The sequence below is a fragment of the Anopheles ziemanni genome, chromosome 3 (genome assembly GCF_943734765.1).
Source record: "Anopheles ziemanni chromosome 3, idAnoZiCoDA_A2_x.2, whole genome shotgun sequence".
Taxonomy (NCBI): Eukaryota; Metazoa; Arthropoda; class Insecta; order Diptera; family Culicidae; genus Anopheles; species Anopheles ziemanni.
The window spans coordinates 3,807,768-3,879,697 of record NC_080706.1 but is presented as its reverse complement, the minus strand read 5'-3'; the positions used below and the strand labels follow the sequence as shown (position 1 = coordinate 3,879,697).

Below are 71,930 nucleotides of genomic sequence, written 5' to 3'. Positions count from 1 at the left end.
GTGGCGAGAACTTGGCGCGAGGGTGTTGTATTGGGTTGTAAAGCAAAGCACAGCGACGTGCCGTGGCGCTTTGGTGTAAATTACTTCAAATACGCACTCAATTTAGATGAAAATAGATATCTTCAGCGTGTTGAGCAGATAAAAGCGGGACAACGCCAGAGATGCCACAGCCGCCGCCGCGGGACAGATGAGTTTAGAGGTGCAGCCCTGCTCGTTCCGGGTCGTTTATCAGTTTGTGTTCTCTGCCTCTCTTTTCCCTTCTTTTCCTATGGTCTGAACTCCGGGTATTTGGAGAAGAAGCCGAAAGTTTGTTTGATTCCGTCCAGAGAATGTATGAGATGAATAAATACTTCCTCTAAATGTGCTCTCTTGAGGAATAACCCGCAAACTCCATACGAGTTTCCAGATCGTCGCCGGTCTTCATAGCTGTGTTTAAAGCTTAGCAATTCGGCCTTTCAAATAAAAAGTTAATCGTTTTGAGCTGTACATAACCGATAAGGTGAAGTTTTCCAACGAGATATCGCAGTCGTACTCACCGAAGGGAAGTTTCTAACGCTCTTCATCCCTTTCCCACTTCTACTCGCGGCAACACAAAATCCACCGCACGGTTTTCGACGAACCATCTAATTGGTGATCCCGTTGGCGTTGGTCATTTCCACCGGCCACCTACCCCCTTTCCGCTACCGTATCAAAGCGTTCAAGCTCGACCCCAACCAACCAGCCGAAAGGTCCGGATTGTGGTTAAAACGCTCGGCTACCAACCGTCAGCCTTTTCCTCTCCCTGGCGTCACTTCCTTCCTGCTTCATCGCCATTGCATAAGCCTTGTCTCGATACGCGCTAAACGTCATAATACACCGTGGCAATAGTGTTCACTTGTCTGCCCGGGACAAGGGCCGAGGGAGGGAGGGAGGGAGGAGGGTACGGTTAACTCGGGTGGTAGCTAGCCTGCAACTGCTGCACTGTTGGCGAGGCAGAATGCAATTTACATCCGCATGCCTCGTCGCACCCCGACGGATCCCTTTTGCGGACGCTTGCATCGCTTCGAGTCGCGAGAAATCGCAACGGTAAACTCATGAAAGGCCGCGACACAGTGCTGCTCGTGACGTTTGCACTTTGATAAGGTACTCATGTAGGACAGGTTTTAAATATGATGGTCTATAAAAGACATCCGGTGTTGACATGAGGCATCAATATTTATCTCATCTCTTTATGTTTCAGTATTGAAAAACTCTGACAATAATGGTATTTGGGATGAAAATAATTATTTCAATAAAATCTAGTAACGTGTGACCTGTATGATACCAACAAACAAAGCAAGTGACAATCCGTTTATATCTCCATACGGTGCGGATGTTTAAATATCTAAAAGAAGAAATCGATGCACCTCAACTCCTGTCCATGTTACGTTTACATGTACCTTAGATTAAGCTTAAGATCTAACTATTCACTTCAAACTTAGAGATACAGCAGTTACTATGCAGCCAATGAGCCAATGGCCCGCAGCTTCAATCAGCATTACGCTCTAATTGATTTTAATGAGTCGTCACAAAGCATTAGCGTGGCTCTTCGTTTTAGTTTGTTAAAACTGTGTAAGACTACCCGTTAAAATTTAATCTATTGTATATTGTACCCACGTTTTTGTCCCGACTTGTGTAGCCCAATGTGGCGGACAAGTACCAACAAAATAAATAAACATGCAAAAGAAAAGTATTCGGAAAATCGGTGTAAAATACATGAAAGTAGGCACATTTCAAATTTTCATGATTTCGACTAGAGATAAAAGCAGATGACAATAAGGCAAATGGAGATGGTTTAAAAGCAAAACTAGATGCGTTATTTAGAAAATAGTGCCTTGGGGATAAGAATACCTGATTTCGAAACACAATTTGCTACCTAAAGCAGTTAGGTACACATGAGGGATTCAAATTTTTCTTTTATCGAACCTGCTGCAATCGTTACTCATTACTTTGGCCTTCAAGCATTCTGCAAAACCTCCGACTTGCACTGTGCCTTCCGTGCTACCGTTAAAAGCTCGTCATTGCCGAACAAATTGGTTCTCAACGGGGAGCTCCGATCTCTGCCGTGTTGGCTGTAAAATCATATTCTCTTTTTGTCGCTCGCGCGAATTAGAAAAAAAGCAACCCCCACCCAAAGGCGCTTTTGATCGTTTTCCAACCGCAAACGAAACATCTAGCGAACCGCATCGATTCTCAACTCCGGCCTGGCTGTGGAACCTGTGCGAACTCCCGAGCCACCCCGAGGCGGCACAACTGTCACTTGCGTTCCGTCTAGCTGTCATCGTACCGGTCCGGTAGCAGTTGGTCGTCATTAGACTGTCCTTTATTTTTATGCACTCCAGCTGGGGGAAAAAGGAAGAACCCGTTCGAAGGCTCGAGAATGGTTTTTGGGTAAAAAGGGACGCGAGACGGCCGAATGGCGAGACGCACGAAATGGGACACCATCGTCGCCGTGTGTGTTGTCTGCGAAATCGCTCGCTACAAAGTCCCGGGTTTTTGTGACCAGCTGGGCAAAGATTTTGCCTACCGACGCTGCTTTCCATTTGGCCATTTGGGCAGTGCTCAGCTGGTCACCTATTCGCACTCCGAACCGTGGAGGATCGTTTGATAAATTCCTCCACGGAAAAACTTGAACGCGTGAGACATTTTCGTGTGTCGAATGAACCGGGGTATGTTCGGTAGAATGTCATGCCCAGCCCATGTGCGTCGATGTCCTGTACAAACCTATTCGCCCACGGGAAAGGGTGTTTGTTGCGGAATGATCGGAATTCCATGTCCAATTTCATGAGAAACTAGTAGAATTACTCTTACGCGTTCTGGTCAGATGAGTCAAACTATCTGGAGCTATAAGATAATTGTATGATTCCTATCTACAAAGCATTTCCAAAGTCTGATTATCCTAGTTCTGGCACTGTTTCATCTCTCAACTTTGTCTTCCACCCCTGTGCTACTTTGCGAAAAAAGAATGGAACAATGGACTAGCTTTGTAAGGCTTAAGTGAAACTCCTCTCACCAACCGCGACTAGAACATCCTTTGCTGCCATCGTCAAACCCTCTCGACGCGGAACTTCCTACCAGAAGGCGAACCAACCATCGATTTGACACATTTCTTCCGGTGTCGTCTAGCACTCGATTACATTTTCTCAAGGCAACACTCACTCGGGTCGACCCTTTTTCGGAAGGAGCTCTGACCAACGAAGACGAAGCAGAAGAAAGGACATTATGCTTCGACCATCTCTCGTCTAGGGCTTCCGGCGATTTTTCCCCCGTTGTGGCTGGGAAATGCAACAGCACCATAATGGCTTGAGGCTAGACAAGAAAGAGCCTCTCTTTTCGCTTCGATTCGCCTGCTTACTTCCCTTCCCTCGGAGGAAATTATGATCAACAGTTGTAGGGAGGGGAAGGGGCGCGCCTTGTGATAGTTTTCCCTCGAATCAATGCCACCCCGCACGTGATCAAGCCATTTTCCCCCCGACCCCCCGGTTTTGGAACAAGAAAAGAAGGAAAAGGATGTCAATCGAATGTCCTTTCGTTCGGGTTCACCCTTCCGACGGTGGCGTTTACAGGATGTTTTATCCGTTACTGTCGGCGATAGGAGGGAAGTGATTTTTTTTCCGTTTGTTCCGTTCCCAATCTTTCGTCCACGACATAAAGCGTTGGCAACTTTCACAATCAATAATCGACGGTAAGTCGTTGGTGTACGTCACGGTACGTCACGTTGACGTTCGGTGACGGGAAAGACCTTGGGGAAGTCAGCAGGGAAGGACACCGCGGGAATCCAGGAACCCCAATGGCGAGACGTAGGATAACAACCACAAACACGTTGACCAACACACACATGTCCCGAGCCACATCTGAAGGTCTCTTCGCTATCCTTCCTCGGTGCAGATGTTCACCCGGGAGAAGAATCGAGAAATGCACCTCAAAAACCGAGCGTGAAGGGATGCACCGGATCGAAGGGACCGAAGACAAGAACAACACTCACGTGCGAGCGAAGAAATAAGAGAACCATCAACACCAACCAAGCACGAGGACACACAACACCGGACAAGGGCACAAATTATGGCCGACCATAAATATTAAAGCTTGAGGGGTAATAGAGAAATTGAGCCGGGCCAAGTCAATCCACTGCCGGACGTCAATTTTTACTGCTCGTTTGCCTTTTTCCCGATATGCTAGAGTAGCGGAGCTGCTGAGTTTCTGGGTTTTTTCCACTGTTGCCAGGTCTTTATCTATTTTTCCCTACGTCCGAATCTTCAGAAGCTTCTAAATACCAACAGATAATCGAGTTGCTCGGATCTTTACCGTCCCATAATCTCAAAGTAAATAATTATAATGTTTTTATTAGACTTTCTAGATTCAACAAAGTACTTTATTTCTGAAATAGAACTACATGAGATTTATTATAAAATAACGCAAGATAGCGTGATATAATTTCATTATTTAATATTCAATCGATACTTGAGATTTTCTCCCGTTTTATGATGAATGCTGCTTTTTCCACCTAATTTTCCCACCATCGACCGCGCCGACGGGTCTTTTCAACCTCATAATCCCCCCCCGCAATCTTATCTCGACAATTCCCTCCGGAGGAGAGAGAGAGAGAGATCGTTTCACCGCTCATAATAGTAATCTGCCCTATCAGCGTTTCGGGGTGGAGATAAAACCCCATTCCTCGTCCCATAACGTTTTGCATTCAGCAGCAGCCCCGAGTGTGAGCCTTTTTGCCCCGTCAACGTCAGTACAAACAACAATCTCTTGGTATTGCTTTTTTTCCGGCAAACTTCTTCGTTACGGTGGCCATAAAACGTTCCTACATCGAGGCGAGGCGAGGCTCAGGTCAGTGCAGAAGATTCAACCGAAGGAAGGGGGGAAAAAGAAGTTAACCAGCAGGATGCGTAAATCAGGCTGGTGCTTGGTTTGGTGAGCAAGACCCGGGAAAGGACTAAACATCATAACCGCAGCCGCAAGCACAAGGACACCGGGCCCCGACCACTCGAAGCCCAAACAAACCGTTTTGGAAAACCGAACTGTTTGGTGTTTCTCAGCCCGGAAAACAACGGAAAAATTGAAAATCAACAAACAGAAGAATGTTGTCCGATGTCCGGGACTGATGGTGGGTTGAAATTTAGTTACCAATGATTCCAAGGGTGCATCAGTTCTACTGTTTTTATTGTTTTTTCTTGTTTGCGCCTTGTTTAACACATAATGACTTGAAGGACAATAATTGACAATGTGTTAAGCAGTTAATATTGCTACAACTCTTTTTGAAGTAAAAACACTCATCTTCTGAATTATATTTTAAAAATGTTTCATAACACATGCAAAAGCTTAATTTTTTTGCGTTCATTTCGGTCTCTTGATTTCCATAAAAATATTCGATGATACTGAAAACGATGTGTGCTTAAATATTTAAATCTCTTTTTATGGGTCTAATATCTGAATGATACATATGTGTCAAATTGAATGCTCATTATTTTGCATGGTTAATATGAACTCAGTGAAAAGCAGCTTAGTCCGATTAAGATCTAAAACACATTTCTTATAACAATCCCTCAAATTGTTTTGACATGAAATCGTTTCTAATGCCTACATTTTCCCTTTGGCATGTAATCGATTATACTGTAACCGTATAGTTTTTAGAAAACACCGTGGCTTCTCATGTTTCCCAACAAATCTATCTCCACGTTTTACGTTAGTGATTAAGTTCTACGGATGGGACTGTTGTGTGTAGCCTTCACGGATGATGCATGCATTGCCTCGTGCTGTGGAAAAAAAAACGCCGTTTTCTCCATGTAGCTGAGAGAAATAAGCCACCACCACCGTGGCACCAACACACGCGAGGTGCTGCAATGCCGTCGGGTGCATAGAGCTGCAGCCGGCAGCAGCAGCAATCTGAGTCCACTCACCGTATAAGCGGGTTGGTTGTGGGTGCGGGTGCGGGCAGCTGTGTGCGGGAGGGTGGGTCCAGTGAACACACATTCTCAAATTGCAAGTCGATGCACCGCCGCCGCCACCGCACGGCCCAGAGGGAGAGAGGAGAAGGGAGAACGCCATCGATCCACTGCGGCTTCTTCTGCGGGAGAAGACGGTGCAGAAAGGAGCCGCACCCGAGACACGGAGAGTTACCAAGAAATGATCATAAATTAAGTTAATTTGTGTGTTTGTGTTTCTTCTGCACCGCGCTCGGTTCGGTCCAAGCCCCGGCCAGTGGTTGTTCGCTTCGGTATTTTCAATCTGCTTCTGCAAACCTCCGGAAGATTTGTTCAGTTTTGCTGAGCGTTTGCGGATTCGTCTTCGGTTCGTTTCGATTTGTGAGACTTTTCCGATAGCGGACACCTTTTGGGTTTTCGCGATTCCGCGACCCTCTAATTGGTTGACCATAGGCATCGGGTCAATTCCATCGATTTTGACTGTCGTTTCGCGAGGTATTTCTTTCTCCATCGGTTTTCTGGATCTGAACGTTCTGTCTGCCTTTGCTTCTTATCTTCTTTTAAATCGAAACGATCCGTAGCTCGGTAGTCCGGTGTTCGTTAATGCGTCTCCTTTCCGTGGTTTTCCATCACATGAGCGTACCGAACTTACACCGTACTGACACGCTGCTAAAGGTGCGTTAGAAAATGTGCAGTTATGCACTACGGTTTTTCCTTGCAAGCTGTTGCAGCAAGTGTGCAGTCGACTGAAGCCAACAACGACGACGACGACGACGAAGAAGACGATGGGTCTGAAACAAATGCACCTGGGATGGGATTCTGTTGCCGACTGCACACTTGCACGGTGTGCGCTCAGACAATCGGGCTGCGCGCGTGACTCGGTGCGTGAAATTCAATGAAATTTAACGCACCGCTCACGAACACAGTTGAATTTTCTATCCCCGGCCGATTTTCCGCCAACTTTAAGGCCGAACGGTTTCGGTTTTGTTCGCAGGGAAAAAGCCGTTGCAGGAAGAAAATGCATCATTCTTGGGCTTTGATATGTGGGTATAATTGGTTTTGAGATTTTCTTCATCCCTTTCCTAAACAAATGCTTTGAACAGTGGAATGCAAATGCAAATTAAATTTTTATAAAATAAAATGTTTTGTAAAAGAAAAAGTAAAAGATAAATAAACGTAAAAGATGAAAAGGGGAAGATAAATAGACTGTATTAAATCAGTATCATAACACAATGACAAACAAATAATAAAGCAAATTGATGTTTTTGGAAGAAAACAAATGTGAAATACAATTGTAACCATAACTTTAATAAATGCATGAAAGTAAAAGACAAATAAATGCTAGATAAACACAGACAGTTATATACCAGCATATTAGAAACAAACACGCTCAACATTACACTTCCAACTCGCAAACCGGAATCGGCCGGAATCGAAGCGAAAACTATCCCTTCCCTCCCTGCTTTACGTCCTTTTCTCTCTCCCTCCTCACCGGTGGCACTTCCGGTTGTGTCCATCTTCTAAGTCCGTCTGCGTCGTACGCCTCTCAATTTCCGTGTAATGGCGCTGTGTTATGTGCTTTATCCCATAAACTGCGCTTCGCCCGGCAAATGGCGTCGCGCCGGGGCCGGCGTCCATTCCGACCTTCCATCGAGAAATGGCCATCACGAACGAGACACACTGGACGACGGGGTTGCGTTGTTTGTTGCGCCCTCCCGCGGTGGAGTGGATAATTTCGTTATCGAAGCGCGCAAAGGGAAAGGTGAAGGACGCACAGGCGTTCGCATGAGTGTAAGTCGAGGAAGTTATCCTTGATTCGAGGCGATACTGTTTTGATGCAACGGGACGGGATACAAATCAGTATTGTAATGACTTTCAATAAAACAATCCTGACGAATTATATAAAAACGTCGTATACGAACAATTTTTCTTCTTAAATACTTAGACAACTCACCTGCAGTGAATTGTTGAATCGCAAACGAAAGGAAAAGTGGTGTCAGTAAGTTCCTTCGCGTGTAAAGCACGGCCTAAGCAATGAGGATGGAACTGAAGACGGTTTCCAGTGGCTCGCGAGGGAGAGAGTGAAAGCTTCCAATCAACCGACTAAACAGGGACGTCGGAATTCGCTTCGAAACGAAACGGCCAGCTGGGGAAGATGGTGTTGGGAAAGCAACACAGAAGAAAAGGTGCAATTGATACACACTAGAAAAGCACTCGATCCGTCGCCTATCAGTGCGTCATCATTATCGTCACATACGTCAACGCCAGTGACTCCATTTGTCACTTGAAGACGCGGAACGAGCACATGACAACAAGCCAGCATCTCGTGCCGCTCTGGTGTTGGAGTGCAGAATTTTATGGCCCCCTTGCAACCCCCCCACGATGGTGTGAATGGGCCTCAAAGGGAGGAAAAATGGGGAGGGCCCCATCGGCCAGGTTTCCGGTTTGAAGTGTGTCTCTTCCTGTGCGAGAAGACGTTCAATATTTTTGTTCTTTCCATTCCGGGATGAGAAGGAATCGAACCACTTAAAGTGATGATGAAGTGAGCTTTGACCGCTTCATTACCTGTTTGTATCTTTATACCCATTTAAACTCTTAGATAAGCGTTTTAATCAACAGAATACCTTAATTTTTACGTTCGTGTTCTATATCTACCGTAGTTTGAACTGCAAAGACAGCCTCTCACATGTTCCCTACTTGTATTTCCCTGTTACTAACCTCTTTTTCTCGGTTTGTGTGTGTGTTCGGTGCAATATAAAAGTACCCTCGAATCGTCATTCAAACGCCGTTAGCTCGCAGGGCCGCGTTCGTATAACTGTTTCGTTAGTTACACGTGACTGAACGCGGAGGAAAATGCACTGAACGAAGAAACCGACTTCATAATAGAAAAGACGGTCATCTCCAGTTGGATCAAGTGTTAGAGTAAACACTGTCTCGATGTTCATCAGCTTTAACCGTCGAATCTTTTCTATTCAATGGAAAAGTTCGGAAAATAGTATTTGATTTAACCTATTTTTGAATATCGAATCATATCAACTGGGACTTGATATTGTGTTAGTTGGGTGTGTTGGCTCTTAATCACACGAACACGTTTTCCTTTTCATCGGTAGAAAATCGATACTTTTCTAAAGATTTCGTCACATGACTGCACCTGATAATGCCTCCGAACGTTCGCCTCCGAAACTGGCGAAGAGCTGTGGGCTGCTGCTGCTAATGATGGGGCAATTTAATGAGCCAGGTGGTGCAATCGGGGCCAAACGGAGAAAGTGAGCAAAGTGTGGGAAAAAAGTAATTTGGATCGAGAAACTGTTTAGTCAACCGTCGAAACGAGCGAGAAAGTTAAATGCGTGCAGTTTATTTTTCATATCTCGGCGCGAAAGAAAAAGAAAACTTATAGAACGGTGTTGGTTACAGCTCGGTTGAGTAGAAACGGATCTAATCTGGTGCAGATCCTGCATAATAAATGATTTTTAGAACATCGTCTCTCTGTATAAGAATCTCCTACTTGCATATGATATAAGAAAAATTAAAAGCAAATGAGCCTTCAATCTCATGCAAATTATGGAGCTTCTACTCTCGCGTTCCTTCGGATGATCCTATTTTGGAGTTCCCTTGGGCGTCAGTGTTTTCTTCTTCGCCAGATTTGAGACGGTTGCATCTTCTGCCCCCCCGGTGGCCTTTCGTGCATTCTGTCCCGATGCAAACGCATCCATCACCGGCGATGTGTAGGCGTAAAACGTGAGCGCGCACTACCTTGAGGCACACGGACTCATGCTTAGCAGTGTGTTCCATTTTACATTTATTTCTTTTCAGGCTCCTCGGCGTCGATTATGAAACCGATGCCACCACTTGGGGCGCGCTTTTCCTCTTGGGTTTGTGGCTTCGAACGTGTAAGATCCCATTGGCTGTGAAGCTGTGTTGCGCTTCTTCGAGCCACCGTGAGGCTTTCACAATGCCAAGATGCCGGCCACAAGACAAGCGCGGACACGCGTTGAGATGCCAAGACCCACAGCAAGGGGTCGGCTTCGGGTGCTCCGAAGTGGTAGCAGCTAACAGCTCATCGAGGCACGTCGGGTCTCTTCTCCGCGCAACATTCACTTTTCCTTTAAAAAAAACTCCACCAGAGGAGCTCCATTCCACGTCTTCCGCCACCGTCCGCCGGTGCTTTCCCTGGGCACATAAATTTGCAACTCATTGACGCATCTTCGTTTTCGATTTTTCCCTCCCCCCGCATGCGGAACGCTTTCGAGCACGAGAGTCGGGTTGACGAGAAGATTGTGTGTGCACTTTTTTCCCTACTTATCTTTTCTTCTCCCTCCCCGACATCATCATCTCGTGGCTCGCGATTGATCCTTTCTTTCTCCCAGTCTCGAGCACAAAACGAACAGACACCGTGTTATCTGAAAGCAAAATATACGCGTTTGCGAATAGAAATAACAGACCCGCCGAGCAAAAGGCGGTCGGTCGGGTGGATAGAGACCCGGTGTGTTATGGAACATCTTCGCCGTTAGACGGTTTGGGTATTCTCTCCTTCAGAAAACGGGTTTTTTTGGCTAAATTTAGAGCCCGCCGCGGCGCTGCACTCGGGCGGGGACAGTTTTCACTTTTGCGCCGGTTTTTGCATTGACAATGTTTATCTATTTTTTTGCTCCTGTGTCAGCCGATGGGAACATAAATTTGATGCTGATTTAAATAGAAAGGGGTTAAAATGTCAAACATTACCGTATGACAACATGAGTGGATTGATTTTCTTTGGAGGGTTACAGTAAAATTTTCACTGAAAACAATCAAAACCCAACAACGATGTGAATGGGAAATGATGTATCAAGTAGTCTTAATATCTCCTTAATAGTCACTTGATAAGAGGCAGTTCAATTTTGCCGATCAGCTTTCATTTAATTGCTCCGTTTACCCCCTCCCCAATTCACGATCGCTTGAAGCTTTTCTTTCTTTCCACTTTTATCAACCGTTTTTTTTTCTTTCCATTCTTTATCATTTACATCCCCGTTCGCTCGCCAGGTGCATCGCTTCGGACCATCTTCGGGCAGTTGTTTCGCTTCTTAAGTTTCACCCCATTGATCATCTTCACGACTCACGGGGTTTTGATGAGTGACCAAATTCCGACCGGTAAAGCAGGAGGGGAGGAGGAGTTAAGGGCTTCGGTAGCAATCATCATATGGTAAGCAATCCGATCATCATGTTGCGTTCACCTTCGGCAGCATCTCGCGGACGCGGAATCGTTGCGTGCCGGATCGGCTCAGCTGCTCGGCGCGGGTAGTTCCGCGTACATCCGCATCTGACCTCGAGGCATTCACAAGTGGCAGAACACGCAGCACCGCGTGTGTGTGTGTGTGTCTAGCCTGCTCTTTTCCGACCCAGGAGGATGTACCCAGGTGTGGTACCATCGTATACTCTCGTGTGAGAGACACGACCATCGAGCACGAGAGTAGCTGGAGAGCAACGAGATCAGATTGCTGGCCCCAACGGCAACCAGCAGCAGCAGCTGTGTGGCGTGTGCGTTTGGCCACCAAAAGATGTGTGTTGCGCAACCGAAAGTAGCGCACCGACGCGACGCGCCGCCAGCGCGAAGGTGACAACACGGAGCTTGTGTGAGGGCTTGTTTTGGCTCGTGCCTTGTGCTGCTGGCTGGTGGGGCCTCCTGTACAGTGCCTGCCAGTTGTTGAATGGTAATCGCAGTCGATGCATTTTTTTTTTATTTTACCTTTTTGCACACTTCATCCTTTCCACGATCCATGGGTTTGCAAATCGCTCCGCCATCGAAGCACCGAAGCCGCGAGTGAGTGAGTGTAAAATCATTCGTCGAGGCCACGCGGCACGTAACATCCACCCTCCCCCGTTTGCTAGCTCTCGTGAACTTAGGCGATCACTTGTCTTCCTCTCGACCGTCTTGGCATTGTTCGGCGAAAAGAGATGCTGCCACCAGAAGCCGCGTTTCTTCGTTCCCTTTTTTCCCAAGCAAAAAAAAGAGGGAAATCGAAGGAGTAAGACAGAGCGCACCGTGAACGACACAAAAGAGTGACGATTTATTTATTTCTTGCTGATCTTGCGATCGTAATCGGAGCAAACCTACACCGCCCTGTTTTCTTAGCTTCGAGAGGTGTTCTTCCCTGCCATTGGCGTTCGTTTTTCATTGCGTGGTTTTGCTTTCCTTCTTTGTTTTTTTCTTCATGTTTTCTCCCTCAACTTCTGTTGACCACCGAGCGGTGATCGCGGTTCGTGTGCTGATCAAGTATGCGATCATTTTCTTTTCACCACGATGCATCTCTTGCTATTTCGCGTTGTCCCTTTTTGTTCGTTCGTTTCTCGCTAGCTTGCGCCTCGTGGATCTCTCAGGCGTTTCTCGGCGTTTCAACCTTCTTCAAATCGGATCAAGCGCCGATTTGCCGGTCCCGTGCGGTTTTTGCTTCAGCATCTTTTCTTTTATCGGTGTTTAGATACGGTATCGGTGTTCAAGAAAGCCCATTTGTACCCACACATACACACGCACGCAGCAGTGTCGGGAAGAGGGAGGCTTAAAATTAATCTTTTTTTGTCCTGCATTCTTCTTTCGCCCAGCAGTAGCGCTTCTTTGCAGGGTACTGTAATGCACTAGCTGTTTTAGTATTTGATAGATATCTACTGAAACGTTTGTCAGCCCGTTTGTGTCGGAGGTGGTTTGGAATCGCTTCGATTACCATTCAATCGAGAAACATCAAATAGAGTATTTCTTGGTCGTATGTTGTTTTTCTAAATGCATGATGCATTATGAATGCGGTAGTACAACTGTTCATCCTGTTTTAAATAACGGATGTTTTAATATGTTCATCACGGTTGAATGATATAGTTTTTCATGAACTGCTTGAATGCATTATGATGACATTCATTATTTCAAAACGATTATGCCAATAGTTAGGATGTCAATGATCGCTTAGTGTTGTTTCTTAATTTATTATAGGAAAATTATAAAAGAAAAAGAAACCCAGCTACTACTTAACTACTTGCCTTTTTTTAAAAAAAACAAGCTTCAAAATTTGAGTCGAATTCACTTTGATTCGCAGTCGGTAGGATTCGAACCTACGCTCCCAGAGGGAATCTGATTTCTAGTCAGACGCCTTAACCGCTCGGCCACGACTGCCTTCGAAAGGATAGTTTGTTGGTCCCTACTTGACGGAGAAAGGTTTTTCATTTTCATCTATTTTTACATCGCATTCGCTGCTTTCGAGAGTCGTTCCCTTTTAAAATCTCCTCAAAATGGAAAATTATTTATAGATAATTTAAGTTGATTTTAAAACTTATCGTTTATCTTATCGTTGTGTTGTGCATCAACCTGGGCTGAAATTTCAACCATAACATAGAGGTTATCATTGCAATCGCCAGGTTATCATTACAATCGTGTTGGGTGAAGGATTATGTTTTACGATAAAACTGTCTCAATAAACACTCTAGGGACTATCGCTGAACACATGTCAAAAAAGGAAATGAGGAATTTCACCCCACCCGTCGCAGTAGAGAGCATCATCTGTGTTTTCCGTACGTTTCCGTTTTTTCGTGCACCCATCATTTCCAGCCCCAAAACTGTTGTCTTTTTAGCTGGTGTTTGTTTTGCATCGTTTTCGGTCGGCCGTCGATTTTTCTTCTGTTCCTCTCTTGTTTCCTATCAGATCCAGTCCCCGTCCCGACTCGCGTTTGCTGCCCTTATTTCGACTAAACGCACGTTCGACCGGGCGAGATGGGGAAGGAATTTTCCGCACGAATGGCACGATTCCGTGAAATGGAAAGAAATCGAAAGCGAGCGCAGCGCGCATAGTTATGCTTTGCCACATACATACATCTTGCGACGAAGTGTTCCCCACCCAGGAGGCAGAAAATGTCACGTGTGACATAAAAATGTTGTATACCCCGCGCAATTAGCGCGCAATTGGCGCGCAATGTAACAGCTAATTGCGCGGGTCTGAGTTACCCTCGTGGGCGATTTTGCGCATGCGCATGGATCAGAAATGGCGGCCCCCGAGTACCCTGTATAGTGATGGTCATCATGCAAACATAAGTCCGCCAGTTCCGTAATATTTTTATCAACATATATATTTATTTCGGTTTATTTTTAATTACCTACACCGCTTAAGACTATTCTTAGTCATAAATTTCACTACATATCACTGCACTACACACAACACTTGTACACTAGAGAATATCTTCGGATTCGCATCCGAGCAGCGGAATCCAAAACAAGCTTCCGACGAAAGATGCTCTAGAAATGAAAATAGATAGGAAATTACTATTGATGTTTATACACAATCAATGATGGAATACTCATCTTTTTTTGTTTTTTATCGATGAATTCTGCGAGAACGGATCGGACGCCAGCAGCAGCAGTACCTCTCCGTGCGGAAGAGTAGCGATGTAAACAACACTATCTATCGATTAAATATGTCGTTTTCGGGCTGAATATAAGCAGCAAAGCAAGCCCACACACAATTTCTTCACTCTTATCCATAAAGATCACTAAAAAACACAGAAAACACCACTAATTTACCCACTTTATTTTCACTGCGCTCGACGCACTCCAAGCCGGTCCCGGCGGCTGCCATCACTGAACGCTCCCTTGACAGCTTGACTGTGAGCGTGGGTTTGAGACTATGGTGGCCAAAAATAAGTGTGATCGTTGAACAAAAATCGCGTGTGACGAAAGTTTATCTGTCCTAAATTTTTTTAAATTTGATAATATTTTTTTGTACATGGTTGAGGTTTCGCCTATTCAACAATTGCATGAAAAATCGGTGATAAAAATAATTTATCCACCCGCAATAAACTTTGTCCACAGGACAACCAAATCCCACAATAATGTAGGCGGTTTCGCTTGGCATTGAGTGATTAAAAATCTGGTCGAAGTGTGAATTTGATTTTCATTGTTATTTTCAAATACATGGACGTAAATCATATTGAAAATGATGGAATCGAACGCATAATTTCTTTTCTATGTTTATTTCCGTTGTAAAATGTGCTGAAATCATTTGAAGTGCATTATGGACATGCTTTTTAACTTTTTTATTCTGTATAGTTACGTACAAAAGTACAAATACGTTTGGAATTTGACAAATTTGTTGATCATTAATCAAATCGACGTTATTTATTTAAGTTTTGCAAAAATGAAAACGGTTTGAAAAATTGACTAAGTCCCAAAAGAGCGAGTACGAAAATTCGGGGTCGAAGGTGGGAGTAGGATGGCCTGCTGATTGTAGCAATTGACCGTTGACGATGTTGCACATCGTTTGAAAAGTGTGGGCCAATGAGGGGTGGAAACGGGTGGAGACGGGAGAGACGTAGACGTGACACGGAATTTTGAGTTACCGCTGCCAGCAGGGCACCAGAAAACGTACCGTCGTGCTCTCACTGGAAAGGGAGGTTTTGGAGGGGTGTGTGTTTGGGCCAAAGCACATCTATCATTTCTCTAAGTCCACGCCATCACGCTTTGGTTTCGGAGGGGAAGGAGGAAACGGATGGACGGGGATTGGAAGAAGATGTGAAACATTGAAGCACTCTACTGAACCAGATTTGCGGCAAAAGGCACACGAATGGCCGGCCGGAGTGAGAGTGTTTGCGGCAGTGTTTAGATTTACCAACACACACCTGCGTAGGCAACGGCAACGCAAACAAGCAGCGAGCGTTCGTCAGAGGGAGGCTCGTCGATTGAAAAGATGAAAAACGAAGTAAATAACCACACAGCGTAATGCAATGCGATCATACGCCTCTTGGTGCATTGGTGCTGAAAAGTGTAAGCTTTTTGACACTTCAAGCCAATCAATCAGCCACTCTCTAATCGATCAGTCGATCAATCTGTCAACCGTCAAGCCAGATGCAACTGCTTACGCACACTGCCACAATTGCATGGCTTCGTCTCGGAGGCCGACGGGTTACTTTTTACCGTCGGTTCAGTGCATGCCTTAGTAACGGGGTCCAATGCAGGGATCTTGTTAAAGCAAACTGTCTGCTACTAAACGTCACTGCGGTGACGGATGATAAGCCGGTTGCACAGGTGTATGCGTGTGGCGAGAAGCGAGAGAGAAAGTGATACTGCGCCGCGATCAGTTTCGCATAGAAAACAACAAAAGGAAACTCCTGACGCTCTCGCACACCATGGCATTATTCGATGGGACAGTGATAAGCGTCATCTGTTTACAACTTCGCACTACGGTGATGCTACTACGCGTCATCGGTGTGTTGACTTTGCAGTGACGACTTTACGCCTTTTTGTAATTTTAAGCTAGGAACATCGATTTGTTTCCGTTGGTAGTGAAATCGTGTTTTAATGTTAGTAGATGGAAAATATTTTGGTCAATTAAGTGTCTGCCAACAGGAAAAAATCTATTAACTATTGTGGGAAAATGTCATAGTACATTAAAAAGTTTATAGGTTTATATTTTTTACTTACTGAAGTGGCTTTGTACTTTGCGTACGGCATTCCTATCTACAACGTAGGTTTTTCACCACTTGGTTTTAATTAATTATATGAAGTTGGACAGTGCTTTGCAAGCTTTCGAAACTTTGCTCCCTCGGTATTGTACCGTTCTGCTTGTTATAAAAATTGCCTTTACATTCCGTTTGGATCTGGATTTTCCAAACATATCCTTGGTTAGGCGTGGGATTCCACTAATACTCGTGGGTTTTTCATATATATATTTTTTTTTCGCACAAAACACCACGTAGCCGGAAGCAGACGGAACCGGAAGCCGATCCCTGCGAAGAGGAGGACCACAAATGTGAAAGCATAAATGGGAAAATTATGCGAGGGCATAATTTGATTTCCCAACACACACACACGCACACATTCTAACACACTACACTACACAACTACATCGTGTGCTCGTATTATCGCAACCAGGGACAAAAGAATTTCATCGGAAACCCGGTCCGATCGACGGTCGTTTTCGACGGTCTCGTTCTGGAGAGGAGGGCGCTCGTTGCGGAGGCTTTTCTTATTTCTACCGGTCCCGGTGCCTTTTGCCTGTCTAACCCAAATCGACGTTTGTGGGTCAATTTGTTCTCCGAAGGGTCAGAGAGAGAGGAAGAAAAAAAAATCATAACCCCTCGCCCGGTGCCCAAAAGAAAACATCACCGGAATCGAACGTGTCTCGACGGGGGAAAAAGGGTGTTCAACCTTGGAAAAGCCGCCGGGGAGGTTTAGCAAATAAATAAAAAACGGTAAAGACAGCTCCCATTTTGGCCAATCAGTTCCGTTTTGTTACGGGGCCCTTTTTGCGTTCACCGCCTCATAATCATCGCCCTTTAAGCCAGTGCGAGAGTGGAACACGATAAGCCAAATTTGATGGCAGCAGCTTTTAGAGTTCGATGTTTTACGAACAGCACTTCCTCTAAAGGGCGCCCCTGGGGGTGGCGATGGGGTTTACGACGCGGGGAGGATGGGAAGTGGTTGGTCGAGCTTCGCGCTGAACGCTTCTTTCCACGATTCTTGATTCGATTCTAGATTAAGCGATTTTATTAGCCCATCGCTTTTGGATACTCGGCATGCCTCAATCATTGCGAAGGTCTTCTTATCGTTCGCCGCCCGCCACCCGCGAGTTGTCGCGGAAACAAATGAACCCCCTTTTGCGGGGAGTACACACTTATGAACCCTCCTACCTAAACACACATACACACACACACACTCAGTACCCGTCACAGAAATGGTACCACGGAGCGCCTGGCGTCGAAAAATGCGTGCTAACAAACAATTTAGCATCAGCTTTGGGCAATAAAGAGAGACAAAAATGCTTCATCGCTTGCAGCCGGCGGCCACCCACCCACCAACCCAGAACATAATCGGCCGCAGTCCCACCCTCGGTTTTCCATCCCAAGACCACCCCCTCTTCAGCACAACCCTGCGCCCGATGCGTCCTATGACACGGTTGACCGAGAGTATTGACCTACATACAAGCTGCCTGCCTCTTTCTCCCTTCGACCCCCCCCCCCCCCCCCCCTCCCACAAACACCAAAAACAAAACAAAAAATATACACGGCGTTTGCTCGCTCGCGCGCGCCATTCTCCATTCCATTCGCGTTTCCAGTTTCCAGCTTCGGTTCGAGGCCGCCAAAGCAGTCGCCGTCGCCGTCGCCGCCGCCGTCATCGTCCGCCGGAGAAGCATTCCGCGAGCCGGGGAGCGAATAATGCGCTAACGAAATACCTACATCGTGGGGTGAGAAGGGAGAGGAGGGCGGAAAAGGGGGAAGTCGTGGGGTGGCTTTTCCGCGTTCGGCCTTGCTTTTTCGTAGCTCTTGAGTGCTGTTAGGATTTCGGCTGGCATTTCGGATTGGTTCGGATCGGTGGTCCGACCGGTGAATCTCGGCGTCTGTTGATGTGGACTTGAATTTTTCGGGGGAAACGCTTTGACGCTTTTTACTCACAAGTCCGTATTCTTATGTGCGGCCTTAAATCATAATGGTTCACGAATATGATGGGACTCCTTGATTGATTTGAAAATGGAACACAATGTGCACGTTCAAAAAGCTATCATAAAAATTTCAGAAAGCAAATGAAGTATAAGCTAACAGTCTGATCATTTCATTTCTCAATACCTAGTCTTTGAAATCATGACAATTCTTGTGCAATTTTTGGTCAGACAATCCTCTTCGTTAGCTTCGTGGGAGGATGATAATCAAACTATGGAAGAATATTATCTAATTCGAAGTAAATATCTCAATCGCCTTTTACATCATCCCCAGCATCCCTTAATCCTGGTTTTTACACGTTCCAGCATGTCCTTTGTTTCTGGAGTCCCGAGATGGAGCATCGTTTGCATCGGGAAACACCCGCTACCAGGAAAATCGTTTCCCGAGTGTACACGTACGCAAATCTTCGTTCAACTCTCGCTACCTACAAAACCACCTGCACTTGGTATGTGTGTGTGTGTGTACGCCGTGGATAACTGTCCACCTTGTCCCAGCCATTACGTCATGGTACGGAGGTACGGAGGCACATGGATCCCGGCCTAGTTGGAAAGGTAGTTTTGAGGTTGTGTCCTCAAAATGCCGTACGGGGAGTGGTGTGAGAGAGAAAGTAATACAGAGCGCTGGCAAACGGGCCAAACACACTTGCCAACTTGGTGTGCGCACAGAAGTTTAACCGTCAGACGAGAGAAGGGAGGAGAAGGAAGTGAAAATTGGTGAAACAAAGTGAATTCACTTTCACAAAAGGGCCAAGATGATTATAAACCCACTGGCCGGGGTAGTACGTTGGGTAAGGAAGGGGGCGATACCCAGCACAAAAGCAATATGCACGCCCTCTACATGTTACGTGTTGTTTGCATTCGATAACACACAAGGTAGCAATAACATTCTGACGTAAAGTTTCCAATCGTTTATCGGAGGCGTTAAGCCAATTGAAGAATTGAGAATGGATCTTGCGGAGTTGGAAGAAAGTTTTCTTCAGTAAAAAAATATATACAAAATTATTTTAAATGTTTTTTTAATGTTTGTTTTCAATTGCTATTTGACTCAACTTAACGTACGATTTCTTACCCTTTAATCAATTTTGAATATTTTGACATATTCAAAAGCCTATCAAACTCATGGTTCTCTTCGGGTTTCTTTTTAAATCAGAAACTATTGTTTTCCTCTTTTCTTTTAGACGAGCTCCCGATGAGTTTTATAATTTTATTGGTTACCCTTAATTCCCATTGTTGTCGTGAGTTTCTTTTTTCTAGTTTATTAATTTTTCTTATTTTTGGAGAAAATGTTCCACTTGAAATCTTTGGTAATAGATAAATTACAGAAATATGTTTCAGTCATCTTAAGGAGCGTATCAACACCAATTAAATCCCTTAAATCATGCTTCCTTATCGAGAAAAGGACACAGCAGCTTCTTAGTACGTGTGACTCGCACACAGGCACTGGATGCATGACGTGTTTTCACTTGATCGAGCCGAGAGAGTGGTCAAATGCAAGAAGTAACCCAAGCGGCCAGTCAGCGCTTCGTGTTTTCACTTTCTCATCGCGACGCAAATCGCGGCGGAATTTGTTTTCCCTCCCAACCGTCCCAGGGGCGCGTGCGGGGAAGGTAATGTCGCATTCCATCTCCAAACTGGCGGCGTCGGCAACGAGACGCGACGACAGCTAAATCGTCGCCCGATCGATTGATCGTCCCAGCAGGAGGGGGAGGCGGACATATTTTAAATGACATTTGTCGCATGAGGAAGATGGAGAACGACGAGTCAGAAGCAACAGTGGAGAGCAACAACGACGTGTAATGGCATGCGTTCCGTCTTGATCTTCTGACTGGGGAAGGTTTTTACTATCTCTCGGGTTTGTCGTTGCTTCCGAGTTCATCATCCACAAACGCCATAAACAACCAACGTTACAACGGCCAATCCAGTCCGATATTATACACGCGCGCTCGAGACGTTAGACGTTTGTATGTTGCCACACAACATCTACCGAAGATGCGCCCCCTCCCGAGGTGTCTCGCCCTGCCCTGCCTTTCGGTGAGTCTTGTGGTTCTCAAGGCTTGGATGTTTGTTTGTATATTGGTGCCGGTTTGAAATTGTTATAGCTTCTCTCCCGCGCGCTCCCTTTCCCTTTTGCTCTCCTTGGTTAGCCATCAAAACGCAAGACGGGCGACAAAGAAACAAAACCGAAACTGGAATAACGAAATGGAATTGGAAGAAAACAGTATTTGATTTGTGTACCATCATCATCATTGCTCGGTTGCATACTTTCAAACCACTTCAAATGGTGGAGGTGTAGGAAGAGGCAAGAAGAAGGTGAATTTTAGGATTTGACCATTTGTGTGTGATGTGATTTGGTGCGTATTTATTCGTTAACAACAGTTTCACAATGATATGAAAAAATGTTCATATTTCTTATCATCGTCCTACTTGGGGAAATACTCGTACGTAAGAAATTTAATTTCTTGTTGAAAAAAGTGGATTTCCCCGAAACACGATCAATTCATCCAAAATACGTCACCGTTAGAATGGGTAGGTTTGACACTTTTCCAAATCATCGGATGCGATACATAACGCCCGAAAGCATCATGCGTCATCACCGATGCCTATGACGGAGTACAAAATTATCGGTTACACATTGCCCGCGTCACCCTACTTTCGTTCCGCCCCTCGTTTCAAATACGCCCAACCCTCGGACCAAACACTTGCAAAGATATGCCAATCATGTTCGATGTGCGTTCCATTCCGACCCAAGCAACCGAACCAGCGAACCCCTCGATTTTTGGGATAAGGAACCACTGTATATAAACTCCATTCTCACGCTCTTCCGAGCGAGCGGAAATCTTCCGTATACCCAACGAGTGAGCGTGACCGAATCTTTTTATTTTCTCACCTCGCTTACCTAACCGACTCACCGTGTGAGAAGATTTGCGTGGAGTCGCGAAAACTAGTGTTTCGTGTTTTATTTCCCTTCACAGAGGAAGCTAAGGAGTCGCCTAACGACGGGATGGACCTCTCCCTTCGTTGCAGTCCCTTATCACGGGCCTCCCTTCCCCACCAATCTCCCCAACCGTGACAAGCTGGCGGCTCATTTCTCACATCCGCATTTTTCCCTGATACTTGCCATCGCTATGGAAAGATTTACGTGCGATGCTGCGGCGTTCGCTTTTATTTTCCTCACACAACGCACACACACACACACACAACGTTCCAAATGCTGTGAGCGTTACCATGGCAATCCACCGCCACCCTTCGCCCGCCCGTCTCATCGTATTGCCCGAAGACGAGAGGCGGTTTGCGTTGAGTTTTTTTTTTCTCTTCTGTTTTCTTCTTCTGGCTCTCTCGCCGCCTCTTTGGCAATCTGTTGCCACTTATGAAATCGATTAAATTATTCATCGACTCCAATTGTGTAGCAGTACCCCGGTTCCGTCGTATGTTTGTTGGGATCAACGGCGCTCCAGTTGTCGGTCGGTTTTGAGGGAATGATGCGTTACTTCTAGCGTTGCTTCGTTCGCGATTTTCGAGGGAATCGACGCGAAGAAGGTTAGGACGCGCGCTCACTGCTACACTGCTTATCGCCGTGCACATCGTACGTACCACAGCGTCACACATTCGACGACTGTCAAATGGGAGGCAGCTCCCCAACGTCCCTCCCTCCGAACTCCTCTTCGTCCACCATCTTTCTTCTCGTCGCCGTCGCGCGTTCATTTGCATTAGAGCGCTGCTGCTGGGGTAAGATTTTACGCTAGATTAAACGCTCACGGAACGCTTACTTGCTGGCAGTTTCTGGGAAATGGAACGGACGGAGCGAGAGAGAGAAGCGGAAAAACGCCAGAGACACAGCACAGCACGAAAAACCCGGCGTTGGCGTTGGCGTTTCCAAACGCACACTCACAGCCACTTCATTACTGGTGGTGATTTACTCCGGTCCGTTAGACCCGGTCCCCCGCCCACCCGTAAATTGATATGGTTTAGAATAATTAAGCAAACATCCTGGGCCCTTGTTCGCACCGTGGCCAGCGGGACCATTAAACGGAAGTGATGCTTTTGTCGTGTGTGTGTGTGTGTGTGTGTGTGTGTGTGTGTGTGTGTGTGTGTGTGTGTGTGTGTGTGTGTGTGTGTGTGTGTGTGTGTGTGTGAGAGAGGGAAAGCGCTTTCCTTGTTCTTGAGCTGCTAAATTAGTGTTTTCATAAATTATGCTGGACCATTTTTAAGAGATTCGATTGGCATCAAAGTGAATCTGTGCCGCGCTCTTGATAACCAAAAATCAGAGATGGACTGGCTTTTGTTACAAGCTTTTGGACTAGCTTCATCTTGTATCGACTTTCCCAAATGTCTAAGATTTCATACCTCATTATCCCCAACGAAAAGGATTTGTAAAAGGAAAATTAACACCGCCTTTCGGGGAAAACGTCGGTTTCACTGACACTCTCGCCTTTTGGCCCTTCGCGCCCTAATTTTCATTTAAACGACGTCCGTCTGCTGAAACTAATTTTCTCTCGCATCAGCGCGACGCACCGGATCAAACTTAATTTTAATAGTCCCAGGGCCCGAAGGACTCCTGCTGAGGCAAGGCTCGGTAGATCGGTAGAATCCCTCCCTCGGGGACCTTGGTCGCTGGGCAAACATACGAATTTACATGAATAATCTTCGGCTAGGCCGAGGATGTCCCGGATGTTCTCGCTTATCGATGAATCATTTGATCCTTTTTAGGGATTAGTTTGCTGGTGTCGGCGGGAGGTCAGCGCCAGTTGACTCATCGGAATCGTTCACGCCCTAAGGCCCAAAGAAGGGGCCAAATGTTGACGCTCGTTATCATATCAGGATAGTGTTTAGCAGAATTCCCTGGAACGAAAGCCCACCCTCCGTGACCTGGGTTTGATTTTTGTCTTTATTTATCGATTCTCAGATGGTTTCATGAATGACACTTCGTACGGGGGAGTTAATTTGGTTGGTTCTTTGAAGTTCCTATTTGATCGAACATTAACTTTCAACGTTACGTGTCACGCCCCAAACCACACTCTCCCATGATTTGGATCTACATAACAAACATAAATGACATAAAATTGCTGCCGTTTCAAGCAGCTCCTTGTGCTCGAGAGAAACGCCACTTCTATCAAGAAATCTAGCCAAACCACAAGCGCTTCGAAAGCAGATTCAAATGTTTACCCTCTGCTCAACTCGACGGCGATCGTCGAGAAATCTTATCTCGGTTCGGGCTTTTCGGTTTTCGCAGCTGATAAGCACCCGCAGAGTCGCACCGCAGACTGCTTGGCAAAACAAGGGACCGAAGACGCTGTTTTCTGTTCGTTGAAACAAAAACTCTGACCTCGTCGCAATGGACGGCCGTTGCGTTCCTGCGAGCCGAAGTGAACGAACTGAGATTATTAACATTCACGCCATTGGGCTTGAACACAACTGGCTACAAAAATGGCTCAGACGAGTTTCTTTCCTTTACTTTTCACATGCCGCCATTTCACAACGTCTTCCATGGATTCTCGAGATTGGAAGAATACGCTTGAACCGATAAAACCAACTTCCATTAGTTGAGCGGTTCCACCATGGTTGTATGATTCATGTTTGTTGCTCGTTTGTACAGGATAATTCTATGATGAAGCATGTGCTAACATGAAACTATTTTCTAGTAGTTGACAGAGAAACGAAAATTTTCGTTGGTTCAAAAAGATGCAAAATTTACAATGCTCTTTGGAAGCCTTCAATAGGATAGGGAAGAAAAATAGAAATTATTTCAAGCTACAAACTTAACCGAATGAATAATTTCATAATAATTGAGAGATAATTGTAATGCTTTGATAATAACGTCAACGATCATTGGACAAACAGTTATTCCTTCATAGAACTCAACCAGCTTTAGATTTTCTCCACCGTTCGGTGGCCTAGTTTGTTTTGTTTTGAAGTCCCACGCTCACGGAATCGGTCTTCCTGCATTCCGGACAAACACAAAGATTTTTCGAAGTAAAGCTTATTAAATTCAGCCAACATTTCCTTTGATGGGCAACTCTCTCTTTCTTGCTCGCAGGAAAATCATCCTGAAACACGCGCACTGATCCTGGAGCCTCTTGTGGCCCGGTACGTTACTTTCCGGTTGGTGTTTATTTGCTTGCTTTTCGAAGTGTCAAACTACCGTCGTTGGCTGTTTTTTGTCATGCACGCAGACTCGAATTCAATCGTCGACAGCAAAACATGCCCCTATTCGGGCGAGAAGTCGTGTGTACACCACGTCCTGACCGGTGGCCGGCCGGTACATTCTACCAGGAGAGTGAAGCTGTTCGAAAGAGAGGAACGCTTTTAGAACGAAAGACAGAGAGTGAGAGAAATTGTCGCTTTAATTCGCGATAACGCGTCGTATTATCTCGCGCTTCGGCGTGACGCCATTCTTTTGTTTGCTGGCAATCAATGGTGAACCAGAGTGGGCTGAAGTATACCGCCAAGTGTCGTCACTGCGCTGTGGCTGCACAGATTTTGACAGGTGTGACGTCACACGTACACGACGCGTCACTCGAGGCGGCAAAACCGTGCTCTACGCTACACCTGATCGATCTACTCTTGGGTCGGATTGATTCCGTCTGTTTGTTGTTGTTATGTGACGGATTTGCGACTCGGACCGTATACAAGTCCACGCGTGGTACATTTGTTGTTTCCGGTATACGTAATACCACAAAAGTAAGGAGACGTTTGATATTGTATGAATGTTTTAAAATATGTAGAGTAGTGCTCTCGTTCATATTTTTCGGTTCAAGCACGTTTCAGTTTAGTTTGTGTCATCGATTCGCCTCTCTATTAGCATTTCTCCTACATTACCATAATCATACGAAACCTTCAGGTATAATGTTGAGGGGTTTTTTTTCTATTGTCAGTATGTTACTGAACCCCGATTGCGCTTAGGATAAAACGGGTAGCCTTTTTCTTGAAGGCACCTCTGACACATCATCCTTCACATGGCCTTTCCCTTCGTGTTTCTATCTTTCTCCCTCGTCCAAAGCAATTGATAAATATGGTACGGCCGGGTGTACGTGATCGTTGTCTTTTCTTCGATGGACGTTTGTTGCGCTTCTTTTTCTTTAGTCGTCTCTCTATCACTCTGGTAGCGGTTCAACATGCGGGATCCGCAAATCCTCATCTAACCGTCGACGACGTTGTCGTGAGACGTGGGTGAGTAAGCACTGTGACGCCGGCAGTGAGAACTGGTGACCAGGTTCCTTCTTCCTCGTTTGTGTCGGGTGCGTTTTTGTTCGAGCACGCCGGAAGATGATGTTTTACGGGCCGCTTCGTCAGGAAGAAAGAAATTACTCGTTCGGTTGGTATGTCGAGGTATCCAGTGTTTGGATTTCGTGAAGCAACGTGAACTGAGTACGCTGTGCTTTCCCTTGAGCGTTCGCTATGCGACCGATGGGGGTGGGAGGACAAGGTGGAGTGTGAGAATATTTTCTCCTTGCCATTTTTTCATCCTAGGAGCAACCATTCCGCTGAAACGACTTTGATAGTCGATGATGATGATAAAGAAGCCGATGCATATACCCTCTATTTTTCTGCTCATTCTAACTCTGGCAGTTAAAATTTTTAGCTACTTACAATTAAAATTAGCTTGCATGTAACTGGCCTATCTTATAATTCAATGCCGGTTTTAATTCTTTATAGTAACCGGAACAATTTGAGGTTATGGTTTTGCAAGATTTTATCAATTTAATTTCTTTAATTGAATTTCCAGTAGTTCAACTTGACGTCGATGTCAAGGTAAAGCACGGGAATGTTTTATTCTACTCGTAAAGGTTGTTGTACGAAACCTCTTTTACTGTAGTTCTTAGTTCCAAAAGCTATTGTGGCTGTTTTTGTTGTTGAACGTAACTATACCACCGTAAAACGGCACCTTCACCGTTAAATACAATCCAACCCTGGAGGCTTAGAGTTCCGCAAAACGAAATGATTCTGCAAATTTAAGAACCCAATGTATCCGGAAGGCCATTTCGGATGGCGCATTCGGAAAAGCAGGAACCGATTGCGGATCCGTTCCAAAACCTGCTGCAGTGGTTTGTGCTTCTTAAAAGATCATTACCACCACACATCCCTTCCCTACGGCAGTTCCATGTGCAGTGTGTTGCGTGTTCAGGAAGGAGCTGGTGGATAAATTTTTACGTGTTTATTTATTTATTTATTTGTTTAAAAAGTTGCACTCCACTACCTCTTGGGCGTGTTATAGGAGAGCACACGCTGGCACCGACAAGAGAAGGTCATTTGCCGGTTCGTTCGTTCGTACGGTCGTTGGTACGTTCATTCGTTCGTTCGTTCGTTCGTTCGTTCGTTGGTTCGTTCGCTCGTCTGGTCCGTCAGCATATGGAAAGGTGTTCACGTTCGCACACACATTCAGGTGCCACACGGTCGTACCGAACCGCACAATTAATCAATCCCTCCAGCTCAGCCACACGCCTGCATTCCGCCACATCTCCGCCAGGAGGGAGCTCGGTGCAAAATGGTAGCGAATGAACCCGTCCGTACAAGAACGAGCGAGTGAACAAGGCAAGGGCATGTGTTTTAAAGGCCGGAGCAACAAAGAGAGAGAGAGAGATAGAAGCTGCCGGTTCAAGGTCCATAAGGTGCAGTGCAGAAAAAAGGGTAGCGGAGATAAGCAAACAACGGTAGCGATGGGGTGGGTACAACAAAGTGACACCAGTCACCCAAAACCACTGGCCAAAGCTGTTGAAAAATGGTAGTTGAACCGTAGCCTCCATCAAATTTGAAAGAAAATGACTATAAGCAAAACCCTAACTCCTTTCTTTCTTCTACTCTTTCTTTAGGTTTGTGTTGAGCTATTCATGATTGCTCTAGTGCGACCAACAGACCCGACCAGCACCTAGTGGATTTCGGAGGGTGGTAAGTGTGGTAAAAAAGCATCTGTCTCCCCGACGGGGAATCGAACCCCGGTCTCCCGCGTGACAGGCGGGGATACTGACCACTATACTATCGAGGACTTGTGAAGATGGGTTTACTAATACCGTACCAATCTAGTTTGACGGGATTTGTAATTCAATACAGCTTCTATTCTAATTCCCAAATAGCGCCGTCGATTTGCGCACGCGACGGTTGGACCGTAGCAGCTTGCAAGCTACTGCTGTGAAGCTGTCACCGATTGTTTGGACGGTAAACATCAACATGTCGCGCCCGAAACGCCTCCACTAGATTGAAAAACGGTCTTAGGGTGGAGAGAAGTGATTATGTGGGAGGGGTGAGGGAGGGGTGTGGTTCTTTAAAAAGTGTAATGAAGTTAATACACAGGTTGTCTACCAAAGGGACCATTTCAAAGCGATGGGCAAAGCGCGATTGCGTTCGAGGCTAATTTTGTTGTTTTGTTCACAGTTTTAAACGCTCTCCTTGGGATTGCAAAGAAGTTATTAAACAATTATAACTTGATAATGAAAATATCATAGCGTCATGCGCCGTTGAAGATGTAAATTATAATTTGTTACATGAATCCACTATGTAATATGCATAAAACAAATCAATTAGAAGATGGCGCATCGAATGACCTTTCTACGCTGCAATCGACTCAAGGGAAATTAATGAAATGGTTGAAAAACCATGGCTTAGGTATAGGGCAATGAATCAATCCCCCAAAGATATGTTTCTGGTTACTTTTTCCATGTTTCTGGTGTTACCAAGTGCCTCCACGAAAAACCGTTAGGGGCCATCGTGTCACGATCGCGGAGCGCATAAGGAAAACACACCCAATGGAAAAACAGTAAAACGTAGAGCATGATGAAAAGAAATAACAACTACAGGAAGAAAAGCGGAACGCTAGGGAAGACTGTGACAAAATGATGGAGTTAAGCGTGGTTAGTGGACTCCATCGTTGGAGATCAACAGAAAAAAAACGTATCACACAGGGAAGGGGGGGGTAGAATCGGTGTTGAAACAGATAAAGCATATTAAATGGCTCAGCGAAGCCAAAAAGCTCATAAAATAAATTGTTTTCTCTGCCGCACGGTGCTGGTGGCATGTCTTTCTTTCACTCTTCCGCGCTGTTTGCGTCCCTTTTCTCATCATCGCTTTCTCTTTCTTTCCGTTTGAAACCTAATACTTGAAATGAAAATAAAATACTTTGCATCGCAAACCAATGAACGTAGGACAAAGTGAGACAACTCACGAGGCGGTGGCCCCAACCGCTAGTCGAACGGAACGAGAGCAAGCTGGTCAAACTGAGAGCAAAAGTGAACATATTAGCGCTCTCCGAATGGTTTCCATCGTTTCAAACGCTTCAAACAGCGTTGGCCAGTCGAACAGATTTCTAAAAGCACTGGGGGAAAAGTTGGTCCTCTTTGGGATATGTGATTCCAACAGCTACACTGGCCGATGTTTGTCGGTTAGACAGAAGAAGGCTTAAAAGATTCATCGAATGTGAATAAATCGCAGAAGGAAGCAAATTTCGAAGCTTTGATGTCTAGCACTGCATAGACCCCAAAACCAGCGCCACTTGAGGTAGCCAGGGAATTGGCAGGACAGGGTTCAAAACAACACAACCACAAAATGGTAGCCAATTTATGCTCCCCAAAGTTCGCCCCCCAAAACGGGAAGTATCGCATGAAAGGCCGAAGGCGTGTGTTTTTAGAACGTTCCGTCGTCAAAAGGAGAACGATGCGACAGAACTCGACTTGTGGCCAAATGCTAAACAGCATGGGCCTGCTAGGTCAAGTGGACGCATGTACGGGGAACGAATCGCGGCTTTGTTTCGTTAATATCCCGCGACACGCCACCGTTGTCTCATTGTTTCGTCGTCTTTCCCCCAGTCCGTACATTAACACATTTTCGCTACGGCTGTGCTAATCGAAGCTTACGCGTGTGGACATATTCATTCCGTTTCGACGTTTATGGGCTTACGCAGACCGTGGACTCCTCCCCGCTTTCGATGGCGCACTCATTTCGCCCGCAAAACCCTCCGTCCGCACAACGAATTCTCGAAACGAAAAGCGGGCCAATAAATGACGCGTTGACAGTTTAAGCACAAGCTGCCCCTCCTCGCTTCCGGTACCCATTAGAATCTTTGGGTCCGGTGATAGAAATGTATGTCTCTTATGCGGTATGCCATGTTACTGTAATAAAAGTTGAGACTGTAACTCTGGAAAATATTCTCAAACTACACCACACAAACTTTCCATAAAAAGCGAGATAACAACAAACTGACATACGAGTAATCATGGTAGTCACTGGTAAAATGTTACCAACAAACTGCCCGCGTAGAAGAAACATTCACCATTTTGCGAAAGCTTCTCACTTCGCAATGGAAGTTTCATCTCATGGAGGAACATCATCATTGAAGCCTACACCAACGACCAGTGACGGCGTTACCCACCCCGAACGGTAGTTGAATTGTGATGATTTATGAGCATGAGACTTGCATTTTCCCCGTCCCACCCGGATACTGTCCGGGTTGCCTCGAAAGCTGCATAACATACGCCGTCAACCTGTGTACGTTCGTAATGTAGGTCCGTGAGCATGTTAGCGAACGGCTCTCCATCGTATGCCACGCACAGTCATACGACCGATGATGGCCGATATTATTAATCACGATTACTTTCGTCTCTAATCAAGTAATGAATCCTGTCCGGGTTTTAGTGGCTCTAGGTTGCTTAGGCATTCGGACATAATGAATGTCATCCATGTGAGGAATGTGGAAGGGAAAATATGAATCTGGGAACTAGGAGTTAACCTCAATCCCGATCCTATGTAACTGCCAGAAATGTTGTGTCGAATGTAACATTTTAACTCCTATAGGATTCGTATTTGGGGGAGTTTTGCCATTTGTTTAAAACATCTTTCAAATGTAATACTGACATACGATGTTCTTTTGTGTTTTAACAAACTGAAAATGAAACCAAACAACAAATAATAAGGAACATCTTTATCTTCATTTGCAATTGCATTGCACGTGAAAAGCTAGCTGTAGAATGGGCCAGCAAAATAAGCATTAATTTCTCAACCTGTGTGGATAAGGGAAGGCTACTTCCCGAAGCAATGTCAGCAAAACTTGTCCTGGGACATCCTACGGTGGTATTGTTTCATTCGTTTGTTTTTCTCTGTTCCGCTAGACATAATTTTAAAAAAGGAAAGACTGGAAAAATTATCCGTTTCCAGTCTATGGTTTCAAAGAAAGTAAAATAACAAACGTAGAAAGGAGAATCGGACAACGAGAAGTATAGAACATCACGTGCAAGGACGTGGTGAAAAAAAGGCATCTATGTTGAATTTTTGTTTTGTGCACAGAAATATTAAAGCTCGGTATACAAAAGAAAACGATAAGTTTTTTCATCTTTGTGTTTAAATTTTTCGACTCGTTTGTTTGAATCCTATTATTGAATTATTATTATAATAGTTTTTAAGGTCATGAGAATCATTCTTTTGAATTCAATTTAATTTCCAATTTCAAGCGTGAAACAGTGTACTGTTTATTTGTGTATGCGTTGTTGAAATTGTCCCTAGCAAAACTGGCCGCGTAAGCTCAAACTCGTCAAAAAGCGCTACCAAAGGGGAAAACTCGATACAAAAGGAGTTAATTCGACAAGTGGCAAGATAATTTGAAAAGAAACCTATCAACTGACCCATCGCACCGGGACCATGCGGTTCTCCGTTTGGGGATTCGGAAAAATCAATAGCATGTGCGCACATTTACCAGTTCCATTTTCCCGCCGCCAGCCTGCACGTTTCATCAAAACGCGTCGTCCGGCGGCTCCACGATGACGAATGAATGATGGGTTGGTGGAAAATCGGGAAGCGAAAAGGAAACAACAACAAACCTACTGCACGACGACGACGAAGGTGGCGGCCGAACCCATCCCACGATCTTGCGATGGCAACTTTTCACGCTTTCCCGCATGGAGTCTGGTGTACGTGGTTCTGTCAACATACATGCACACCTGCGCTTTTGTATGCTTTCGCCCTGTGTTTCAAGTCGTTTTTTGTGGCCTGTGATGCAAAGTGTGCAGTTTGCAATGCACTTTATTATTTATTAAACACCTATCAATAATCAATCAGTTGTCGCTATTCGACAGAGGGGTTCGCATGCCGAAGGTACAATTTACAGGAAAAATAAGTTGTCCAGGTGAAAGCAAAATCAACTTTTAAGAAATAACTATTGAATAAGTCAAAAATGCATCACAATAACTGATATTTCTATCATAATGGAGGCATGTGAGCAGTGTTCTTGGTTTTGTCGCGTTTGTTACAGTTCCCTCTAGTGAATATTTTGCTTTATCGGAAATATACAATAAATGTTCGGTTGTTGAATTCAATCTATCGATTTACACACCGAAAGCAATAGAAAAAAGCATAAATGATAAATGCAAGCCGAATCAATGTGGAATTGACTATCAGTTATTTATTTTTTTAAATTACTTTTATTATTACGGACGTTTGCCGTATCGATCGAACATCCCTTTCTTGATTTTTATCGATTTACCAAACTCACCGAACGATTACTGCCCCCTGGGTTCAGAATGTTCTTCACGAATCTAGAGGCTAATACATTTTACTAGAGGTTAATCGCGACCGACCTTTCCTTTTTTCGTCGGTTCACTCTATTTGTCCTGTTGGTTCTTATCAGTGGAAAATAAATATTTAATATGCGAAACGAAATTATTAACCACTGTAGCCAAGATTGCGAATGTGTTCCACGACATTGGCATGATTTCAAATGAAGTAATGTGAAAACACAATAAAGCGAAAACCAAATCACTATGAGCGTTTTGTTTTAAATATTGATAAAATTCCGCTTGACAAGCAAATGCTTGGTTTTGTTCAGACAAACAAATGTCGCCCGGAGTGACATACCACAGCATTATCGCTTCATTGCTTTCCCGTTTCCTCCCTTTCGGTTCCTCATGCGTTCATTCCTTCTCCTTCCCTCTTTACGTTTATCATCGATCCTTCAGCTGACAGCCAGTCGAGATCGCTTGTTTTGCGCACTTTCAGGGGCTTATTTATTGCTCGCATTATGACTAGAACGAGTGGTGCGAATGGTGGCGAATGGAGCTTGAACTCGTTGTTGGGTGGACAGTTTCAACGCAGAGTGGGAACCGAGGCTCCCTGTGAGGGGAAAGCAGCATTGCATGCACTCCACACTGTGCTACGCTGTGCAACAGTGTAGTATTTTTTCTTTTCCAACCGTCGGTTGGAACCGAACGTGCACACGCTCGGTCTCGGCCAGTATAGTGGCCCGAAATCGTACAACCAGCTAGCGGTTTTTGCCACGAGTGAGTTTGCTTCTCCTGGGGAACCGCGGGCACGGTGTTGCATTGGTGCCGTGGTAGGCACTCGTAAAGTGGTGTTGGTAGCCATCGCACATACCATGCGGGTTGGAACCAGCGACGACGACGACGACGACGGGCTCAAAAGATGGTGATGTTGTGTTATGGTGCCGCAATTAAAAGAGGGTGCGTGCGCGTCCACTCTTCACTGTGTGCGAGAGCCTCGTGGGTCGGCGCCGTGAATGCATATCAACGTGGCTTAATTTTTTCATCGTATTGCATCAAAAGACGCACGTAATGCGCCCGTGGTTCATGATTGCGTTTTCGGATTGAGTCGAACACGGCGCATTCGTTCGTAAACAACGCCGCTCGTCATCAACGGGTCCTGTGGCGCAATGGATAACGCGTCTGACTACGGATCAGAAGATTCCAGGTTCGACTCCTGGCAGGATCGCGTATAATTTTTTTTTTTTTTTTGCAGTGAACTCTCTCCTTCGCCGTTTCACTGGTAGCTCGTTTCGTATAATTTTCGAACCAAGCACCATTACGATGACGATGGCTGACGCTCTAACGACCTTATTCAATTGTCTGCTTCACCTTCGCCTTCCGACGAGCAGCATCGGTATTGACGCGAAGGGAATGGAAGGGAAGATGTCCCGTGGGTTTCCCCTGGGGTAAACCAAGCGGACCATCCTCACGACGGCAGTGGCGTCGGACGGTTACGGCGGCTTACTTTTGTCGCGTTCATTATTCGCTTCTTTCGTTCGCTACCGTTGATTTAGTCGTCACAGCGATAGTGCTTCACACTGTGGGAGAGAATGAGCAAGAGGAGATAATAAAAGAGGGATAGAGAGAGAGAGAGCGAGAGAGAAAGAGAGAGTGAAATATGCTGATCGCGTTGAAATATCCGCCAACTACGACCTCCGTGTGTTGTAGTTCAGCTATAGTAGCAACAGTTCCTGCAGCTTCCTCCCCGTTTGACAGCGGCTTACGTCAAACCAAAGCAACAACAACACCTCCCGCGAAACTCGGCTCCTTCGTTCACACTTCTTCCATCTCGTTCGCATCTTGGACGTAGTCATAACCTGAAAAGCTTCATTTTGTTTGACATTGATCTACATATGCGAACGACGAACGCTACCATTTCGTGTTGTGTACCGCCAGCAGCCATTGACTGTTTCTTTCGCTTCTTCCCTTTTTGAACTCCGACCGCCCGCTTTGTTTTGCTTCTACCAACATCATCGTATTAGAGCCCAATGCTGTGGACGAGGGGGGATAAATATTGTTTGGTTAAGAATTCGAGGCACTTTTGGGAACGTTTTGGAATTATTTTCGTTGGACACTAGAGATTAGCTCTATATTCTGTTTCCTCTTTTTCATAGCAAGCATATTCACCATAATTTTGAATTCAATGCGTACTATTTAGCACTTGTGGTGTGGTTTGTTGCCTTAGGTTCCGGATGCGTTCCTTTTCTTTGCGAATGGTGTGAATTACTCCGCCGAATTTATTTATTGTCGTCCTTTTCTGCAAGCTCTAGTTTTTCCCTACGGAACATTACTCGCGAACATCGCCGGCCGACGATGTCAAGTTGAGAACGGCCTCCGACGAGTGTTTATTTTCCCCGCCGCCCTAATTTGCGTGTGCAAAACTGAGTCAAAAACACAAAGAAACGAATGCTGAAGAAAAAAGGATCGCTCACTCTCGACCACGTATAAAACGGACCCTTTTCGTGGTCGAACGTTTATAGAGCTGTGTGTTGGAATGGGTGGCCTTTCGAGGGCTTTGTGTGTGAGTGTTTGTGTATCGTCCCTTCTTCTCGTACCATCGACGACGAAAGGATATTCATTCTGGAATCGGCGTTAACACCGGAAAAGGAACATGAAACCGTTACACTGCGTTCAACTTGGGATGAGTGTGTATGCCTGTGGCGTCACATGCTCCCTCGTATTCCGTGGGAAAAGCGGAAAGCCACTCTCGCGCCCCACTGGTATAGTTTGGTTAATAGGCGTTTGATGGCCGCAATTTGATTGAAACCGATAAATTGACAACATTTCAGTGTTTGTTTTTTCGAGTTTGGCATGACCAACTGGCACCTGGCGAGTCTAGAACTAAAACTTTTCAAGACCTACAGGAAAAGGATTAAAAGAGAAGCAATCCCTTGCTGGAAAGGGACTGCATATGTCCATGGGTTTGTTCATTTAAAAGGAGCAATAAAAGAAACCGTTTGTGGTAAACAGATCGTCAATTAAGCTCAGTTTATTCTGCTTTTAAATGCTCCTGTATAAGAAGTTATTAATGCACGATTAATGGTAAAATAATCGGCTCCGTAGATGAAGACAAGGCGGCATTGTGAAGCTTCTCTATTTGGACTCTCTCAACCGTAATTACACCTTGGGTCACGTGGAGAATTATTCATATCGAATCGGATCGACACCCAGCGCGTTGCGTCCTGATTACAAATTCACAACCCGCCGGCCGATTGATGTCAAGCGGGAAATCTTACCTAGGGGGAAGCGCCACCAGGCAGGCGCCGTAGCGAAGGATGCGAAATAAGGAACGTGAGCAACGAAAAGTGAGAAATGAGAGTGAGAGTGAACCGCCCAACCGTCCAAATCCGGCCCACGGCAATGAGTGACGTGCGCATCGGGGTCGCGCGCATTAGTCACGGGCGCTAGAAATGTCCGTGTGTCAAAAGAACATCCTGGCGTCGAGTTGTGTGTGCTTTTGCTGGTGGTTGTGGTGGTGGTGTAAAAAAATCAACACGATCGTTCTGGCCCGATCGATGAATCATGAATGTTTTGTCGCGTCTTCTGACGACAAGATATAACTTGGTCGAGGGTGAGGGTGTTTTGAATATTATTGCCTCCTAGTGACGACCTCTGACTGACTGGGTTCTGAGTCATCAAAAAGGAGCCGAGAAGCGATCGGTTATTCCCCAGGTTTGATATTTTCACATCCAACGCCTGGAAAGTACGTCTTGATGTGCACACGTTGTTCAAGATTTTTCCCTTTCAGCTTTTAGAATACGACCCAGGAGTTCTCATCCGCTAGGGAATCGCAACAATATACCCCTATAAGTACTTAAACCCCGTGGCTGAAGGCGACCGGAAACCGGATTTGTTGTTACGTTTCGTTTGGTTTCCGATAATTTTTTACAATGCCATAACCACACTTACTCAAATTGATTTGATTGTCAATGAGTAGTGGGCGAGATTAGTTTTTGAGGTGGGCATCGACTGGTGAAATGAATTCCTAATAATTATGATTTTCCTATGTAACCTAGGTGCAAAAACACACAATTTCTTTGTCGATGGATAATCGAAACTTTTTCGGTTTTCGACACAAAAATAATCCATTCGGGAAGTGGTTATCCGATTGGCCACGCGAAACGAATCGCGAAGGATGAGAGGGACGAGCGAGAAACAGGCTAGCGGGAAACGTGAGCAAAATGTTTCGGTTACCAGGGCAACGCTAAGGTATGTGTGCTGGTGGATTCGATGATGGGTATATTATTGAACAAGAAAGAAAGAGAGGAAGAAAGTGAGAGAGAAAGAGAAAAATAGTGGAGAGCGCCGAGTGCTCGTGAGAGAACGTCCTCATCGGATCGGATCGGAAAGCGTATAAAACTCGATTTAATGCTGTATCACATTAGCTATATTAAGATTCTAATACCCATCTGTTAGCTAGGAATTAGAACCGGCAGGGAGCGGCAAGGAAGGGATCACAGCTCAGCGGTAGAGAGGAATAAAAGGAGAACACCGACAGTTAGCTGCGTGTGGATCATATTTTTGCCTTAATAACGATAATCGCACTTGGAGTCGGTTTGGTCTTGTCGACGTCGTCGTCGTCGTTTTCGAGTTTCACGGTGGGGTTTTTTCTGACCCTCACTTTTCTGCACTCTAGGTTTGTGGCAAGCATAATGTTTTTTTCAAACTTCTGTTACGGTACATGAGCTAGCCCTGCCACGATAGGGTTGTGGAGTACACTGATAAGTACACTGTTAGGAAACTGTAGGAAACTAAAATTTCGAGTAGTAAATGCAGTGTACTTTCGGGTTAGATTTTATTCGCGAAAGGTGGATTTTTAAAAACCATCCTAACAAAGAATGATGTCCGTTTTGAAATAATTTGTTTGAGTCTGATAATGAGGCTTTAGTTGGATAAACACATTATTTCTACCACTCTTGTTCAAGTTTATAAGTACATAGAGTTTCTTTTTTATCTAAGGAAGGAAAATAATCAATGAAAACAAATAAATAAAGTAAACATCCAGTTTTACTACTTTAAGTATAACGCACCCATCTCCCCACCACCCATCTCGCCTTCCATTTGTTGTTTTATTTCTTTGACGCTGATAAAAATGATAATGCAAGCTATAAAAACCGCGAGCGTGAGATAATGATCGTTGGGGCGGGTGAGATTTTTAACACTAAAAACCGAGGCAGGTTGTCGGATTCGCTTCAAACCAGCCCAGATGATGATTGCGTTCGGGAGGATGTCGTTTAGGCTGGGAGATATAAAGTGGTTTTTTGTTTGGCCTTTTCTCAAATCGAACAAAATCAAGAATGAATGCTTGGGTAACAGCGTAAAAAGGGTCTCGCTTTTCAGCCCGTACCTTTTCGGTTTGGTCGAATTGTTCATATCACATAATGTTTCGCTGTCTCCCTGTCGTATGCTGGCCCCCGTGGGTGTTGAATTGGAGAGAGGGCAGAACTGGTCACACTCGAGTGTGCGCGGCTGTGTTGTGTGTGTATGTAGGAAACACGTTTCGACGGACGAAAGCCAACATCGCCATCGAAGCAGTTGGCTCTCGTACGTGCCTGCGTGTACCACACGCGAGGTTGGATGCTTTTTTCCTCTCTTATTTGTGTGTTTTTCCCTTGCGTTCAACTTGCCTTACTTCGTGTGTCAAGTTATGCTGATAGCACATGACGGTACAAGAAAGGGCGGTGATGCGTGTCGCTTCGGTGGCAAAGCGAGCGAACCGTCCAAATAATGCATACGAACGGAAAGGCCCTCCAGGACAACCGAACGGCCACAGCGAGTCGGATGGGGCTAAAGTGTACGGTGGTGGTGTGATGTGGAAAATCCACTCCCCAATTGCAGGAGGAAGCGAAAATCATTGGACAGGGAGGGTGGAGAAGGAAACACGAATAGAAATGTATATTGTCAAGCAGTCGTCTTCCTTGGTCTGGCATACTGACTGACCTCATTTCCACCCGGCAAACAAGGCTCTGCTCGGGAAGGGTCCTGATTCTTAAAAAATAAGGAAGATTTTATGAATCAATTCCTTAGCGAAACATTTTGTTTTATCAACCGCGGCATTATAGCAGCCAAGCTATTTCATAATGTTGCTCACCCGTTCTTCATTTGAATTATGTTCAAATTCACTCCTATATTTGATATTCTTTTTAAATTACATTTCTTCTTTTAAAATAAAATACTATAAAAAAATAAAATATTACGATACCTGACGCGTGAATGGGGCACACTTTGTGACATTTAATCGCGTATGAGTTGTTAATGGGCCCCAATCGTCTCACTTAGGCAGCGAAATTAGACTACACGCTGCTGACACGGTGATAACAAATCATTAACATAAACGTACCAACACACACACACACGTGGATAGACATGTAAAATGTGTTCCCAGAAGCGCGTTCTGATGGAGTTGAATGAAAACCATCTCGCTCGGCACCATACCGTCCCAAGAGAACAGTGTGAGAAGTGAGAAACAGTGGAAAGGTGAGAAGAGTTGAGTACGATGCGAGCCGTGAGAACGATGACGGGCGTTGCGAGGCCCTTCGTGGTCCCAGAGAGCACAGTGGGTGTGCTGATGTGCAGGGGATGGAAAAACGAAAAGAATAAAAAAATAAATGAAAATCAGCCGGTGGTGGTGCGCCGCGTCGTCGGTAAGGGGTCGATGGTTACTTTTTCTATGCCTTATCGTCTTGGCGTTGCTTCCGTACCTACCCTGCATACTGCTTGTTATACCTTGTTGCTTTCTGTTGTTGGTTGCGCTCTGCTTCTGTGTGATTTGTTTTCTTGCTTGTTTTGTCTTGTTGTTTTTATATTTCGCCTTTCGAGGTTTCGCCTTCGATCGCCTTTCGTCTGCCCCAGACAGTTACCGACCAGCTGTTCGATGGTATCCTGTTTGGGACATTAAAAGAGACAAAAAAAACGAATCATACCCAGAAAAGACGAAAAGTAAATTACGCTTGAGGGAAACAAAAAGAAAAGTATAAAAACAAGGGGTGTGGGGAGGAGGGAGAATGAGACGAATGGAAAGAATGAAAGACCCAACGATAAAGGAACTGGAAAGATACTGGAAAGATTCGATGAACATGAGGTTAAATTAGACAAGTTGGACTTTTGGGTATTGGAATTATTCAAACATTGCATTAACGTTGAATCGCAATAAACGCTAATTAATTCATACTTGAAATAAAAATTTATAAGTTGTTTGTCAGTCATTGGCAATCTCTCCATCTTATGCTAACTTAGTAGAAGATGAATTCCTTTTCATCGCTTTTCGTGTACGTGTGCTGATTTTCTGAAACAAGTGCCACGGATCACTTTGAAACTGGCTGCTCAAGATAATTTAGGGAATGCGTGCACGAATGGTGTCGTGGAAAAGACAACGACATCGGTGGGAAGGGCGAGAAAAAGGGTCGGCGTAACGCGCGCACGGCACGCTATTTTCGTGTAGGTACGTGCAAATCTATCCCTCCTTCATAAATTACCGACCATATAGCCTCACTTGGCTGATGATCTTCTCATCCCAGCTTACTCATCTCATCGTTTCACGAACAGACAAGTTGCTCGTCCCGTGTCGCTGTCGTTGCTGGCTACCCGTTAGGTGAGCTAGGTGTACGAGTGTACATTGTGGATTTCCCTCGATTCGATGCTTTTAATATCTGCCTTTCCCATTCGCTCACAGCTACATCCGTACGCTTGCCATCTCTCTCTCTCTCGTTCCTTCTCTTTGACTCTTCTTTACCCTATTCCATCCAACGGCAGCATCCAATTTCGAGCAAAGCTGGTGATTACTGCTTTTTGTACATCACACACAGAATCGGCATCCTTCAGAGCTCTCTCGTGCGGTTCAGTTTGTAAAGTTCGACTGTTGCTGCACTCCGTAGGTCGAAATAACGGACGAGACTGCAAAGCGATGGGGGTTTGAATTTGGTTGAGTTTTTACCATGGTCTATTTTTCACTTTATGAACTAACTTCCACCATAAGGTTTTCCTCGATAGTTTTTTGTGAACCGATAGAGGCAAACTCCCTATCCGATGGGTAAGGAAAAGCCAGAAAACTTAAGGTGCGAAGGAAAGGGACCGGGTAAGGTGATGGTGCATAGAGTTTACGGCAGGGCACGGAAATTGAAACCACTTCTCCTGAGTTCCGGTCTCATCGGGCGTTATTTCAAAGCCCGACAATCACTGTCGTCGCGTTGGCAAAAGGAGATAGAGCATGCCAGGGGAAAATGTGACGAAACGAAATAGAAAATCTAGCAAAGGGTCCGAGTATGAGTGAGGGTGATAGAAAGAGAAAAGCTGAGCGAGATGACGAAAAAGCCAGCGAAAAACCCTCAATCGCGCATATCGCGCATTATAACGTTCGAGTGAACAACGTACGATGTGTGATAGACCCGCACTCATGTTCGAATCCCCCAACAGCACATTTTTTTACATAATAAAGAAACAAAAGACTCGACTGTCTCGTGCGTGAGTACGAATGGACACCACCACACTCTCTCACTCTCTCTCTCTCTCTATCCACTCATCCTCCCATCAAACCGCGCCTCCAGCTTCAAACACCTTACCTTTTAAGTCGGCCCATTGATACCATACGACCGAACAGTGCACAGCTGATTTCGAATACCGTTGTACGTGCATCTCGTACCGTATACGCACGGTACGCGTATTTCAAACCCATACATTCACATCGGACGTCGGGTGCACGGGAGCGTTGAGTGGCTCGTGTAAACGATTTCATTCGTTTACACGCTACACTGTAAACGACATAGAATGGAAGAATCGCCAACTAAACGTTTCGCTGTCAAACGTGTACGAGAGATGAGTTCCTCTCGAATGAAGTCGTGGTTTACTCATTCTCACTCACAATACAGGCCGAACAATCGACGCAGTGTTTGGGATGAGTTTGGGGGAGACTTATTGGGACCTAATTTCAGTAGATACTTTCCCCTCTTCGGTAATTCTAACCCTTGTTTGAAGGTATAAGGTGACCGACGTTGATTCTTGTGGTAAAATTGAAGGTAGTTTATCAAACAACACCGTTTTGGTCCACTGTGATAAATCGAGATTGACGCAATCATCTGGTCTACTTGCTTACGGTAATTGGTAAATTGTTGTTGCTACTACCTTCAGCGAATGGATGCGGATCGACCCTTTTCTGTTAAATTTCAAACGCATTTCGCACATTGTACGCGTTGCACTCACTCACGCGCCGTCTCTCGCGCGAATCCTTTTCTCGCGGCTGAGAATGAGCGGATGCTGAGTACCCCGTGGACGCTTGGGAGAGATTCGCACCGCTAAAGCTGCGCCACAAAGGCAACAAGCAGAGCAGTATCGCGTCGACGGCCGCGCGGCGACGGCGTGAGTGCGATGACGGCGCCGTCTCTCGCTCGCTCGCTCGCTCGCTCGCTTGCCTACTCGCTGGGAAGCCCGAAACGCGTGTGTCGAAGGGCGCAGACGGGATCGGCGTTGCTGCAGGCTCGCATTCGGACCGCGACCGACGAACGGACCGTGTGGCGTTTGTCTCGTCTCGTCAGTTTCGGATTGGCGCTCGAGCGTGCAGCACGCGAAACGGAAAAGCTTGAGCCAAACACTTAGCCTGTGGAAACTGGGAAGAGCCATCGAAGCCAGCAACAAGCCGCAATAGTAGTGCCCTTTATTCATCAAACGGTGTGTGCGTGTGTGTGTGTTGGGAACGAGGGTCCTTTAATCAATTTGGCCAACAGGATCAATTGGAGACATTTCTCCTACAAGTGGGAAAAAACAACTAACCCAAGGTTTATGATATGTCCGACTGCGTTCCAAGTGGATCCGGTGGTAGACCGCAAGTGCTTGTGAAAACATTGTATGACGTGCTGCGTGAGGTGAAGTGATCTAAGAAACAACCAAACCAAGTGCTTCGAATCGAAGGTCCATTTACTACTCGAACGTCCTCAATCGAGGTCGCGTGTCAATTCATTACCGTTTTTCCTTCCTTGGTCGATTGAGGAGGGCAGGGGAAAAAACCACCCATCGAACCATCGAACCGTTCGGTCCAGTGACGTTCCGGTAAAAAACTTTCGGTTTTCATTTCTCCCCACCGAGTGCGCGAGTTTTGTGGGCCATCACCATCGACCCCTCCCCGCGCCCCCTGGTCCGAACATTCCAGTTCGTGTCATTGGTGTCGATCGTCGAGGAAAGCATATTCCATAGCTAAACACACCATTCTCCGACCCTTTTGTGGAGTCAATTGAGCTGCGATCCACGTGCGAGTTTTCTATTGTTTTACGGCGGACCCGGAGTGTTACACTGGAACCTGGAGACTCGCGGAACGAAAGACACACGAGGAAACGCGAAAGTGAGAGAGTCAAGTGGAGGAAAAGCTACAAGCAGCAATTCATTCATCCTTTGCCGTGCGTGCACGAGGAAAGTGTTCGACGTGCGCATGAGAAGTGAAATGTGATATGTGTGACGAACGGAGGCGAATTTAAATGCCATCAAAGGAAGCTGTGTTAAACGCTTCTCGAAGAAAAACGGGTGAATCGGAATAGGTTATTCGTCACTGTTGTTGGATTAATCGTTTCCTGCTCTCCAGGTAGTGAAGGAAATTTTCCCAACGTTACTAAAAGCAAGGAAAGTAAAAATAAAATACAGAGAGACTGTGTCAAGTGCGAGGGTGTGTGCCCGCTGCTGGTAGACGGGAGATATCAAATCTCGTTTTATTTGAACCACCACCTAACGGCCTACCTAACGGGGCAAGGTCGACGTCGTCGAGGCCGGGTGATCGGATAAAGACAAACGGGTTTCGACAGACCACGGTTCGTGTACATGTGTGTGTGTGCGTTTTTGGTGGCGAAATCATCGACGGTACGCTACAAACCACGAGAAGCCAATCAAGGGAGTGGGAACAGTGCAACAAATTAAACTAGTACAGCCTCCGATTGTATCAGTTGTTGGAAGTAATCAAAATTGCTCGGTAAAGTCTTGAACTTGTGCAATAACCATATCATAACATCCTTACCCTCCAGTGGAAAGACGGGAGCAAAGGAGAAAAGTTAATTTACCGTGTGACGTGTGAAAGTGGGATTACAAGGAATTCTGCACGTACTTGACGTCGTTGATCAGCGACATTCGGTTCCGTTACCTGTGTGTGCTCGAAAAAAAAAAGACTGCACTGTGAGACAAGTGAGAAGTGATCTTCTCACCGGTAGCATCCGAGATTGCGCGACGGACTCACTACAGTTCGAAGTGAGTTCAAAGTCCAAAGAAGAGGAACGTAAGAGGAGTGAGCTCACCAAGGCTGTTAAAGCTCACGAAGGGAAAGAGGGTGTAAAGACGGTTCAGCCATGACCCTGCCAACGAACAGCACTTCGACGGTGGCGGAGGACGACTCGGACATGTTTGGGCCGCCGCACTCGTCGCCACCGATCCGCCGCAACCGCCCGAAGGTGCCGATGATCTCGCCCCAGCTGAAGCAGCGCGAGGTGCGCAAGCGGATCCTGCAGCTGTGCGTGCACAAGCTGGAGCGGATCAAGGACTCGGAGCGGAATCTGCGTCGCTCGGTGTGCATCAACAACACGTACTCGCGGCTGACCGACGATATTCGGCGCGAGAAGCAGCACAAGCTGCTGATGCTCTCCAATCTCGCCAAGTAAGTGTCGCATACTCGTTTCGATACAGTGTTATTTTAATTTGTGTGTCGTCAGGTATCATCATAAGAAGGACGCAAACCACCGAACCATTTAACGGTTCAATTAGGGTTTTTAAACCGGCCCATAGGACGCGGATAGAAGAAGGAGAAAGAGAGAGGAGAGAAGGAAGAAGCCGAGCGGGGGGAAGGTGAGAGGGATTTTCTCGCACGCTTCTCGCGGAGGCACGCGTTTTGTTCGCGTGTGTATTATGTTGGTTTCGTGTTTTCCCACTTGACACGGCGAGACGCGTTTATGACCGTGCGTCGATTTCCTCGCGAGGAAGCTCGTGTGGAAGAGGGGTGTGTGTATTGTGATTTGCTAACATCTTCTCCCAACGGAGGTTGCTTTTTATTCGCTTCGAATTTTCTCTTCCGTGTTTAAACCTCTCTTTGTCTCACTCTGTGCCACGCGACGAACCACGCCAAGGGCGAGTGAGGTGGCGTGGACAGAAAAAAAAACACAAGAATAAGAGTTTGCGATGCGATGAGAGTGGCTGCGGTGGAGATTTAAAAATAGTCCTCGCACAAACATTCACAAACACACGAGCATACGCACCTGAAAAGGAGCAAGTGTAAATTTTCTTATTATGTGTATCATATACAGTTGAAACTTTTACGCGAAGAAGAAAAGCTAACACAGCTGGGTTGGAATCTTAATAGGAGAGGAAGGGTGAGGGGTTCGGTTGTTAATTTTAGACTGTCACGGGTGGAGGAAAGGAAGCTGCTGCTGAAACCGATACCTTCCCGATATCGAGTGGATAAAGATACCCGCTCTTGGGTAATACTGCAAACCCAAAAATGGGTACTCTTAAAGGGAGCGGAGCGTGGGTAATGGCGGGGGGAAAAACTAGAAGGCAAAAACTAAACCGTTAAAATGCATAAAGAAATCCTTCATAAGAACGTCAAAACCACCGCTATAGTTCGAATGATGCACTTTTCTCACTATGTGTGGGGATATATGCGTGTGTGTGTGTTTGTTAAAGATACCATCAACCTGCTAACAACAGTTGGTTTTTGTAGTAACCAAGCAATAACTAAAAAAGGAAACCTCGAGGATCTTACCTGGTCATCGAAGCAGCCTACGCTTGCCGGACGTCGTCACCTACGTCATTAGCGTGAAACGTCATCGTGGAGGTCAACAAAAACAACGTTTGACGCTCGACGGTCGGAGATTAATCGATTTACTTGCAGTGCTTTGAGTTTTTGCTTGCATCGGGTGTCGTGGGAATGAAATAGGGAGTTATAGATTGAATTGAAAGGTGTATGAGAGTGTTACATTATTTTATTTTTAGTAATCGTTGTTTTTTGTTTTTATAAAAAGTGTTTTACTTATTTTTTTTTTCTGTCCTACGTGCTCGTTGCAGGTCAACTGACAGCAGCAGAAAAGAGTCGGAGGAAGACGATCCGTCTGCGGACGATTGTATCAATAACAACATTACCAATGCCAACAACAACAACAGCAACAACACCAACGGTAGCAGCAACAACCACCACCATCACCTGCATCCGCACCACCACCACCATGGCGAGCACGGCGAGTTCGTGCATAACAATGAAAACATGAACAACAACTGTCAGTTGCAGCATAACCATAATCTAGCCTCGCACCAACACCACCACCACCATCTCCACCACCACCTCATCCACCAACGATTGCCTCATCCCCACTCCGCGCCCCATACGGACTGCAATGGAACGTCGAGCTCCTCAGACTCCTCCTCCTCCTCATCCTCCTGCTCGGAGCTGCTGACGTCCACGACGATGACGACCAATGGCTCGACGGAGGCGAGCGACTGCAGCAAGCCCTCCGGTGCCACGGTGCCATCGTCCCGGAAGTCGTCCTCCGAGGTGGAGACGGACCTGGAAACGCTTGACCGGGAGCTGTGCGCGCTGGACGCCGCCATGCCGCTGGTCGATCCGGAAATCACGCAGGGCGCGGAACAGCTTGAACAGGCGATGGTGTCCCGCAAGCGCAAGTTTGCCTCCATCGACGACGACGACAGTGACCGGTTGGTGCGGGAGGCCCTCTCGCAGATCTACTTTCCCAGTGCGGGCCGTCTCCTTACCGGCATCGACGATTGTCCGCCGACCACGACGACGGACGGTGGCGCAGAGGGTGGCGCGGTCGAAGATCAGCAGTCGAAGGTGACGAGCGTGAGCGAAACCATCGGTGACCTGTCTCCCAAGCGACCAAAGATCGGTGATCTCCTCGAACACCATCACCACCACCACCACCATCACCACTACCAACTGCATCCGTTCTCGCACCCGTTCCTGCATCCGTTCCATCCACTGCCGGATCTGAGCGGCTTCGACTACCAGGTGGCGCACCATCACCAGAAGGAGTTCGAGGTGATCATGGACGCGTTGCGGCTCGGGGTGAGCAATGGTGGTGCGATGGCAGCCGTGGTGGCGGCCAAATCGGCCGGGGCGGTCGCAGCCGCCGCAGCAGCAGCCGCCGCCGCCACCGGAAATGCCACCGGAACGGCGATGGGTTGCGGTGTCGGTGGAGCAGCAGCCGGAAACGGTCACGGGCAGCCGGTGGCCAGCTGCAATACGGCGGGAGGTGCCAACTCCATCGCTCCCACCCCTACCACCACCATCGATTCCTGCGGCCAGGCCGCCATGCTGATGGGCTCCGACGGCGGTGCGAGCGTGTTCCATAATCTCGTCGTTACGTCGCTGGAAACTTGAAAGTAGGCCGCCAACCAACTTCTTCTCCCCCTCCTCCTGTTGCTGCGTCAACAATGCGCTGCCCCGACAGACAAGAGACGCCGATGGACATGACACACCACACTAGGTTAATGATGAAGCCTCCTGTATGTGTGTGTGTTTGTGCGGGGGTGGTGCCATTTGTGTGCCGCTAATGTAATTCTTAATTTATTTGCCCTTAAACAATGTACCAACACCAATATACACACACACACACCCACACCGACGAAGGTGAAGAAGGTGGATCGCCTAACAACGCTCGAAAGGAGAAACGAGTCGGGAAGGGGTGGGGAAATTGATTTCACTTTTCCCTTGAGATAAGCAGCGGCGGGTACGCACACGGTTCGAGTTCCAAAGGCGTCACAAAGTTTTCCACCGGTCCCCGGTGTGTACCGCTCGCCTCTGAGTCTAGGTTTTTTTCTGTGGAAAAACCATGCAAAAGAAAACAAGGAAAAAAACCCACTTAATACTCCACACAGATTAGGAGGAAAATACGAAGAGAGATGATAGACGTTGAGTTAGACAATTTTATTTCGAGACACCTCGATTGTTGTTCGGAGGGGGTTTTCTTATTCCTCTTCTTCACTCCACCGTTTCGTTTTCGCCTTCGGTTTTGGCGTTTGGTTGTTTTTTTTTCTCGTCTTTAGGAAATTTTAGTTCTAATAATGTTTGCCCAAAAAACATACACACACACAAACCGTACGCACCGTACATTCGCCCTAGGGTTAGTTAGGGAATCGTATCCGCTTAGGTAATTAACTAATGCTTACTCCTTATTAATTTTATTGTAATTATTTTATTTTTATTACCATTAGTTTGTTAACCATGAGTCAGGGGGCCGTTTTTCTGCTACATCATTTCGCAAAAGAAAACTCTGCCATCTCATGCCCTCAAAAAACACGGGGGCCCCACATTCAGCTTTTTGACCAAGGGAAGGGGAAGGAAAATAACGTGCATTAATGGATGGGTACGTGGAACATGTGAAGGTGTCTAGTGATATTGAGAAGTGGTCGCGGACACAAGTTATGTGCTAATAATGATGTGCAACAGGTCGGAAAAAGGGGAAAAACGGTATTTGCTCCTTTTGATGTTCCTTCAATGGCCCCAAGGAAGCGCAATGGAAATGAAAAAAGGAAGGAAGAATGGTGTATCCAAGGGAAGGAGGAAGTTTACATCAAACTTTGCAGAGAAATACTTGTGGTTTAGTGCCAAAAGTTGCGAATGGAAAACTCAGCAACAAACTCCACGGTAGGGTTTTAAGGAAATCACAGGGAAACAAGTGTCGTGCACTAGTTTGACGATTGGCGAGCGGAGGAAGGGAGGAACGGCGTAGAAACACCCATCCGTCGGTAATAGTGGAACCCCGGTTTCCGGCAAGGGTGATGTGTTTTTCTTTTCTTTTCGTTTCGTGGCGAGTTCGTTTCGAGATCGTCTAACGGTCAGCCGCGCACCGAAACCATTTTTCGCTCGCCCGCAGGTGCCTCCCTGCACACGCCAAGAGCCCACCCTATAAGCTCGCTGTGTGTGATGAGATGTGAAATAAGTGAAAGTGCGCGGCGGCAGGCCTACACTAAAGACGCGGAGCAGGAAAACAGACAGAGGAAGAAAAACATTTAAATCGCACAACGCGCGGCGGTGTGTCTCGCTGGCTCTGGTTCGTTTGCGTTCGCTTGGCCAGGGTTTTGCGATTATGAGTCTGACGACAACCAACGCGACCACGTTGGTGGAGGTCTCCAAAAGCACCCAGCATAACACCAAAACATCCACCCGTCCTCCCAGCAAGCTGTGGAACAGGGGTCTTCATATCGCTTTTAAATAATTTTGTTCATTTCATTCTATCGACAACCATACGATGGTTGAAATATTCTTTGTAAAAAGCTTAAAGTTCATGCCCCAGGAAAATGACAAAAAAAAAACATAAATTATCTGTCAACAAAAAATAGGTTGCCTACCCCTGCCCTAGAGCGCTTGACGTCGCACTTGGTTGGCTACGGCTACTACGATTACTTATTAACCAACCTTTTGCGTCTTTTCGCCCCCCCCCCACGAAAGCAGAGCTTTATCCGTGGCACACTTTAGCGAAAACGGTACCGGATAGCTAGCGAGGGGATGGAAAGGGGGGAAATAGGAGGAGAGAGTATTAGTGTTGGGGTCTCGCGAGCTGAGAAGAGCCTCCGGAAAGGTTGGTGCCACACTGGGCATTTCAATACGGATGGGATGTTTGATTTTCTTTTTCTCTTTCCGTCTGTCTGCCACCCCTACCTGGAATTGGAGTTTTCATGTCGGTTTTCCTATTCAATCATCCTTCATCCCCCCCTCCCGCTGGTGTTTCTGAATAGTTTTTCCAAACGACTATGATGTGCGTTAGCGGATTAAAATCGTTCGCCAGTAGAGCGATCGGGTTCGCAAATTCTTTACCACGTTTTTCACTTCACGTGTTGCACCGCGGAGTTCGGAGTTGGGGTTCCTCGGTTTCCCCCCCAAGCACCAGGTTTCTTTCTTGCTGTGACTCCCAAAGCTCACTATATCGCGACTTCTATTGTGCTGCCGCGCTGGAAAACTGTTTCGCCGTTAGGTCTCGTGTTTCGCGTTTCCTAGCGAAGGAAGCAAAGAAAAGAAAAACTTCAAGTGTCTGTTGGTCGTTGGGGGGGGAGGAGCGAGTGGAAAAGCAACCTGAAGAGCTGTAGTTTGCGAGGAAGGGTGACGATAATATACCGTTGCTTCGGTATCGTTGTATCTGTGTGGCTAGGTGTATCTTGCTGGTGCATTTTTCGTAACGTTTCGAATTTTCCTGCGCCCTTCTTCAACGACGCCTGTCAAAAGAAAAAAAACACACAGCGGAGTTTTTCCACCCCTTTCCCCTCTCTACCTTTCGACTGTTTAAACTCTCCCTTCCCCACGTTACAGTAGTTACCTGCCCTCGCTTGTGCCGTAGCTACGATGGCAAGCCATTCCTCGATTGATTTCCCATTCACCACCACCTTTTCTTTTTCCTTTCGCTTTTTTTCCGATCGTTGTGAGATGTGCGCACGTAAGCTATTGTTCTTGCGAGTTCGAATGTGTTGTAGTAGAGCAAGAGCGAGAGAGAGGAAGACAAAACAAAAATCTAGTTCCAATTTTCCTTTTAAGTTTTCCCGTCTGTACGAATTTGATTCGCATTTCAAAGTTTTGTGGCCAAAAAAAAAAGAGGAAACCCCTGTTGGAGTTAATCGAAATCGAAAAATCAAAGTGACAAATCGGACGAACCGGAATGCGGTTCGCAAAACTACAGTTGTTGTAGCTAAGATGTGTAATACCAAAACGAATCACGGGGCAGCAGAGAGTAGTTACGGTGGAAGACAGTGCTAATACCAATTGAAAAGAAAAAGTAATAACGTGAAACCCAAATCCCAAATGGGAAACCCCAAATTTAGCTGTTGAAGATTTATAGAAAAAAAAACTACGAGGAAAAATTGAACCCAAATCATGTGCCGATGGACTCTGTTTCCTTTTAAATTTGTCGAACAAAGAAAACTACACAAAAAAAAAATATGACAAGAAAATTGAAATACAAAGAAAGAAGTGGTGAACTGTAATGTAATATCTAGCGTAGGTGAACAAACACACTCGTTAACACTCGCGGGCTCAAATGTTCCGTAAAGAGAAAGGGAAAGTAATGTATATGCATAAATCAAAACTACCCAAGCACACAAATAATGTAGAACGAGTAGAACTGATTATAGAAGAAGAAATGGTAATCGCAAACTAAATGCACACATCAACAAACACAAAGATGAAACATCAGGAACAAACAACTCTCTTTACAAGAATAGCGTGGCAACAGCGTGAGACGGTGGTTATTGGAGGAGGAAAGATGTTTAAAGTTTTGGTACAAGTGCATTCGCATCTAGAAGTGGCCTCTTTCCTACAATTGCATCCTATTCATACATTTACGGTGTCGTTCCCCATTTCACCGCGTTCCCAACGGAAAAAAATTGAGGCAAAACTTACTTCATCGAGTACTCGCGTCAAGAGATACCTAAAGCTTAATTTCCGTTGGTGGAACGACCGGTGCAAAAAGGGGGAGCATGGAATCGGGATGTAAACAATTCAACACAATGACAACTTAAGAACAACAACTAAAACAGCAACAACAACAATGGGGAGGGAAATAAGAAATGAAAGTAAACAAAGTCTGTGATATTAGCAGTTAAGAGTGAGGGTTATGCGGGAAACAACTCTACTACAAAATGACGTAAGACAAGTGAAAAACCCAGATGTTTGTAAAAGAAACGAGAAACAAGACAGAGGGAAAGAGTGAGGGGCTGCAAAAAAAAAAGGGAACCAATAGTCGGCAAGGAAAAGGGAACTATGAAGGCATTAAAAGTGGAGAATGTTGTTTTGCTAAGAGAGAATGAGAGGAACCACAGAATGATGTACTGCATTAAAATATAGAGAGCAACAAAACCATTAATCTAAACAAAGGAATAAAACTGCGCCACAAGCGCTGGAAAGAACGGAGCAAGTGAAATAAATGGACATAAGTATATTATACATCAGTTAAATTACTATATTGATAATGACGTACAAGTTGCGCAAATGAAAAATCAAAAGAAAACAAAAAAAATTCAAAAAACGAAAACTTTGACAAAGATTTAATAAATAAAATGAATAAAAAAAACATACACAAAAATGAACGAGTGGAGTTAACGCGCGTTAAAGTGTGGATGCAGAAGGAAAGCTGAGAAAGAACAAAAAGAACCGAGTATTGACGAGTAAAGAGATAAGAGAACACAAAATTTACACTTTAAAAAGGCTTTCCTTCTATGCTTCTTTACTTACAATAGCGTACGACGTTTGTATTTAATCGTAGGAACAATAGGTTTTCCTCAGTTTTTTGAAAGTAGAGCATTCATCCACAAAGTGTATAAACTCCTTTGACTTATAATAATGAAATAGAGAAAAATATGGAAAAAACAAACTATGATTTATTTTATTCAAACGGGGAATAATGCAATCTATCCGAAAAACATACGAATATGACATCAAAAGGGTTCTACAAATATGTTGCTAAATTTATAAGATGTAGATAGCGGAAACGGAAGTTTTTATTACTATGCTTGAGATAACAGTCGGTGTTAGCTCTGTTTGTGCAACGGAAACAACCTTAAAACTCTTAGAAGCATACGGGCAACATTTTCCGCACATCTGGAAACTAGCACTTATGAGCAAGATTATGAAGCGGTGATTGGAAAAACAATCTTTATTTAGATCTACCGATACATCAAACAAGAATTTGCAAGTGGTGGGAGATTCTAAAAATAGAACTATGTTTTCGTGATTTATTACGCTGATGAAACAAAAAAACGTAGAACGAAAAAGGAAGTTCCCTTTTTGTATTTCAGTGTCTTCTCCAGTCGCGTGGATGACGATGAAGCTTGGTAGATTGACGATGAAGATCTAAACTGAGGAATACTAAATTGTTGATTATGAATAAGTTAAGCTGGCTATTGTTTTGATTAATTTGTAGTAATCAAAAATAGATTAAAACGTAATTAAACAAATTCGAGTTTTGAATTCGAGAAACAGTGTTGCCAGTTATAACCGTATCATTTCCAAAACAAAATCTGACGTTTGACGTTCTTAAATTGCGATCTAGTGGTGTTACAAATATTGGGGAATAACTTGACAGTGAGTGGAACTGGAGTTTTTTATCTAATTGATACAATGCTTTTTGTCCATGTAAGTTAGAAAACTAAATGATTGTGTAATAGACAAACGTACACATTTTGTGTCACACTTTTAATAAGGTTTAAACATTATTTCTGATAGTTTTGCAGCAATTTCTGTTTCATGGTTCTATCGCTTGGAACGCTGCGAACCTACTCAGTCGCAGATTGAAACTTTTGACAGCTGTCCACCTCTAGTGACTATTAGCGTCGAGAAATAACACGTCAGACGAATCGAACGGTGATTGTGGTTGGACATGCTGGCCTTTCTTCGGGATTGACCACTTTTTCTGAGCCGTGCCGTAAAAAGGCCACGCAATTGTCACTCGGCCATCGAATTGTAAAGACTCAAGCGAACGCTTCTACAGCTGGTGAGTGTATTTAAATCATCTGTTTCATAGAGATCTAGCAAAAGCCACCGTACGTTTTACCGGCCATACGTTGGCAGTGTGATAGCAACAAACGAGTTCGTGCCGGAAGAATAAAACTAACGGTTGTTGGGGGGTGTAAAAGGTAGCAACCCGTTGCTTGCCGTAAACGTTCCGGATGGTGCTTGGAAGGTGCCTTTCCTTCAACATTCCTCCATAATGGAATTTGTTTCATCACTTTTTCAGGTCCAGCGAAATGGTTGGTACACGTCACCGGTTAGTCGGTGGGGGGAGGGCACTGCTGCTCGGTTTGGTGGTGCTGGCCACGTTCGCCGCGGTGGCACAGGGAGCCGCTGTCATGTCGGTCGATTTGGGCAGCGAGTGGATGAAGGTTGGTGTAGTGTCACCCGGCGTACCGATGGAAATTGCCCTGAACAAGGAATCGAAACGGAAAACGCCGACAACCATCGCCTTCCGCAACGGAGACCGGGTGTTTGGCGAGGATGCACAAACACTGGGAGTCCGTTTCCCGGCCAACAGCTATGGCTACTTGGTCGACCTGTTGGGAAAAACGATCGATAATCCAATGGTCGATTTGTACCGGTGAGTTGAAGTGTAGATATCGGCACCCTGACATGGTTTTACATTTTGTTTTTCAAATTTTAAGCAAACGGTTCCCATACTACGACATTGTGGAAGATCCTGTCCGTAAGACGGTCGTGTTTCGGGCGGGCGAAGAGCAGTTCACCATCGAGGAGCTCATCGCACAACTGCTGCAGGTTGCCAAAGGGTACGCGGAAGATTCGACCGGTCAGATAATCACTGAGTGCGTACTGATTGTGCCCGGATTTTTCGGCCAGGCCGAACGTACGGCCCTGCTGTCTGCGGCGAAGCTCGCTAACCTCAAAGTGCTACAGCTCATCAACGACTACACGGCCGTCGCGCTCAACTATGGCATTTTCCGACGAAAAGAAATCAACGAGACGGCACAGTACTTCCTGTTCTACGATATGGGAGCGTACAAAACGTCCGCGGCGGTAGTAAGCTATCAGCTGGTGAAGGATAAGGCCACCCGCGAGACACACCCCGTGGTGCAGGTGCTCGGTGTTGGATTCGATCGGACGCTTGGTGGGTTGGAGATGCAGGTGCGCCTCCGCGATTTCCTCGGCAAAGAGTTCAACAAGATGGGCAAAACGAAGACGGACGTTTTCGGTAATCCGCGTGCGATGGCGAAGCTGTTCAAGGAGGCGGGCCGGCTAAAGAACGTACTCAGTGCCAACACGGAACATTACGCCCAGATCGAGGGTCTGCTGGACGAGCAGGACTTCCGGCTGCTGGTGACGCGCGAACAGTTCGAAACGCTCTGCAAGGATCTGTACGAGCGGGTGACGGCCCCGCTGGACAAAGCACTGACCGCGTCGGGGCTATCGCTGGACGTTATCAATCAGGTGGTGCTGTTCGGAGGAAACACCCGCGTTCCGAAGGTGCAGGATATTCTGCGCGCGCACATCGGCCAGGAGCTGGCGAAGAATCTGAACGCGGACGAAGCCGCTTGCATGGGAGCCGTGTACCGGGCGGCCGATCTCGCCACCGGATTCAAGGTGAAGAAGTTCATCACGAAGGATGCCGTCCTGTTCCCCATCCAAGTTGTGTTCGATCGGGAGGGTGAGAGTGGCAACCTGCGTCAGGTCCGGAGAACGCTATTCGGTGCGATGAATTCCTACCCGCAGAAGAAAGTGATCACGTTCAACAAACACACGGACGATTTCCAGTTCGCGGTGCAGTACGCCGAGCTGGAGTCGGTGCTAGGAGCCGAGGCCAACACACTGGGCTCGCACGAACTCGCCCGGGTCGAGCTGAGCGAGGTGGCGAAGAAACTGAAGGCCGGTGTTGTGGAAAATGTCGAGTCGAAGGGTATCAAGGCGCACTTTGTGCTGGACGATTCCGGTATCTTCTCGCTGGCCAACGTTGAGCTGGTGTTGGAGCGCACGGTCACGAAGGAGGAGGAGGAGGCCGACGAGACCACTTTTCAGAAGATTGGCAATACCATAAGCAAGCTGTTCTCGGGAGACTCCAACGACAAGCCGTCGGAGAAGGCACCGGAAGGCACGGAAGAAAAGTCGGAAGAGGAACCAGCTGAGAAGGAAACCAGCTCGAATGACAAGGAAGAGCAAAAGTCGACCAAGGATAAGGAAGACGGAAGCGATACGAAGGAAGGAGCCAAAACCGAGAATGGTACATCGGCGACGGGTGAGGAGAAGAAGCTTGAGGAAGGAGCGGAAGCCAAAAACGAGACGGTGAAACCAAAGATCGTAACGGTAAAGGAGAAGATTCCGTCGAAGGTGGAGCTAACGTACGTATCGCCACTGGAGGGTGATCTGTTCGAGGCGTCGGCGAAACGCTTGAGCGCCCTGGACGAAGTTGACAATGCCAAGAAACGTCGCGAAACGGCCCTCAACGCGCTGGAAAGCTTCGTGATCGACGCTCAGGTGAAGCTGGACGAGGAAGAGTACGCTTCGTGCGGCACGTCGGAAGAGATCGAAACAATCCGTAAACGCTGCAGCGAAATCTCCGAGTGGCTGTACGAGGACGGTTCCGATGCGGACGCTGAAACGTACGAGCGCAAGCTGGAGGATCTGCGAACGGTAGCCAACGAGGTGTACGCCCGCCACTGGGAGCACCGGGAGCGTCCGGACGCCCTGAATGCGCTCAAGCAGATGATCAACGGTTCCGAGGCTTTCCTGCACAGCGCGAAGAACCTCACGAAGGACACCAACCCCGAGAAGGACGTGTTTACACCGGTGGAAATAGAAACGCTCGAAAAAGCGATCCGCGGCACGATCGAGTGGCGCGACACGGAGGTGGAGGAGCAGAACAAACTGGCACGCAATGCGCCGGTCCGACTGACCGTGAAGGACATCACCGATCGTATGGCGATGCTCGACCGGGAGGTGAAGTATCTCGTCAACAAGCTGAAGCTGTGGCGTCCGAAGGTCAAACCAACACCATCGCCGAAGGTAGAGAAGACGGTCGTTGATGAGGAAAGTGGGAAGAAAGATGACGACAAGGATAGTAACGAGGAGCGAACGGAGCAAGGAGAGGATAAACCTGAGGAGGTCCTAGAGCAAACGCCCGAAATGGAAGAATCAGCTTCTTCGGAGACGAAGAGTTCGGAAGAGATCGATCCGACGAAGACTCAAAAAAGCAAGCCGGAAGTGGACGAGGAGCATACGGAGCTGTAGGTGGAAGGGGCACACTGGACACACGTAGGATGCTTAGCACAATTGAGACACACGTCTACTTCACCTATCCACCCATCCACCCCCTTTCTCTCCACTCACCCTTTCATCGCATCGGCATTGATGTAATTTAGTTCACTACAAAGTAACCCATTAGTCTCTTAGCTGTTCACAAAAACCTAGAAGTATCCAATTCGATATCCAGCAACAAGCAGGTGAAGGTGTCGAACTAGACGTGCGAGCGAGAGAAAGTCGTAAAGTCGTGTTATTTATTTCCCCTTCCGTAGGCAAACCAATCCTCCATCCATACTTCCCCTCTTTCTCAACCATCACCGCCTGATTTCATCCATTCCTTAGCGATCGAATTTACTCGATCTCTTTCTCGCCCTCTCTCTCTCTCTCCAAGGACCTTACGAAAGATGCGATCGGGAAAACCCCTTCGTGAGACCAAACGATTTTAAAAGGGTTCGCATGAGGAGGGGGGAAACGGTAGTTTTTCAGCAACCGGGAAAACGGACTTCAGATATGAACTGATATGAGCGAGGACTGAGTTGTGCTTGGAACGTGTCGGTGGGCGCGTTGTGATTCACCAGGAGAGAGGCTGCCTTCGTGTATTTTTCGTTTTGTTTATGGTTCGTTTTGTTTTGCAAAGCTCTCGTCGGTGATCACGTTTTGAACAAGGCAGAAGAGAAGGCACAGCTTCTTGGCAGCAGTTTGCAGTTGCATCCCTGTGCAAAAACCCGTTTTAAAGGGCAACGCTGCAAATGATAGAGAAAAGACGAGAAAAAAACTATAAACCTTAAGTATAAGTGGAACGTGTGGAAGTAATAAACAATCGGTGATACACTATGGAAACAAGGAAGAAAATATTTTGTGTAAAAATATCGTGTGAAAGAAAAAATCGATCTCCAAAAAAGATTCATAAAGGCCTTTATTATATTCTGTACCGATATGTAAAAAAAACTTAACTAGTTAGCCTCTTATCGATGGGCGGTAAAAGTAGATACAGTAGATAGTAGTCGGTCCTTATCGTTCTAGTTTTAAATTGACTTTCCTTATTTCCAGCGATTGATGGACTGCTGGAAAAGATCGAAAAATGGAACCTGGAACAACTTTTATGCCACAAAAATGCTTTCTTTAGCATGGTGAAGCGAATCCTATCGGGATTGGATTAAAAACCAAAGTGTCAAACTATTTTGAGCTTTTCCGGGGTATCAATTTTAGAGAGGGAAGGAACGAACAATCGAACGGAATTGGAAACAGGCAGTTTGTGGTGATGTGCCCGTTTTTCCAAAAGCGAAACCTATCAAACGGCCGAGTTGGAAAAGTAGAGGCTATTAGAAACTCCCCGTCCTATGGTGTGTAACGTATGTGTGTCCTTGTGTCGGGTCCGTTTCTGGGGATCGGAAAGGGAAGAGGGGATTCTATTTCGACATAATTCATCGTTAAACTTTTACCATTACACAGCGAATGAAGTGCGTCGTCCGTTTGATTAATGGCGTGTCGCTCCGTTTCGACCGGAGCAGTTCCCCCGGTGTCATCATTTTTAAGCCCGGGTTGACAGCTTGCTTGCCGTATGGGAGACGTCTCCCCCGGTCCGGGACTCGATGCGACATGATGCATGCGAGCGAAATCACTGCTTAATGGTTTTAATTCATTTCTTGCGGGTGTCATAAAGATATTAGCAGGCAACTTTGGCCCGCATGGAGCAACAATTTGTTATTGCCGGTTGTTTCCCGGGGCCATCTTGTGTCACCACTGGCTGCCATGCGTTTGATGATCTATGGGACGTATGTTTTTCGGGTGAGATGAAATTGATTCTAGAACGGCACACCTCTTCTATTATTATTATTTATGGGGTCGTTAGCATATGTTCGTGTCGTATTTATTTAAATGTTTCATTAACCTTAAATGTTTACTACCTTGTTAATTGTAAGCTCTAGAGATGAACATCAGGAAGAGTAACCTCCAACAGTCCGTCCACATCCGCAAGGTTACTTACAAGCTGCAACCTCTTTATGGAAGTGTATTGCTGAAATAAAAAATCAAATAGGAATACGATTGGTTGCAAGAAATACTCACGTTTCATCAAAATCAGCAGTATTGAAAACGCAAAAGACTTGCTAACACCTTTTTTGAACTCTTTTATTACAGGTAATAGTTACGTTCTTCTTCCGTTGCCTAGAAATTAAGAAGCAGTAGCAATGATTAATAGAGACTTTGAGCCGTTTCGCCTCTTTGGTCCAGAAAGTAAGACCAGTTATACTCGCCCTTTTATCATCTTATTCACGTGCCTTTTTATCACCGTTCTTCGTGACAAAACATTAGTAATGGTCTCCATTGCATGTTAGAATCTCTAGCACACCAAAATTTGTTGTGTTTCAGTTATGTTATGTAATATAAATTTGTAATGCCATGGAATATGAATTCGTTTTGAAATCTGCAACACGGGCTTTTCAATGTGGCTGTTCTTCGTAACGAATCGAGATCGACTTTGTTGGCTCTGTTGAGTAAAATTAAGTATAAAGTTTGTCCTTATCAAACACCATAATGTATATCTTACTGTTCTAAAACAAACGAAAGCGATAAGTGTTCGAAGAATCGTTGGCAGCTTCATTCAGCTCGTACCATCGTCCGTATTGAATCGATCCCGCAATGATGTGGAAGTTTGTTTGATCGCGTTCGATAAACAAGTCTTTCGGTATATCTTTGTGGACCTCTGTTCCACGCCGACGTGTTATACTCACACCAAACAATACGTGAGTCACTAACGCGGTGGTTGTTTGGAATCGATTCGCGACGAGCTCACTCAACTTTATGGACACATTTTGCGTTAACTAAATAATAAATAATTCCCAAACATACCAAAGTAGCACACTCTAAAGAACTCAAAAACATACAGAGATCATTCCAGCAACACAAGTCTCCATGAACGTAATGTACGTTTTGTATTTCCAATTTCCTTTCCAAACATAAGCAAAGAAGGTAGGTTAATTGATTTTACGAACTTTTGGTGCTTCATTAAAAACTTTCTCTTTGAATTTCTATTTTTATCTGGATTCATAACTTGTTTAATTTTGTATCATGAACAAGTTTGTAGGAAAAGTTATTAAATCCGTAGTGTCGATGGCAGTGCAAAGATCGAAGTCAAAGTGTTTTTCGTTTTATTAGAAAAACCTCGTACTTAGCCTTCATAAAATATTAACACGGATCAAACATATTTCTCATTTTGTATGCAAACATTTTTACATCGTCTCGTAGCTGAAACTATTAGTTTAAATTTACGGAACATTGTTATGATGTGCAAACACTAAATCAACAAGTGAAAAACTGAAAACTGTTTGGCGTTTTCCCTCCTTTAAGGTGTGAAAAGCTTTCGGTAAGAAAATAGAGTTGAAAGGTAAGGGAGTAGGTTTCACTCGCGTTGGGTGGCGATTAGTACGCTTGAGATGGGATTCCGGGGGCGGATATTTTACAACAAAGAGATTTTCCCATAATTTTCCTAGCACGCTTTTTTTTTTTGCTGAGGCTTTATTCTGTGGTGCGCAACTAAACACGCCAGCGTCCTTCAAGGCACAACAGCGGCAAAGTTGAAAGTCTTCCATAAACAATGCGCCCGATCCGTATCAAGACTGGCCGGAGAGTGCTCCGGGACTGGTTTGCGATCCTTTAAAAACACCCGAACGGCGGAAGTAGCGCTGAATCAGCAGTTTCCCGCTGGAAGGAAGTTTGGATGCGGTGCTCATCACGTCCGTCCGGAAAAAGGGTGCCGGTGGTGTTGGTGCGATGGTACGGCATGTAAAGTATTTTCACTGGAGAACGTTTTCCAGCTTACTTCGTAGCGAATGAGAAACTGTGTGCAAGGTTTGTGCGTGGGAAATGAAAAGCGGATTTTTTTTCCTGGAACGCACGCGGCATGTTCTGTTCCGGCCGAGGGTTGGTTTTGTTGCACATTTCGGTGTTTGGTGTTGGGAGCTCGTGAACTTCCACTTCCATGTTACGAACGTCAGTTGGGCCGGGAAAAGAATCCTTTAGTCCAAAGGCAAAACCGGTGGGAACTGCTATCCAAAGCGAATTTCTCTTCAAAAAAAAGAAAACAAGAAGAGAGAGAGTGAGAATGGTGAAGAAAAATTAAAAGAGAATGGGAAAAAGAATCGAAGGAACGCGTGGGGTAAAGTAAAACAACGCAAGCGAAGGCAAATCCCGCGAGGATTAATACATTATGTTTTATGATGTTAAATAAACGGATCAGCATAAATTATTTCCATTACGGGCGTTTTCCGTGGGCGCCCCTCCTCGGCTCATCCGTGGCGTACCAGGACAGGCTGGAAAAGATTAAGATCAAATCGCAAAACGATGCTCACAGATGAATTGAAGCATTAAAGGGCGAAAGGTCGACCATTGTCGGGGATCTTGGGAAGGGAGTCTGGCTTGAGGTAGGTTAGCAGCGCGATTTACCGTCCCTAAGCCATGCAAGACAGCGTCAATTGGGGGACGCTTTCTTTAAAATCGTAAAGCTAAAATTTTAAAGCGTCAATTATTTATTTTTACTGAAATTTACCTGGAAATTACACCTGAATTGTTGGCCAACATAACAAAACTTTCCCTTGAAAGAAAATGGTTCATAGGAACGATTTGAAAATGAAAAATTCATTGCATTAAGCAAACGGCACAATCTTTGAAAATAAGTTAGCACTAAGAGAACATATTGTAAGAGGAGAAGACGGCTTTGCCCGCGGACTGGGGGTACAATGTCCGGTACGTGTTTCGAATGCGCCATCAACCTCTAGTGCTCATTTCGTTACGCTTCAAGAAGCAAAACAACCCACATCGGAAGAACTGAAACAAATGCAATACGATTTGGAAAACGTTGTTGTTTTGTGAGGCGAAGTTTTCCAACCGTGAGGTTTGTTTATCTCTTTTTTTTAAGTTTTATTTTCCTTTTGGCTGCACGTTTTCCACCGCAAGGACATTGTTTCTCTCACGGGAGACAGTTTGTCCCAGGCGTTCCAGTCCTCCCCCACCTGGAAAAAGCCGAAACGAGACGTCGCCCGGCGATGACGTTCTAATGAAGTCTATTGAAGCAATTTAGGAAGTTTCTGGTTGGTTTTATGTGCTTCTCTGAATCGGTTCCTTTGCGTACCCAACGAGGAAATGTCTTCCTTCGGTTCGGCCGGACAGTAACTAAATAACAATTAATACAACCGATAGTTTGATAAAATATTTAACGTTTTGCCACATTTTATGGAGCTCAGGAGTCGACGCGGGATGCGTCGGTATACACGTATGTACAGGCGCCAACTTTCCCGAGCAAGAACACTTCTCCAGCAAGCAGACGTATCAAGTTGGGTAAAAGTTTCCACCTTCCTTCTTGCGCTCATGTTTTCCCGGACGCCAGCCGTTCGATGTCGCGTGGAACTCTCCGGTGGATAGCACAAGTCCCACGGTGTCCGAACACCTTCCGCTCCCTCGTTCTCACTCCCTACCCGCGGCCGGGGAAAATCAAGAGCTGCCCAAAGTCCACGCAGGCCAAATTGGCCCGCAACCGGTTGGTGGTAAAGTTTTAAAATTTAATTAACTTGACTTGAAGTTCTTCCCAGCTCTCGGTTCGGCAGCTTGTCACACTCTACCCGGTGCAAAACGCTGGACAATTTCCATCAGCTAGCGGGCCGTCGGAGACGACGGTAGAAAGCTTCCTTTCCTTTCCATTCCGGGCCGGGCCGGGTTCAGCTCGGTCCGGCGACGACACGTTGTCGGTGTCCAAAAGCCGCCCAAATTATCGACGCGCAATTCCATTCCAGTCACCGAAATGTGGTTAGGAAAAGTTTGCCAATTGCTTGCTTGCTTGTGACGGACCCGGAGGAGATCTAATGAGGATCAACTTTTGCACCAACGCAAGTACTGAGCGCCGCGAGCGCCGCGTAGCCTTACGCACTCGCTGTTCGGGTGTCGGTGCTGGCGTACCTTGAATTGAAATAAATGGCAAGGGTGCCACACATTGGGAGGGAGGTGGAGCGGCTGAGAAAGTGTTTGGGAAATCGAATCAGATTTTGGGAAATGCAGTTTAGGGCATGTTGTACACGTCAATCATCAGCCTAATGATGATGGAAACTTTTGACGAAAATTTCGGCGATGAGTTTTAGTTTTCCGTTTAATGATATGAGGTTAACCAAGGTGTTGTTGAGTCGTAGCGATTTGCTTCTGTCTTTCTGAAAATGCTCATTAAATGGAAAATTAGTGTATGAATTTTTGAAAACAAAATTGTTTTTACCGATTCGTTTTGAGAAGTCGATGCTTACAAAAAGCTCAATATTGTCATGACAACGAGGGTACATTTCTTATGTATGTTCAAGCGATGTTTTGATGTTTATGCCAACGATAAGAAAAGTAAATTGAATATACCAAACATTGGTTCAACTGATATCACCATCCATCATTTTACCAGTTAAACCTTTCCGACTAAGCTAGACTAAATCCATGGAATCAGAAGCTTTCGACGAATGGTTTGATTTTCGCACAAAACCACAATCAGAAAATTTGTTTTCTTTCGAGGAATAGGAAATAGGGTTCGAGCTGGAAAGATACAGTTTTAAATAAATTTACGAAATTGAAACCTTACCATCCAACTGATTCATCGAACCCTGATGGACTGTTGCTCGGGGAAGTTATCGCGAATATTGAGGGACTTTTCCGTATCTTTTATGGTAAGGAGAGTAAATACATCACATGCGAATGTTTGCCAACAGCGATGAATTGGAAACGACATGTTTGATATTCTGGTTTTCTTGAATTCCGATTCGACGAGGGAAGTGTTCTCAGTAGGCGTATGTTAACAAATATTTCAGTTAATTTAAGTGGAAAACAGTTTTTATAAAGAATGTTACAAGAATGTTTGACCTATGAGATATTCATGGGTTTTGGCAAGTCCTGTAATTTGTTTCCAGTGTCTTAGGCGGGTCGGATGGAGGTGGAAAATGTACTGTTAGCTACTTCTTTATTGGGGTCGTTCCAAGTTTCTGTTAATTTATCACCTTCAAGAGTCAGGACCAGCAATGAAAAAAAAACGTTGACACACACACATAAATGAGGCGTACAACATAACGGAAAAAAGTAAACTCGCTGAGGTGCTTAGGCAATTAATTGACTTCTTCCTTTCCAGGTCAGTGTTGGCTTGGTTGTTCACGCCGTTTACGTCACAGAAAACATCAGGAAAGGATAAGATAAAAGAGAAGTTGGTATCACGAGGAAAAATAAGTGATTACTCGCTATTTCCTGTACAAATGGGATATTTAATTGGCAGCATTAATCATCCACATGGTGCGTTCGGTAGGTTAAGCTATTTCATTTCGCTTTTATTTAGTAACGGGTTGTGTGGAAACCGAGTTTCTCGGGGTTTAAAATTCGAAAGACGATCACTCATTATGAATTCAAGCTCTTACGCGTGCTTCAACGTGCTCCGCTTGAATCCAACTTGATGCTTCGATGTTGTAAAATCTCCATTCTGGAAACGTGTGCTCACAACTCTCGTTGGTGGTGCAGATGTTATTTTAAATGATTTACGTCCTCCGCCCTAACGTTCGAGATGCTTCACGTCATTTCTCCTCGAGAGGTGTTGAAGTGAGCTGCTTTGCGCCCGGAATTTTCCTTCGCGTTCAGATTGAGGTGAATTTCTTTTAACGATTTTGCAACCCTCAGAATGCAGGGATGAGAAGAACCCGGTGTGCGATGCTGCCTCGAAAATGCTATCAGATGCAAACGGGTTGCACGTGACGATTAGCAGTGAGGACAAAACTGCTGCTCCAATCTCGGAATGGCTGCCATTACTGACTGTTGACGTTTCGAATCGTGTACTTAGGACTGTGGAGAGCTTTCCCACGAGTAAGCAGCAGGTCATTGACAATTGCGTTTAAATTGCTTTCGGGAACGGTTGGTGGTGATCATGCAATTGGTTTGTACGGTTATTTCTCATCCACTCAACACTTTTCTGGAAATGATTAATTTTACGTTATTGCAAGCAACATGTTTTGCTTTAAATTGTCCATCCCTCATTTCATGTTACCAAACCTCCACTTCACGTAATCGCGAAAGGAAAATCGGTATTTAACATAGATTTTTCACCTTAAAAACGGCTGCATAACCCACGCGCAATTGTTCGCTAATGATGTGGGCATGTTTCATCGTCCCGTGGGAGGGAAAAACGGCATCAAACGGTCACCGGGAACCTCTCGGGGTGAGGAGTGAGGGCTGGAGTTCTCTTACCTGGCAACCAGTTTTCTTTTCTTTAGATTTCCGATACACCATTTTTTGCGCATGTTGCCCTCCGGGTGAGGGTTTTGCCTCTCCTTGGGGGCATCTTTTGGCGTTTTCGATTACGGAACGGAAATTTTCACGTAAAAGCGTGCAATGAGGCGGGGGAGAGGGTTCGTGGAGGCAGGTGGAAACGCCGCTCGTGCCTGGATCCTGACGTGGTCGTGATGGCTAATCTTCGATTCGGGCACAATTTCCGCCCAATCAATGGCCTCGCCATGGTTCCATTGAAACGGTTTTACAATTCGCGTTTTCTTTCTCCTTTTTTTTTTGGTTGATGGTATTTGTCGGGGGTTTGGTGTATTTTTTAAAACTCCTTCAACTGTATGTATGTGTGTGTGTGGGTGTTGTTGTTGCACTCGCCGCGTAGAAAGGCTTTATTTTTATTTCATTTTTTCACTGGCTTTGAAAAAGATCGTTAGAATAATCCTTCCGATGGCGTAGGGATGGAGGGGAGAAAGGGGCGTGCGAAAGGAATTGTCGGTTGCGATAAGCAGGGTTTTCCTTTGATCCAGATGCTTTTCTTCCCGACGGCGCACCGCTGGCAGCGACAAGTTCGGGGAATTTTTGCACCTTTGCCTCGGGAGCGCCGTGTTCCATTTTGTGCAATCCATGTAAATAAGCAAGTAGTAGCAGTTCGCAATCAGGATGAGATAGACTTCTTCCAGCATGTCCCCGTTCCCTTCGACGAATCCTTCGATGTCGAACGATAAAAGACGGATTTTTAAGCGGTGAAGAGGACTCCCGCTGTTGCGCGCTGGAGGATTTTTCCGAGAGCACCGAAAATAAGTCCAATGGAGTAAAGAACGAAACGGAAAAAAAGACGAACATTAAATTGTTCCCCCGTGCCGCCGAGACCTTGTCGAGCCCCGGGGGTGGCGACGGGCCACCAGGCAGGATAATGATGCCGTGAAAGTAATCACCGGTTGACAATCGATTCGTGGATCGTTTCGCGATTCTTTCAAGTTTCCTGCCGTTGGAAGGCGCCACCGCTTTGCCATTCCTTTTCCCCACCGGCAGAAATGATAAAATCGCGAAAAACGAATTGGTATAATCTTTTTGCTCCCCCCCCCCACCCCCTACGCACACCCCCGCACACACCCTTTTGTGGGATAATTTATCGCACCGGGAAGCCGGGAAAAAGATCATCGTAATCGAAATCTACTCCGGTTCAATCGGGTTTTCTTTAACACTCGATGGAAGAAACGGAGAGAGAAAGGGAGTCTGTCCGGGGGGTAAAGTCATCATTTTGCGGTTTTATTCTTTGAATATGGTAAAGGGCGGAGATAGAGTTGCGGTGATTAGTGATTCGATATTGATGTGTTCGTTCGTCGGTGGATGGTTCATGACACTTTTTTCAACTGTCAACACAGTGGATTAGAGTTTGGGAATGAGTAGAGTTGATAAAAAATCTATAATCCATAGGATCTGAATACAGAATCCGGATCAGATCTCTAGAGTTCCTTATCAATAGTCTAGGCTTAGATCCCTTGGCATCCTGATTCAGATTCTAAATGGAGATCTCGTGGGATCTCTCATCATTACGTTTGGAATGCAAATATGCCATTGCGAAATTTATGTCATATTCGCGATCCTCAGAATCCGATTCCAGAACTCCACTTCACTTTCAGTTTGGGGATCCAGATCCAAAGTCTGAATTAAAACCTTTTGGGCTCTAGAATACCATGTCCGGTATTTTCTTCGGACTTGGATCATTCCACGATCGGTCACGAATTGGATCTGATATGGGATTCGAAGTTTCTCATCGCTTCTGTAGATTTTATGACAAATCTTTGAAAAATTATACTACATGCTCGATTCTTCTCCCTATTTTTATACTTTAAAAAATACGATGACACAATTATTCAGATTCCACGCATAGCTTCAGGGTAAAATCATAATCACAAGAAGGTATGTAAAATATGGCACAAGAAAATCAAAGCAAAATACCAAAAGCGTAAAAAAAAAGGAGAGCAAGGTAAAGCGGGCTCTCCCAACCGCAACACATGCACATACGCCGCATAAATAGATTCATAAACCGTCGCCGACAATGCCGAGCGGAGCGGCGTAAAAGAATGTAAAATTATGCAAATTCAATCACAATCATCAGAAAATCGGCAGCTACAAGCAGAAATTGATAATGACTTTGCGGTGGACTCGATCGTCGAGTGGGAAGGTGTGTTGGGAATGGTGTCCGCCGGTACGCCGCCACCGAACGCGCTGCACCTTGGGGCGTGAGGCGTTGAATAAATTTCCCTTTTTCTCGCTTGATTTTTTTTGCCCCATTCGACGTCATTCACGTGGCGGGATGATGTGTTGGTGCTTTTTTCTTCTTCGTACCGAAGAGAAGTGCTCGTGACGTGAAGTAAGTTTCTTTGAGGCATGAAAGCATAACTTGATGACAAAGTGGCCGTGTGCCGAGTGGGCTTGCTTTACCGATGGGAGAGGGGGGTCGATTAGGCAGACACACACACACTCATACACATCCAGTAGCTTTGATGCTTACCTTACCTGCATGTGTCCTTCGTTTCGAATGATCCTCACGGTGGGGTAATAGACCCTCGAGGGATGCGGGAAATAAATAATCCTTCCACGAGAACCGGCCGTGGGATAGGTCCGAGGAAGCAAGGGTTGATTTATTGACAGTTCTGGGGGCAGAAGACTTTTTTTCTATCGCTCGTAGCGTTCACGTCCCATTCGTTTACTAGTGGGACCGCTTTTTTTTCTGCCCTCTACTTCGTCATGTTCTTTGCCCGTTGACGTCGGCTGGCTGCTCCTTACTTTGTTCTTGCCGTACTTTGAAGAGCTTCCGAAGGGGTCAAGTGCACTCAGACATTCTGCGTCGCTTAGCATGGGGTGCGAAGGAGCGAGCATAAGGTGACGCCCGGCGAATGAGAGAATGGCCCTCGAAGGCGTCAATGTTGCGGAATGTGGCAGGTGATACTTTGGCGCAAAACGAGATGTCGTTACCAGTTATCACGATGACTTCCAAAAGGGGAAAAGTGTGGAAAAAGGATTAATCTATTTATACAATAGTCTTAATCACTCGATTTTCGGACGGAAATTGTTTACCAACAATTTTAATATTAATATAAATACCAAAATAAAGTAAGCTAAGTTACCTGAGTACATCTTGTGTTTTTTTAATTTATTTTAAATCCATGTGCCCAATGGAGGCGCCTGGTGGTTTGTACCAACAATTAAGGGTAAAAATATGTCCATCCGTTACCGTAATTCCATTGACATTGAATCGCTTATATCAAAGTAAAAATAAATCATATCCTCCCAAGCCTTGTGTTGGCCGAAATAGGGCGAGAAATGGATATGTAAGGCCTACGATTGAATTCGATTTCTTCCAAAAAAAAAAAACGTCAAGCAGTTGAAGACCATCGCCTGGCAGCAAATTGAGGGAGGTTAAGACTTTCGGAAAACTTCTCCTCCCTAGTTCATGCTCTGATTCTGAGAATTCCGTATACCTTTCAAGTTCCCCTCACCCGCGAGGGGAGTTTTATTTTGCTTTTAGCTGATCAATCGCGACCTAGAATTCTGCACGGCATCGTACGATCGATACATTGACCCTTCTTCCTATCCACCTTCTTCTGACCCCCGAGTGAATTCGCCATTCTTCCGGAGGAGGGAACTTCCTTCTCTGGAGTTTGTGTGTCTATCTTTTTTTTTCTTTCGTCCAAAAGTGGTTACCGATTTACTGATGGTAGCCGTTTTCCACAACCCTTACCTTGGGATTGATTCCGTACGGCAGCGTTTCCTTGCCGAGCAACAAGCGATTTAAAGCACGAACAATCCTTCGCTTTACACCCTGCTGTAGTTCCCCCTTTTTTTCTCTCTTACCCCTGGCCCCTCACCGGGGGGAAAAATAAATAAATTCAAAGCGTCACAAATCACACACCGAAAGCGATGTCTGCGCTCGACAACAAATCCCCATTCCCGCATTTCCCGGAGACCACCAGTGGCGGCGCAAACCGGTTGGCGATGACAGAAAAGAAAATGCACGGAATGGGGCGAGGAAACACGGAAACACCGAAAAGGATTCGGAGGATTTTTTTCCCAAACGCGTGACGAACGCCTCGCCAGCGTTTGGGCATGCGTGGACCACGAACACGTTTTCCGTCGTTCCGATCGAAACACGAAAATGTGAATCGGTTTTCGTGCCACAATACCGGTTCGGAATCGGTAGAGCTTTTCGGCCGCCTTTGGAGCTTTTCTTTCGCACTGAAAATCGTAGGGAAAGTCGTGGATGGCTGTGGACCGTTTCAAAACCCTCATCTTGGACGCACCCACTTGCATTCACTCGAGCAGCTCGGCCCGGTTTCGGTTTCGATTCGGACTCGGTTCCCTTTTGGCAGTGACCTCGATTTGAGCGTTGGAGGAAGAAAAAAGGGAACGGGGAGGTGCTGTGCGCTGTGCCAGCCGGTGTACGGTGGAAATTCGAAAGATAGGTTAGGAATGCCTTCGAGCAGGACAGTGTCGACGCTGGAACCGGTTGATGGACGACTAGCAACTGCACTAGGGGACGTTTCGGGAGGGGCGAAAAGGTGAGGATCGGAACAAAGGGCAGTGGCGGGGAAGGTAGTTTGGAAAAAAGGCTGTTGCTCTTGCCTTTTCACAGCACTTTCGATGAATAGGAAATGCAATGTAAATGGAGCAAACGAGCGAACGATTGAGTGGATTGCATGAGGAAAACCACCGGCGAGCGGGAAGCGAGGGAGGGGGTGGTGGGATGAAGTGTTGAATGTGGGGTTGACAAAAAAAAAAAACCTAGCTTCCCCTTGTTTTTGCCGGGTCCGGGACATTTTTTCCCATTCCCAACGTCCTGCGGTGCTGTGCGAACAACACGCACTTGGGAGTTGGACTCTCGAGCTCGGGCCCTTTTTCCTGCGTGTTCATGCCGCTTTTCCGCGTGGAGTGTATTATTTTTGCCAGCAGCAGGCCCGAACAATTGCGACGAAACGAACGGGTAGGAGGAAAGTGCCGTTTGTTGGCATTATTCCTGGTGGTGGTGGATTACTTATTCATGGTACAATTTACTTACCAACTATTTTCCCTGCCAAGTCGAGTGTTGGTAGTTGTTGTCGCTACTTTAAGTATATGCATCCGAGAGCCGGTTTGAAGCACGCGCGCATGGGTTGGCTTTTTCTGCCTCCATTGATGGCGCTATTGGATGTCCACTTTTAGACCTGCTTTTCTTTCGAAATGAGGGAGAATTAAAGTCACTCAATGCGTCATTGTCTTTAACGTGCATTCGTGAATTTGTGTGTGAATGAAGTACGAGCTACGAGTTTGAATAAGGCGAATAACGTTTGGAAGATAATCAAACTGACCTAAAATAAGCGGCTTGATGTTACTTAATTCATTCTCCGTGGAATAACTGAATATAGAAAATATTTTTAAGGCAAAACTTATTCAGAGAATAGCACAAATAGTTAGAGCTGGAATAAAACATGAACTTGACGTGAACCCATGTAAGATTCGGGTTCCACAAATGTCTGTGGAACATTACTGTAGGGATTGAGCCGAGCTAGATGAATAATTAGAAAAATAGTAATAATGAACGAATTGATAAACGAATGAATTTTGAATGCGAGGCAACGAAAAATTAAAAATGAAATCATTCGCTAGATAGTTGGCAACGAAAATTAGTAGAGCGATGGCCTACTACTGAACCGAGATGGATCTGCAGATAGAAAAAGATGGAACAAAGTAGACATTGAAAAACGGAAAGGGTTGTACCATTAGTCTTGTGATTGAATTTGACGAGAGTGGATAGTGAAAATGAAACAAGTAGTTGAATTTGGAAGTTGAAATATATTGAAATAGATAAATAATCCGTGAGATCACGACAATTACTTGTTCCATTCTTGTTTCAATTCACATAAATATACGCATACAACATCTTTAATGTACTTTGTTTTTCTAAATTATTATTTGTAGATATTTGTATAGCAATTAAGCTTCCATTTTAAGATGTAAAGAAAGAGGGAGAAATAAGTGATTTCCTTTTCTTCAAATTTAAATATTCCTTAAAATTTGACGAATGTATCAAAGATGGTTGTAAATTCATAAAAAAGATTTAAATGACAACGCAAGGTAGTAGATGGCATGAGAACAACATGGAATTATCCTCCATTGTTACGGAAAATTCTACCGTGGTCAGTGCCTTCGGATAAGTCGTGGGAAATATTTAAATTTAACTATAAAACAATTTTCCCACTGTCGTCATTCGAACCCTTATCGGAAAGCTGTGTGGAGCATTTCAACAAGTATCTTTTTACAAGCTGCTTAACCACCCACCGGGGAAGTTACATGCAAACTTTGTCATCATCCAAGCGTCATGCGGATGACAGTTTATTCTGGAGAGGTGGAGGTGGTTTTTTTTTTCGTTCGTTATCAAACTTGCCACTTACTTTTGTACCTTTCTGCTGACCCGGGCAGAAGGCAATCCGAGAGCTTCGGTTAAATGAAACTAATAGGAGCAAATGGGCTCATCCGGGCTTTCGCCTTCGGGGGGGCTCAGTTTGTTCGATCGGGAAAGAAAGTTGTGTGCAACATGACTCGGCACAAGCGGGGTGAACGAAAGAAACGGAAGAAACGGGCGGGTGACTCACGGACCTTCCGGACGATGGGCGTCAGGTGAGATCAAAACAGTTTTGCGCTGCAATCTCATCTCCCGGCCAATTGCCACCGTAATCAGTGAGTTCCATTAGCCTGTCAATCGTTGGGAAAAGCATGGTGGGGAGAGGCAAACTGTCCAGTTTTTCCTTGGACGAAAGGCCCTTAAAAGCTCCGGGACCGCCATCAGACCGCCATCAAAAGCACTTAAAATCCCGACCACCGGCCCTGGTCGGGGTGGGCCAACCCCCGGCGAGCAGCAGGGAAAACAAATCGGAAGCAGAAGTTTCCAGGCGTGTCCCCTTTCTTTTGCCTCTCCCTCCAACCTTCGGGTTTCCCACCATTTACGTGTAGGAGTGGGTGCGGTCCGTTCCGGAGCAGCGGAAACTGTCCCATCAAAAGAAAACAGGTTTTGAAAGAGGTCCTGTGGAGATTTTCCACTAGCTTTTTCCTTCGGACCGCTTACCGAACGGCTCCGGAGGTTCCGGAATGCATTGCATCCGTTGGAATGGGAAAGGAAAACATCGGAGGAGGGAAGCAGATAGAAAAAAAACAGAACCTGTTGAGAGTTGAAGCTGCTGGAAACTCCTTTCCCCGATGAAGGTGCCCCGGAAAGCCGCTTGGAAAACTTGCAGATCAACAAAGCTTTCTTGGTATCCGATGTTTCCCAGGCTCACGATACGGTGTAGGTGTGAAAAAAGAAATCCTGAACAAACAACCAAGCCGAAAGGGCATTTTTTATCCTTTTTTTTTAGTTCGTTTTATTGAGGAAAGATAATCTATTTTTCTGCTTTAGATTTTTAACTAACTGAAGTTATTTTAAACGGAGCGTTGTTGGATACCAAAGAGTGTTCTTGTTACGATTTGCTTAGTGCTTAATTTTTTCATTAAAATTTTGTCAATTTTCCACTTCCCAAAGCAAGGTGTAAGGTGTGTGAAAAGAACTGTGAACAACAATGAGAAAAGTGCTAGTATCACGATTCTGCTGACACACACACCCACACACACACATACAACTGTCAGGCAGTCAGTCAGAAATGGAAAGCTCAGCACCGGGGCTTATTTTCCGGGCACTAAAATCAGCAAGTGAGAGAAGCAAGATAAATAAACACCTAACGAACCGTAATTCGTAATGGGGGTTTTTCATTTCGGTCGCAACCGTCCTCGGGAAATCGTCCCACCGATAATGTGGGTTTTCGTGCGAAGGAGGTGCGATGGTAACCCACACCGCGCACCGGGAAGTGCTGTTCTGTGAAGCATAAATTTTCTTGAGTGATGCAAGAGACTTTCCATTTCCACCTTCGCCGGCCCCTCCCACCAGCCAAACCCTGGGTGATGGGTTTTCCCGGATGGGGAGTGTAACTTTTTCGCCCATGATCCTTGATCCTGCAGTGACTGCTCG

The 71,930-nt window shown here is 45.6% G+C and overlaps 2 protein-coding genes and 3 non-coding genes across 5 annotated transcripts; 3 read left to right on the top strand and 2 right to left on the bottom strand.

The window, feature by feature from the left end:
* Window positions 1-13,004: 13,004 nt before the first annotated feature.
* Trnas-aga (transfer RNA serine (anticodon AGA)) lies at window positions 13,005-13,086 on the bottom strand. Its single transcript has one exon. It is a non-coding gene; the product is annotated as a tRNA-Ser (tRNA).
* Window positions 13,087-27,302: 14,216 nt separating this feature from the next.
* Trnad-guc (transfer RNA aspartic acid (anticodon GUC)) lies at window positions 27,303-27,374 on the bottom strand. Its single transcript has one exon. It is a non-coding gene; the product is annotated as a tRNA-Asp (tRNA).
* A 5,647-nt stretch (window positions 27,375-33,021) lies between these two features.
* Trnar-acg (transfer RNA arginine (anticodon ACG)) lies at window positions 33,022-33,094 on the top strand. The gene has a single exon. It is a non-coding gene; the product is annotated as a tRNA-Arg (tRNA).
* Window positions 33,095-43,223: 10,129 nt separating this feature from the next.
* On the top strand, window positions 43,224-46,488 carry LOC131287108 (tyrosine-protein phosphatase 3). The gene is made up of 2 exons (XM_058316127.1): window positions 43,224-43,528; window positions 44,932-46,488. The coding sequence occupies exons 1-2, from the start codon at window positions 43,224-43,226 to the stop codon at window positions 46,259-46,261; spliced, it is 1,635 nt and encodes a 544-aa protein (XP_058172110.1). The 3' UTR covers window positions 46,262-46,488.
* A 4,020-nt stretch (window positions 46,489-50,508) lies between these two features.
* Window positions 50,509-55,966, top strand: LOC131289273 (hypoxia up-regulated protein 1). Its single transcript, XM_058318491.1, has 3 exons — window positions 50,509-50,513; window positions 52,602-52,958; window positions 53,023-55,966. Exons 1-3 carry the CDS (start codon window positions 50,509-50,511, stop codon window positions 55,595-55,597), a joined length of 2,937 nt encoding a protein of 978 aa, XP_058174474.1. The 3' UTR covers window positions 55,598-55,966.
* The last annotated feature ends 15,964 nt before the right edge of the window (window positions 55,967-71,930 follow it).

Coding starts and splice junctions, on each gene's coding strand:
- LOC131287108 (XM_058316127.1), top strand. CDS start 43,224: ATGACCCTGCCAACGAACAGCACTTCGACGGTGGCGGAGGACGACTCG. Junction 43,529..44,931: donor ATGCTCTCCAATCTCGCCAA/GTAAGTGTCGCA, acceptor TGCTCGTTGCAG/GTCAACTGACAGCAGCAGAA.
- LOC131289273 (XM_058318491.1), top strand. Junction 52,959..53,022: donor CCAATGGTCGATTTGTACCG/GTGAGTTGAAGT, acceptor TCAAATTTTAAG/CAAACGGTTCCCATACTACG.